This window comes from Hevea brasiliensis, chromosome 17 (genome assembly GCF_030052815.1).
Source record: "Hevea brasiliensis isolate MT/VB/25A 57/8 chromosome 17, ASM3005281v1, whole genome shotgun sequence".
NCBI lineage: Eukaryota > Viridiplantae > Streptophyta > Magnoliopsida > Malpighiales > Euphorbiaceae > Hevea > Hevea brasiliensis.
The window spans coordinates 44,521,635-44,593,723 of record NC_079509.1 but is presented as its reverse complement, the minus strand read 5'-3'; the positions used below and the strand labels follow the sequence as shown (position 1 = coordinate 44,593,723).

The following is a 72,089-nucleotide window of genomic DNA, read 5'->3' as shown; positions in this document are numbered from 1 at the left end:
TTGTGCACTAAAAGTGCAATCTGTCCAGCTTTAGCAAATTGACCATATCTTGGCCTACACAACTCGGAATGACCTGAAATTTTGCCTCGCGTGCAATAAGACATAGAGACACAATTTTGCTTCTTTGACCAGAAGCTAAAAACCAAGGGAAATAGGACTTTAAACTAGACCAATCTAGCACACAAAAATTGAGAATTTGACATTTTGCATACAGTGATGCTTGAAGCATTTTGGCAATGAACGCCAACTTGTAAAAATGGTAAATTGCACTATATTGGCAGCATATTGAGATATAAATTTTGACATATTGATACTAGAAACAACTTATCCATATTACCTAAAAAGGTCAACATATGCATTGACTTGTGAATTATATAATAGTTAGTAAACTCCAAAAATTGAAGAATTAAACAATTAATTAATAATGTGCCCTAGTTTGCCTAGTTGACTAGTATGGATAGGTTGGCATGCCAATAGGATTCTGACAGCTGTTCTGTAAATGGCTTTATGCCATACTGTGTTTTTACGGTTTATTATGCCGCACTGTGACTTTAATAGCCTACGGCTATACATATTGTGTATTTATTTTTGGCTTATCGCCAGATTGACTATATGGCTTTTTAGCCATGCTATTTGCACACCGGGAGACACTTGGTGACCGATGGTGTGACGGCCCGAGGTACTAGGTACCCAGTGCCAGTATATCCGTTTATCCAGTCTGGTTAGTATATAGGCTACACGGGCAGTAATTCAAGTACTATTAAATTCAAATACCTAAATCTAGTCTACTGACATACAGCACCGCCAAAAATTTGTAAACACTTTATTTACTTTATTTTAGTGTATATTTCTTTATGTTTGGCACCACTAAGCAAAATTGCTTAGCGCGTTACTTTTGTAACGCGTAGGTATTGGAGATACAGCTGGGGAGCCCAGTAGACCTATGACCGAGTGAGACATCAGATCTGCACAGGAGTCCAGAGTCATCTGCACTACATTGCATGCATGGTAGGACTTAGGATATCTTGTATTTTGTACTTTTATTGTATATTTGAAATTCGGCCCTGTATTTTGTAATGTTATGAAAACTCTAAAGTTTGTAATATTTTGTACATATTAAATAACATGGAGATTTTCTGTATATATTTAAATTATTATAGACTGTATTACAGAACTGTTTAATGACTGTAAAAGTCTATTGACTTTACTGAGAAATAGAGACTGTGAAATATTTGAGATTTTGATATCATCATATTAAACTGTTTTCAACAGGTTTGAAAGGACAGTTTGTCCTAAATATAGACGGCACCTTGCCAAATTTTTATTACCAGTCTTGAAACACTGATTTTAACAAAGTATGACAATAGTATCAGCATGATATGAATATTACATAAAAGACTTCTTAAAATCAAATTCAGTTCAAGAAATGAGATAATCACAGACTAGGTGTTCCGGCACGCCGTGTAGCACGCCTTGCTCGGCTATACTGTAGACGGGTGAGGGGTGTTACATTTAGTGGTATTAGAGCTAGGTTTAGGCATTTCTGGACCTAGATAGATTTCACATCATGCATTACATTGTAAGTGTTAAGATGACTCTAATGCAGATCTTTTGATTTGTTTTGTTATTTTGATCAGAATATGGACTCCACATCGCAGAGAGCAGTCGATGAGGAAGTGGAAAGTCATGCTCCATCTATGACTGAACCAGGAGACAGGAGGGAACCTGTTGCACCAGTACCAAATGCGTCAGCCACATTTCAGCAAATGGCTGAGTTCTTTAGACAGATGGTAAGAGTTATGCCACCACCACCACCTCCACATCAAAAATCTCATATGGAGAGACTCAGGAAGTTTGGAGCAGTGGACTTTCTGGGCAAAAGAGAAGATGATTCTGTCACAGCTGAAAACTAGTTGGACAGAACTGGAAGAGTCTTAAAACAACTTCATTGTACTCCATAGCAGAATTTGGAAGCTGCTGTATCACTACTGCAAGATGATGCATACCAGTGGTGGGATACAGTATCTAGTGAGGTGCCACCAGAACAGATAACTTGGGATTTCTTTCTCACTGAGTTCAGAAAGAAGTATGTGGGCAGTGTGTACCTAGAAGAGAAGAGAAGGGAGTTTATTACCCTACGCCAGAGATAGCTAACAGTGGCTGAATATGAAAGAGAATTTGTCAGACTGAGCCGCTATGGGCGGGAAATAGTCCCTAATGAGGCAGAGAGATGCAAGAGATTTGAGGAAGGACTCAATGATAACATTAAAGTAATGATTACAACCTTAGGGATTACAGAGTTTGCCAAGTTAGTGGAAGCTGCACTGAAGTTTGAAAAAGTTAGAATGAATGAGCAGAACAGAAGGGACAGACAGCTGAAAAGAGGTCAGGGTCAGACCGGTACATCTTCTACCCCTAGTAAGAAATTCAGAGGTTCGCCTACTCAGAGTTTTAGTAGAGCACCAAGTCAGGGTCAATCACAGAGGCCCAAATCTTAGTTTGCACCAAGGAGAGGCCAGTCCACCCCTTCAATGGCTAGCTCTCCAGGGATAGGGTACAGGGGACCAGCCCCAACGGTATCTATTGCTTGCCCACATTGCCAAAAATGGCATAAGGGTGAATGTTGGAGGATGACAGGTGCTTGTTTACGGTGTGGATCTACAGACCACCTAGTCTGAGATTGTCCACGCAGAACTGCTACATCCACTCCGGTATCAACTGATAGGCCTGCCCCTCGGCTCAAGGGTAGAAGGCGGGTAAGTGAGGCGACGATACTTCACGAGCACGTGTCGAATCGTGGAGAGCGAGCGAGAAAACCAGCCAAAGCCTATGCTATAAGGGCACAGGAGGAACAGGATGCTCCAAATGTTATCAAGGGTACGTTCCTCCTTTATAATACTTCTGTGCATGCATTAGTGGATCCTGGATCTACTTATTCATATATTTGTATCAAGCTGCCCGTAGAAAAGGGAATACCAGTGGAGGAAAGTGACCAAGACATCCTGGTCACAAATCCGCTAGGCCACAGTGTGGTAGTAAACAAGGTGTATAAGGGCTGTCCATTGAAGATTTAAGGGAAAGAGTTCTCAGCAGACTTAATCGAATTGCCTTTCCATGAGTTTGATGTGATTTTGGGAATGGACTGGTTATCCCATCATCAGGCAATAGTAGATTGTAAATTGAAGAGAATCTCTCTGAAAACTGCTGAGAACAAAGAAATAATAGCAGTGGGTGAAACGACAGATTTCTTGTCCAATGTCATCTCAGCTACAGTTGCAAGGAGATGGCTGAGAAAAGGGTGTGAAGCCTATCTAGCACACGTGGTTGACACTAGGCAGGGTAAACTTGACTTGTCTGACATACCCACAGTAAGGGATTTCTCTGAGGTATTTCCTGAGGAATTGCCTAGTTTGCCACCAGAAAGGGAAGTTGAATTTGCTATTGAGATTATGCTGGGTACAGCTCCAATTTCAATTGCTCCATATAGGATGGCACCTGCTGAATTGAAAGAGTTAAAAATCCAGCTACAAGAAATACTAGACAAGGGGTTCATACGCCCCAGTGTATCACCGTGGGGAGCTCCGGTACTGTTTGTAAAGAAGAAAGATGGGACACTGAGGTTATGTGTTGACTACAGGCAGTTAAACAGAGTAACAGTGAAGAAAAAGTATCCGTTGCCTAGAATTGATGATCTGTTTGATCAGTTGAAGGGAGCCGGTGTGTTTTCTAAGATTAATCTCAGATCAGGGTAGCATCAGCTAAGGGTTAAGGATGCAGATGTGCCTAAGACTGCATTTAGAACCCGGTATGGGCATTATGAATTCCTAGTGATGCCATTTGGGTTAACAAATGCTCCAGCAGCATTCATGGATCTTATGAACCGTATCTTCCATCCATACTTAGATCAGTTCGTAGTGGTCTTCATTGATGACATCCTGGTGTATTCCAAGGATAAAGCAGAACATGATGAGCATTTGAGAATTGTTCTGCAGACTTTAAAAGAGAAGAAATTGTATGCTAAATTGTCCAAGTGTGAGTTCTGGTTGAATGAGATTGCATTCCTTGGACATGTAGTATCAGCTGAAGGGATTAGAGTGGATCCCAAGAAGATTGAAGCAGTGATGGAATGGAAGCCTCCCAGAAATACAACTGAGATCAGAAGTTTCTTGGGGTTAGCTGGATATTATGGAAGATTTGTAAAGGGATTTTCCCTGATAGCTGCTCTAATGACCAAATTACTACACAAGAATATGAAATTTGACTGGAATGACAAGTGTCAAGCCAGTTTTGAGAGGCTGAAGGCTATGTTGACAGAGGCAGCAGTGTTAACACAGCCAATGTCTGGAAAAGACTTTGTAGTCTACAGTGATGCCTCACACAATGGTTTAGGGTGTGTACTCATGCAAGAAGGGAAAGTGGTCGCATATGCTTCCAGGCAGTTAAGGTCACATGAAAAGAATTACCCTACTCATGATTTAGAGTTAGCAGCAATTATCTTCGCATTGAAGATATGGAGGCATTACTTATATGGAGAAAAATGCTACATATACACAAATCATAAGAGTCTGAAGTATCTGCCAACCTAGAAGGAACTTAATTTGAGACAGAGGCGATGGATTGAATTCCTGAAAGATTATGATTGCGTGATTGATTATCACCCTGGGAAGGCAAATGTAGTCGCTGATGCTTTAAGCAGAAAATCTATTGGAGCATTAAGATCTCTGAATGCCCAACTATCCTTAACTCATGATGGAGTTATTTTGGCTGAGTTGCAAATGAAGCCGAATCTATTACAACAGATACAGGATGGGCAGAAGTCAGATGAGAAATTAATGGCTGTTATGGGCAAAATCACTGAGGGGAAGGAAACTGAATATGAAGTGAAAGAAAATGGGTGCCTGTACTATAAAGATAGAGTATGCGTACCAGATGATAAAGAGTTAAAAACCAGTATTCTGAAAGAAGCACATAACAGTGTGTATGCTATGCACCCAGGAAGCACAAAAATGTACCATGACCTGAAACTCCGATACTGGTGGCCAGGTATGAAGAAGGACATAGTTGACTATGTAACTAGATGCTTGACATGTCAGCAAGTCAAAGCAGAACATCAAGTTCCATCAGGTTTGTTACAGCCCATAAACATACCTGAATGGAAATGGGACCGAGTCACTATGGACTTTGTCAGTGGTCTACCTCTCACTCAGAAGAAGCATGATGCAGTATGGGTGATTGTGGATAGGTTAACCAAATCAGCACATTTTCTGCCAGTTAGAACTGACTACTCACTGGAAAAGCTAGCAGAATTGTACATCAGTGAGATAGTTAGACTACATGGAATTCCACTTTCCATTATATCTGATAGAGACCCGAGGTTTACATCTAGATTTTGGAAGAAATTACAAGAATCCTTGGGCACACAACTCCATTTTAGTATGGCTTTTCATCCTCAGACGGATGGACAGTCGGAAAGAATAATCCAGGTAAATTTTGAAACTCATTGAGTTATTGTAAACAATAATTGAACTGATAATGATAGTAATAACTGAATATATGTGATAGGTCCTCGAGGATATGCTGAGAAGTTGTGTTATTGAGTTTAAGGGAAGTTGGGACAGATACCTTCCACTGTCAGAATTTGCATATAATAATAGCTATCAAGCTAGCATACAAATGTCACCCTATGAAGCACTGTATGGGAGAAAATGCAGAACACTTGTATGTTGGACTGAATTGGGTGAAGATAAGCTAGTGGGGCCAGATCTGATAAAACAGACAGAGGAAAAGGTGAAACTGATAAAGGCCAATTTGAAAGTTGCCTCAGACCGACAGAATCTTATGCTGACTTGAAAAGAAAGGACATTGAATATGAAGTTGGCGAGAAAGTATTTCTCAATGTATCACCGTGGAAGAAAGTGTTGAGATTCAGGAAAAAGGGAAAATTAAGCCCTAGGTTTATTGGCCCATATGAAGTTATTGAACGTGTGGGACCAGTAGCCTACCGATTAGCCTTACCACCTGAGCTGGACAAGATACATAATGTGTTCCATGTCTCGATGCTCAGAAGATACAGATCAGATCCTTCTCATGTCATCTCAGCAGAAGAAATTGTGGTACAACGTGACCTGACATATGAAGAAGAACCAATTAAAATCTTGGCACGAGAGGTAAAAGAGCTCAGAAATAAGACAATTCCACTAGTGAAAATCCTATGGAGACACCACAACATGGAAGAGGCAACATGGGAGAGCGAGGAGACAATGAGACAACAGTTCCCTCAGCTCTTCATATCAGGTAAATTTTGAGGACAAAATTTTTATTTAGAGGGGAAGAGTTGTAACATCCCCACTGTACGTGTTCTGTACGTTCAGTTGTTCCAGTAGTCAAATAATAGTCCAGGCAAGTTAGGATGTCTGGAACTGCACTTCGGTGATAGTAAACAGACATATAATGATGAAATAAATAAAAAGAAAACACAAGAAAAATCAAACAAAAATGAAAGGGAGAAAATGATGCTAAGTTAAATGAGCCGGCACCACAGCAATGGGTAACCGCACCGGGAAGGCCGTTGCCGACCCCAGGACCGCGGGGAACCCTCTGAATCTAATTTTGAGACATAAATAAATGTTTATTGAAATGTAATTGACACTAGAAATATTAAAGAAAACTTAATAAATTAGTATAAAGAAAAATGAAAAATCGAGAAACAGACAAAAATTAGTGTTACCGAAAAATCTGGAATATAACCTGAAGTGGGGTATTTTGGTCATTTGACACCTAGTATTGCCTTTTGACCTCAATGTCCATTAAAAATAAATGATATTACACATTAGAAATGACATGAAAAATTAAATTATGATACATTATGTAAATTGTGAAAGAAAAGAGGTAAATGTGTAAATAAAGGAAACTTAGTATAATTAAACATTAAACCATTTATTAGTGCTCCACTAACTATAATATAAAGTACATAAAATTAACAATGGTGGGCAGAAATGGGTCATCTTCAACCTTGAGAAAATGCTTGCCGAATTGCTCTTCCCAAAAATCTCCATGGCCACCATGCATGAAGCTTTCTCTCTCCATCATCAAGCCCTCATTTTCACTTGCTTCCTTCATTAAAGCTTGCCTATTCACCTTGGGGAAGATATTGGCAACAAGAAAAACTAGATTTAGTGAAGTTTTGATAAGCTCCAAAAGTTGTAAGTGTCCAAAACCTCTCCCTTGCTTTAGTAAAGCTTGTGTTTAGGTTGAGGTGAGTGTTTTGGTGAAGAGAAATGAAAGAAATAGTGAGAAATGGACTTGTCCATTTTTGGCAGCCATGAACCCTTGTTGAGCTTGAGTTATTTTTACTTCTAATGAATGAAAATGAAGGTTGATTAATTCAAATGAAAATTGTATTAAGTTTGTATTTAAGTATGTGCATGTAGTGTTTAGATTAAAGGTGTGAAATGGAACCTTGATGCCTTGAGCAAACTGCCATGTTTGGCAAGGCCCTAATAGCACAAAATTGTGTGTGAACATGTGGTTATTAATGATATATGTTAATGTTAAATTGTGGGCAGCAAGTGTAAGTGATATTGATGTATGAATATGTTGAAGTATGAATATGTTGAAGTATATGTGTAATATTAACATTGAAGTATGTTGAATTTGGGTGGATGTAAATATTGAAGTTTAATGGTGTATTATGTGCCTTGTGCACTTGAGTATTCTGCCCAGAATTTTTGCTGGAATTTTGTACAATATATGTATGGAAGTATTGTTGATTGAATATTGTAGTAATGAGGAGGAGAAGGAACATCAAATTGGGAGTGTATGTGCTTTGTGCAGGTTGTGTATTGGAGGCAGCACCTAAATTAGGCCATAAGTGCTAAACTGTGAACCCAATTGGTATGATACAAATATGGGGTGAAACTAGACACCAAATAGGCCAACTTTCATGAAGAAATGTTGTCAAAATTCTGCCTAGAAACTGACCTTAAAAGTGACCAAATCCGGATTAGTGCATTTAAGGCCTGAAAACTGACCATTTGGGCAGCAGTTAGTGTTTAGGCCATAACTCACTCAAAACAGGTCCAATTGACCTGAAATTTTGACCATGAATAGTTAAGACCTATATCTACAAGTCTTATGAAGACACCAAAGCCCATAAATGACCAGAACCAAATCAAATGGCTTGCACAATTTCGGGCACAAAAACTGTCGAACCAAAAGTGACCTAAAAATTGACCAAATTGTGCACTAAAAGTGCAATCTGTCCAGCTTTAGCAAATTGACCATATCTTGGTCTACACAACTCGGAATGACCTGAAATTTTGCCCCGCGTGCAATAAGACATAGAGCTACAATTTTGCTTCTTTGGCTAGAAGCTAAAAACCTAGGGAAATAGGACTTTAAGCTAGACCAATCTAGCACACAAAAATTGAGAATTTGACATTTTGCATACAGTGATGCTTGAAGCATTTTGGCAATGAACGCCAACTTGTAAAAATGGTAAATTGCACTATATTGGTAGCATATTGAGATATAAATTTTGACATATTGATACTAGAAACAACTTATCCATATTACCTAAAAAGGTCAACATATGCATTGACTTGTGAATTATATAATAGTTAGTAAACTCCAAAAATTGAAGAATTAAACAATTAATTAATAATGTGCCCTAGTTTGCCTAGTTGACTAGTATGGATAGGTTGGCATGCCAATAGAATTCTGACAGCTGTTCTGTAAATGGCTTTATGCCATACTGTATTTTTACGGTTTATTATGCCGCACTGTGACTTTAATAGCCTACGGCTATACATATTGTGTATTTATTTTTGGCTTATCGCCAGATTGACTATATGGCTTTTTAGCCATGCTATTTGCACACCGGGAGACACTTGGTGACCGATGGTGTGACGGCCCGAGGTACTAGGTACCCAGTGCCAGTATATCCGTTTATCCAGTCTGGTTAGTATATAGGCTACACGGGCAGTAATTCAAGTACTATTAAATTCAAATACCTAAATCTAGTCTACTGACATACAGCACCGCCAAAAATTTGTAAACACTTTATTTACTTTATTTTAGTGTATATTTCTTTATGTTTGGCACCACTAAGCAAAATTGCTTAGCGCGTTACTTTTGTAACGCGTAGGTATTGGAGATACAGCTGGGGAGCCTAGTAGACCTATGACCGAGTGAGACATCAGATCTACACAGGAGTCCAGAGTCATCTGCACTACATTGCATGCATGGTAGGACTTAGGATATCTTGTATTTTGTACTTTTGTTGTATATTTGAAATTCGGCCCTGTATTTTGTAATGTTATGAAAACTCTAAAGTTTGTAATATTTTGTACATATTAAATAACATGGAGATTTTCTGTATATATTTAAATTATTATAGTATTCTGAAGCTGTTTAATAAGCTGTAAAAGTCTATTGACTTTCTTGAGAAATAGAATCTGAAATATTTGAGATTTTGATATCATCATATTAAACTGTTTTCAACAGGTTTGAAAGGACAGTTTGTCCTAAATATAGACGGCACCTTGCCAAATTTTTATTACCAGTCTTGAAACACTGATTTTAACAAAGTATGACAATAGTATCAGCATGATATGAATATTACATAAAAGACTTCTTAAAATCAAATTCAGTTCAAGAAATGAGATAATCACAGACTAGGTGTTCCGGCACGCCGTGTAGCACGCCTTGCTCGGCTATACTGTAGACGGGTGAGGGGTGTTACATTAACATAGTCCTTGATAGTATAGGGTGGACTCGCTTTGCCCAAATCTGCTATCCCCCCTATAGGGACACCACCTTAAAGTTCCTGGGAAGTTTTCAAGCCACCCTTTGGGCTACTAATAGAGGTGATAGGGGGAGCAAAACCTTTTGCCTCCTAGGGGATGACTGTGTCTTGAACATGGACGAATTCAATGCAATCTTTGGTTTTGATAGTTCAGAACACCGAGAAATCCCGCAAAACATAATGTTATACAATAGTGTTGAGTTCTGAAGAACCATTGCACTGAATTTGAAAATATACAACTCCAGCAGATCGAAATCTAGTGGATTGGTAAGCCCTGCCCTACGCTATATGAACTGTTTTTTTGCCCATACCATCATGGGATGAGGCGACAGTTTAGGCATGGTAGATGCCAATGAACTATTCTTCCAGTGGTGCATGGTGACTAGCCAATGTTGTAACACCGACTACTTCCTCTGTAACCACTTTTGTTGGATATCCCACCAAGCAATAAGCAATATTATTGTAAGAGGCCTGATCATTGCCATTGCCTTCCATTTTAGATTTGTGCCTGCTAATGTTCATTTGCATCCCATTGCTAGTGCCTCCAGGATTAACCAGACTATCTGCGTCTCCATGGGGATATGCAGGATAGTAGGGGACTAGTGCCTTTGGATAGATGTTGAGGGGAATGTCATTCCCAAAGCAGTACCAAGTGGGAGAGAAAGAGGCAAATCTTCCAGCACAGCATAGTAGTAATAGCAATAGGAGGAAACAGACCCCATCTTGCAAAGATCCCTAGCCAGAGTTCCTCCCTACACACCACCCCTCGTTGACCCCGTGCTTGCCTTCCTGTAGAGGATGGAAACCATTATTGATGCTTAGATGCGGGCATAAGAGACCACTTTTGAAGACTAACTAGGCGTAGTGGAAGAATGTCTCTAAGAGACTCACAATAAATTAGACATGATGTTAGAGTGCCATGACACAGACGACCTCTCCTCGCCTTTCGAGACTTTTTAGTCAATAGGACCATAGACAGGTTTTTCTTTTTGATATATTGTACTGACATTGAACTTATTTTTGGCATCTAGGTCCATGACTGTTGAATTTTTATTCTGTTTTGCTCTCTTCACTAATAAATAAATGATCTTTTTTACATATTTTGCTTACTTTGTTTGCCATTGAGGACAATGCCAATTTTAAGTTTGGGGGTGTACTCATGCATTTATACATTTACACATTGCATTTCATTGCTTAATTATATCCATATTGTACTTTTGTATCAAAAATTCAAAAATTTTTTACAAATTTTCAAAATTCTAAAATTTTTCAAAAGACTTTTAACTTAAAGTTATAATCAAAATTTTGATGAGTTAATGATTGAACTTCCTGGGATTGAGGAATGAACATATCCGGATAGTAAAAAAGGCTTTAATATGTTATTTGTGAAAGGCCAATTCACCTAAGTGGAGTTAAACTAGTTAAACCCCTTCATAGTTATTAATTTGTCACATTGAACTTGCAAAATTGGGAGAAAATTTTTGAAATATAAGCAAACCTAAAAATGCCTCACCAACTCTAGAACATGCCTCTTAGAACTATCAAGGCGAAATCCTAGCATATGCTTGATGAAGAGATGATAAGGCAATATTTAATATAGCCTCACTAAGCCTTAGCCACCTCTAATTAAAATATATATCCCTTGCAACCAACTTGAAGCCAATATTTATCTCTTAGACTTTATTGCTTACCCTTATTATTTACCTAGCCCCTAGCCTAAACACCTACTCTACCCTTTTTAGAAAGCTAAATGAATAAGTAAAAAATATATTAGGAGCAAAGAAAAGATGAGAAGAGGGTGTAAAACTCAAGAAAGAGTGTAAGTGTGCTACTGAAATCAAATAAAAATTTGCCTTTCCAACCCAGCAAAAGCAATGAGTTTGGGGGAGAGGACAAAGGGGACACACACAAAAAAAAAAAAAAAAAAAAAAAGAAAAGAGAAAAAAAAAGGGGAGAAAAAGAAGAAGTCCCAAGATAAGTATCATGGAAGCATGCTTGACATTATAAAAACTAAAAGCCCCTCCTCTCCATACAAAATTAGTAGAAATAAACTTAGTATACTTAGTACCCTATGCATAGATGCTATCCCCATATTTGCATTCCCTAAAAACCTTTTATTGGCAACCAAGTTACTATCCCTTTAGCCCTATTGTAACCCTTTTTAAAGACCTTTTGATCTTTTGAGAAGTGTATGCTACATTAGTGGAGATAGAAAATTGAGACATACCTATGGAGTTGGAATTAAATCAAACTTAAGACAATCATATTCAATAGAGGCAAACTTGAGGAAGTGAGTGTTTCTTAAGTTTATCCTGATGAAATAGGCTATTTGTGACTTAGTAATAGCCTTGCATAGAGGAATAATTAGTTGAAGCTCCATAAAGGAGATGAGGCTCTAAGCAGGCAGCTATTAAAGTCTCAATGCCTTGAAGGAGGGAAATTGGTATGAATGGTGGAAGGAGTTTGATTGTATACAAGTTGGAATTTTGGTTATGTCTCTAAGTTTCCCATAAAAAGTGTTTCTTAAAAAAAAAGGAGTTTTAAATTTGCTTGAGGACAAACAAAAGTTTGAGTTTTGGGTTATTTGATACATTTGCATTATATATATGTTTTTAAGCATAATTGTACACCATTTCATAACATTTAGATAGGTAATTGTATGGTTATTTGGTTATTTCATTAGTTTTCATAAAATTCATTTATGCATACTAAAATCTATGTTTTTGACATGATTTTAGGTGTTCTGAAGAAAATTTAAGGCATAGGAGCAAATGAAAGAGCTTGGAAGAAGCTAAAGAGCAAGGCAAGATGCTGATGCACCTTACTCGAGTTGTGTAAACTCAGACCCAGACCCGTATAACTTTCTGCTAGATGAAACTTGAATAAGTGTAGGAACGCCAAAGTACACAGGCCGTGTAAGCCTCAGAGACCCGTGCAACTTTCTATTGCCAAAGCTTCAAAAAGCAAGTAGTACATTCACAAGTACACGGGCTGTGTAAGTAGACCCGTGTAAAACTCCAAGGCCCGTGTAACCTACTACCCCTATCCAAGAGGAAGCCAACATGCTCCAGTAACTTACATGCCCTAGGCCGTGTAGTGACACACGAGCTTTGTACTACATTTCAGCAACTTTCTAAATCCAATTCCAACTCTTATTTTGGCACACCAACTAGACTTCTAATGCCTTTGGGACTCTAAAGCTTAACCCTAGAACACCCAATATAAAGAAGAGCTAGTAGGAAATGAAGGGAGGGCTTTTCATATAGCTTTTTGGTAGAGATACACACACACAAAAGGGGAGAGTTTTGAAAGACGCCTTCTTAAGGAACCTTAGCCGTCTTAAAGAAGGATTACATCACAGCCAAGGATAGACTTCTCAACCAAAGTTTTACAAGATCACAGCTACAGAATCTTCCCTCAGTTCTTTTGTTCTTATTCTTCATATTGGTTTACATGTGCCTTTATTTTACTTCATTATGTTTGTCAAACTCACCATGAGTGAGTAACTCTTTAAATTATGGAATTAAAAAAGTAGCATTCTTGACTTTTGTTATGGATATATATTGAGTTTTATTTAATGGAATTAAGTTTTGTTCTTTGATTCAATATCTTGTGCTCTTATTGCATGCTATGTGTTGGTACCCACTTAGTTATGATCTAAGATACTAATTGATGAGTTGAGAGGTGAAGGTTAGTATTGGAAAATCAAGATTTTTAACCTAGGAAGTCTGAACTAGAGATAGGTTGATAACCTTTGTGGAATTCTACGAATTAATCATAAATCTCGAAGGGTTTTGATTAGGACTAATCATCAATGAAAGTGGGGTTTAGCTCTAATTGAAATACACCTTAGATACCTTGAAAGAGGATCTAGGATACCTTAGGATTAATTTCTATCAAAGAAACAAACACTCAATCCACTGATAAAGTAATATTAAAACTATAACAAAGTTAAAGTGTGAAATATGAAATTCCATAATTCTTCATATAATTAAAATTCTCCTTAGGCTTTCAAATTTACTCTCTTTGATTCTTAAAACTCACTCTATCTTAGTTAGAATTTTCTCTCATAACTTTTGGTTGTTTAAACAGTTAAGATTGTTGTGTAGTTTAGTACTTACGTCTTTAACTCCTCGTGGGAACGATACTCTACTCATCACTTTATTACTTATTAGCGATCCGTGCACTGGCGGTGATTGTAAAACTAAGCAAACATTATATTATGCTAGATGTCAACCATGATTTATGAAGACTTAAATGAAAAGAGAATTTCATTCTAAGTTTAGAATGGTTCTAATAATATTAAATCGTTAATATTATTCTCATTGTCAATTAGTAATAAACCTAGTAAGTCACACACATAAGAGTAATATGATCTAAGCAAAATTAATTTAATTAATTAATTGCATGATTTAATTAATTAATTAAATTAATATATTTAGTTTACAATTAGATTGCAAAATCTCTAGCATGACTTGACACTAAATTTATTTATGGAAGTATTCAAGTTAATATTTAAAGTATTTAAATATGAACTTGATTAATTAAGCTTAAGGAAGAAAATTAATTTGATTAATTTAGTAATTTGACTTAGTCAAATTTTAAATACTTTGACTTGGTAAAAAATAAGAGAAAAATTAAATTAATTAGAATATGAGATATACTAATTAATTATGATTTTAATTTCTTAATTTATTTGTGTTTGACAAGTGGCCAAATTAAATTGAGAAAACTCATTTAATGGTTAAATGAGATTTGAACACTTGCTAACTTAAAAATAATTAAGGATAATTAAAATATAAATAAGGAGAAAAGGAAAAGAAGATTAAATCTTCTTCTTCTCCTTTGCTGCCATCTACTTTCCTCTCACTTTAGCCAAATTCTCTTCCTACCTTGCTTACTTCAAGACACATTAGAAGTTGTTCACTCTTGAATTAAGTATTGAGAAAGTGTATCTCACTACTTTCATACTCTTGAAACCAAGAAAAATCCTAAAGCCTTACTTTCTTCATCTTGGCCGAATCATAAGGAAAGGGATTCAGGGATTTTGGTTCTTCAAGGTTGCTTAGATCAACTTGCTTGTGTGGACAAGCTGGAGGGCCAACACTTGGTGGTATTCACTCCCTGGATTGGTGTGTGAATGTGATTCTGTGCCTTTTAGGGTAATTTTTCCCTAAACCCTAACTTGTTTAAAATTTAGAGCTTTTGTTTCCCAATGGCACTTAGGCATGTTAGCAATTGAAACATAATTTATTATGACCAAATAATATATTTTTTAATTGCTTAATTGGTTTAGATTAAGTATGAAACCCTAAGTGTTGAAAAATATTAAATTGCTAAACTTTGCACAATAAGGCGTGTTAATTTGCATTTCTCTTTCATTTGGTATTAGAGCCACCCTAATTTGCCATTAGGAACACTGATTCATGTTATATGATTTTGGGGTACTCAAAAGTTGCATAAGATGCAATTGAGAACAAGAAAATTCAAAGGAAAAAAGGGCAAGTTTGGTTCAGCCATGTTATGAACATGACCAAACAATTTTGCTTTTATGTGTTTTCTTGTTTAATAATGATTAACATGTATAAGATGCAAGTTGGAACCATGAAAATCCAAGAAAAATCATGAATTTTGATTTAAGCACCATTTGGCCATTTTGGGGTGACCATTTGGCGAACATGTGATAGAGGTGTTTTGTCAATTTTTAGGCTTTTCTAGATGATTAAAATGTTTAATCTAAGTCCCCAATATAAGTATAACATGTTTGTGAATGAGATTCATGCGTAGTTAATTTAATCTTGAATATTAGATATTCAGAATCAAATTTCATGTTTAAGTGTTAAATGTGTAAAATGGCATGAAGGATGATCATGGACTTTAGGAGACCAATGTGATTGATTTCTTATTTATTTCTATGGGATTGTAATAATTATTTTATTAATTACAAAATCATAAAGTTGTTGTGATTAGTCTTATGTTGTAAATTTATTTATTTGATTCTTTTATAATTTTCACCTTGGTATGCCAAGGGTACATTATGTAATTAGCTTGGTGGAATTTGTAATAAGAAATGGAGCTTAAGTCATTAATGGAGATCAGTGGGAGCACAAAGATTTAAGAGTTGAAGATTTGTGATCAAGTTTCAAATAGATGAATGATAACCTAAGATGCCCTTGAATCTAATTCTTGTGGCTAGGATTGGATTCTCATAGAATAGTCTATGATCATGCCTTTTACATTACCATTGATGAATGTATGTATGTGATATGTATATTCATGATTGTGTATAAGATATGCATGAAAATGGTTAATGTGTAAAGTGAGACCGAATAGTAATTAAGCCAGCCAAGAAAATCTTCCAAAGAAATGATTAAGTTGGTAATGGTGTAATTTTGGAAATTATATCATGGCCCTCCACTAAGGCAATTATTTAAGAAGTTTTAAACATTTACATTGTTGCCTATAGTTACATAGGAATGATGTATTTGGTTTACGAGATCTTCTTAAAATAATTATTAAGCATGAGATGTTGTAAGTATGTAAATACTTTGGTGATTACGAATGGATGTACTTGAGGTCTATAACACCCCTATATTCGGTAGTGCGTTCTACTGTTTCGGTGACCAATGTCTGTCCGGATAGCTAGAATGCCTAGAACTATACTTAAATGTTAGTGAGGAGACATGAAATAATGAAATACAATAGAGGAAAATACAAGAAAAATAAAGGAAAAATAAGAGCAATGAAATGTGACTAAGTTAAACGAGCCAAACCCGTAGCGATGGGTGACCGCACCGGGAAGTTACGGCAGAGACCATTGACTAACCCTGGATTACGAGGAACTCGGGGAAACATTTTCGGGACCAAATTAAATGTCTACAGAGGTGTAATTGACATTGGAAATATCAAAGAAAATTTAGTAAGTCTATATAAACAAAAATAAAAATTAAAGAAATCGGCGGGTCAAGAAGTTAATTGGTAGCACCGAAAAATTCAAAATGTAACCCGAAGGAGGGCATTTTGGTCATTTGACACCTAGAGTAGACTTTTGACCTAAATGTCCATTAAAAATAAGTGATATTAAACTTTACAAATATCAAAAAAAATTAAAGAATTAGTATAAAGAAAAATGAAAAAAAAATCGAGAAATAGACAAAAATCGGTGTTACCGAAAAATTGGGAATATAACCCGAAGAGGGGCATTTTGATCATTTGACACCTAGAGTTGACTTTTGACCTCAATGTCCATTAATAATAAGTGGTATTAAATTTAAAAAATGCCATGAAAATAAGAAATTGGATATATAATATAAATAGTAAAAGATTGGTGGTAAATTTCAATTAAAGGGACTTGGATTAATTTAATCATTTAATTATCAATTAGTGCTCCACTAACCATGAATTATGGGACCTATATTAAGCAAAGTGGACAGAATTTCAGTCCATCTTCAACCTCCCATATACCTAGCTGAATACAGCCACCATTAAACCTCCATGGCCAAAGCTTGATCAACCTTCATGCACTCCATTTCTAGCCACCTTTCACACTAATTTCCTTCATTAATCTTTGCCTACTCAACTTGGGGAAGCTATTGGGAGCAAGAAAGGAGAGTTTTGGTGAAGATTTAGCAAGCTCCAATAAGAGGTAAGTGTCCATTTTCTTCCCTTGCTTAATTGAAACTTGTGTTAAGGTTGTGGGTGGTATTTTGGTTGAAAAATTGAAAGAATTACTTGAGTAATTGTTGGGTGTAACTTTTGGCAGTGTCGCAACGGGATTTTGCGGTCGCCCGGACGATCACTCACCGAAGTGGGAAAAGTGAGGAGTCGCCACCTTAGTTTTGAGGGAAACTAAAGAAAACCATTTAGGGAGTTAAATTAAAAATGAAACCACTTCAAAACAGAGATTCTAGGTTCGGGGTCCATTAACGGGTGGGGAAGGTCATAGGAAGCGGAAGAAGGAAAGAGAGATCTTCCGGAAAGTAAAGGAGATGAAGCGTTCAGAACGACTCCAAACACCTGGTCGCGAGCCTGGGGAGATACAAAGAGATCCTCCCCAACCTTCGGGTCCCTCGACCACTGAAGCTACCCGATCTCCTCCTAGATCGGAAGAGCAGCCTCAGATTCTTGCAGTTGTCCCAAGCGCGGAAAGGGGACCTACTCAAGCTTCTGGGAGGACCTCCTCTCGGGGCGCCCAGATACTGATCGACTCCTTGAAGGATAACCGAACTGTTAAGGAGAACCCCGGTTTTGCTAAAGTCCTGGGGTCTACCATCTTCTTTCAGGAGGATCGGGACAGGCTATCCCAGAGTGGCCTTGATGACATATTGACTCGGACCATGAGCTTAAACGTGGAGTGTCTGGTGAACCAGACCATGATCCGGGAAAGGATTCAGCGCCTGGGTAAGGAGATCGGGAAGAAGAACCAGGAAGTGGATTCCCTCCGATCCGAACTCTCATCGGCTCGGGATTATATATCTCAGGTCGAGGGACGGGCAAAGCTCCATGAAGACCGGTTGGCCGAACAGAACCGTATTTCGGATGAGAGGGACCGCGCTCTTAAGGAAGTCCAGGCGCTCCACGCCAATGCATCCTCTCAGGTCGCTCAACTTATAGAGGAACTCGAGGCGAAGGATAAGGAGCTTAAGGAGAGGGATGAGGAGATGGTGACGGGAATAGCTGAGGCCTATGTGAAGGCTCACAAGGATCTCTTGGCCGCACTCCAGAGCGTTACCTAAGAAGACTTTTCTTGGATGGACGACTGGCACCGGGGCGATGGTGAAGATAGTGAGGATGAAGCCGAGGGTGAGAGGGAGAGAGGGAGTGATCCAAATGTAGATCAGGCTGGGGGTGATCCCCCAGCCGAATAACTTTGTACAAATTATGACATGAAATGAAATGCCTTTTGTTCAATGAATGATTGTGATCGGAAAATTTTAAACCATTATTTGTCTGAGTATTTGATTGTATGAGCACAAAGAAACAAAAACTAAATGTGATTATTAATCTAAGTATGAGAGATCGGAAAGCACTCAACATGAGATCGGTAGGGAAGAAATGCTGAATGTAACTTGACCGAAAATTTAACTCGAACACTTAAGATCGGAATCGAACCAACACTTTAGCTCTTAAACTTTCGGAAAGGAGGTCGGCAATAAAACTGGTAGGAAAAGATCTAGTGCTAGTTCACTTCATTTATCAACAGAGATCGTGAATATTCTTGATGGTCCGAAATCCGCAACGGGTTTGAAGGATCGGTAAATGATTTGAGAGATCGGCTGAGTTTCAAGGGATGCGTAGGACTTATCATTGATTCACGTCTTTGCGAGGAGAGGTCGGAAATGTGACCGCCTACCAAAGAGGGATCGGAAACGTGATTAGCTACTCCGAGGAAACTTAGCACCGGGGATCGGTTTCAAAGTATTTTGGGGATCGGCCAAAATATGGTGTCGACAGCTGCCCCTCTTTACGTAATTTCTATTAAAGGAAAAATTTCCGTATAGGAATTATGTAAAGATTCCGACTCATATTTTGGACGATTAGGTATTTGAAATTAGGGAACTAAAGCACACCTAAGTTAATGACCTAGAAAATCAAAATCAACTTAGATCTATAAACCAGAGGTTGATAACAGAAATTTAAATTTCATGAAATTAAAATCAACTTAGATCAAGGAACCAGAGGTTGATAACAGAAATGTAAATTGCATGAAATTAAAATCAACTTAGATCAAGGAACCAGAGGTTGATAACAGAAATTTAAATTGCATGAAATTAAAATCAACTTAGATCAAGGAACCAGAGGTTGATGGTGGAATTGCAGGAAAATAAAATCAACTTGGATCAAGGATCCATAGATTGATGGTGGAATTGCAGGAAAATAAAATCAACTTGGATCAGGGATCCAGAGATTGATGGTGGAATTGCAGGAAAATAAAATCAACTTGGATCAAGGATCCATAGATTGATGGTGGAATTGCAGGAAATTAAATTCATCTTTGTTCATGGATCCTTAGATTGATGGTGGAATTGCAGTAAAATAAAATCAACTTGGATCAAGGATCCAGAGGTTGATGGTGGAATTGCAGGAAAATAAAATCAACTTGGATCAAGGATCCAGAGATTGATGGTGGAATTGCAGGAAAATAAAATCAACTTGGATCAAGGATCCATAGATTGATGGTGGAATTGCAGGAAAATAAAATCAACTTGGATCAGGGATCCAGAGATTGATGGTGGAATTGCAGGAAAATAAAATCAACTTGGATCAAGGATCCATAGATTGATGGTGGAATTGCAGGAAAATAAAATCAACTTGGATCAGGGATCCAGAGATTGATGGTGGAATTGCAGGAAAATAAAATCAACTTGGATCAAGGATCCGAGGTTGATGGTGGAATTGCAGAAAATAAAATCAACTTGGATCAAGGATCCGAGATTGATGGTGGAATTGCAGAAAATAAAATCAACTTGGATCAAGGATCCAGAGGTTGATGGTGGAATTGCAGAAAATAAAATCAACTTGGATCAAGGATCCATAGATTGATGGTGGAATTGCAGAAAATAAAATCAACTTGGATCAGTGGATCCATAGATTGATGGTGGAATTGCAGGAAAATAAAATCAACTTGGATCAAGGATCCAGAGGTTGATGGTGGAATTGCAGGAAAATAAAATCAACTTGGATCAAGGATCCATAGATTGATGGTGGAATTGCAGGAAAATAAAATCAACTTGGATCAGGGATCCAGAGATTGATGGTGGAAATGAAGCAAAAAACAATCAACTAGGATCGTGGATCCGTAGATTGATGGTGGAATTGCAGAAAATAAAATCAACTTGGATCAAGGATCCATAGATTGATGGTGGAATTGCAGAAAATAAAATCAACTTGGATCGGGATCCAGAGATTGATGGTGGAATTGCAGGAAAATAAAATCAACTTGGATCAAGGATCCAGAGGTTGATGGTGGAATTGCAGGAAAATAAAATCAACTTGGATCAAGGATCCATAGATTGATGGTGGAATTGCAGGAAAATAAAATCAACTTGGATCAAGGATCCAGAGATTGATGGTGGAATTGCAGGAAAATAAAATCAACTTGGATCAAGGATCCAGAGATTGATGGTGGAATTGCAGGAAAATAAAATCAACTTGGATCAAGGATCCATAGATTGATGGTGGAAATTTAAATTGCAGGAAATTAAAATCAACTTACAAAACAAGTCTGACTTTGGCATATGAAGTTATTCCCTGAAAGAGTGTACTCAACAAGATAACGAAGGCGGACGATTAATGGAGGAGGAGTTGCAAGACCTGACCTATGATCTCATTCTTTCGGATGCCCCTTTTCATTCCCGACTTTCTTCTTATTCTACGGAAAGCGCCCTTTCGGGTTTTCGCCTCTTTTTTTTTTTTTTTTTTTTTTTTTTTTTTTTTTTTTTTTTTTTTTAAGGCCGTCATTCCCTGCAAATCTCATAGCAAAGTACGTGAGGTTATCAATTCTCGAATTCAAATCTTATGGCAAAAATTTAACTAATTAATAGCACATTAAACAAAGAGAAAGGGCAGTATTAAAAGCGGGTAGTCAGAAAAATAAGAGCGGAAGGAATAAAGTATAACTTTATTATGGTCTTGAAAAAACGAAGATAAACTTTCAAAGGGAAAGGCCATAGGGATAGATCTCACATATTCCTTATGGTTAATTTTGAAGTCTTTTAACTGCCATTATTTCGAGTTCTTTGAAGCTGCATGTCGTAACGGTCTCTTTTCTATCCGTGGTTTCATGCCCCCTTCCTTATTCCTCCACTTCGGTTCTTGGGACGCCCTTTTGGGTTTTCACCCCAAGATTTTTTTTTTTTTTTTTTTTTAAGACGCCCTTTCGGGTTTTCATCCTTTCTCCTTTTCATGCATAGTATCTCTTGACAGTGTCGGCATTCACAGGTCTCGGGAATTCTTCACCGTCCATGTGAGTCAAGATCAAGGCTCCTCCAGAAAACGCCTTTTTAATCACATAAGGACCCTCGTAGGTTGGTGACCATTTGCCCCGGGGATCGTTTTGGTTTGGCAGTACTTTCTTCAGAACTAAGTCCCCAGGTTGAAATTCCCGTGGGCGCACGTTTTTATCAAATGCCCCGCCATTCTTCTCTCGTATAATTGTCCGTGACATGCTTCGTTAACCTTTTCTCATCCAAAGAAATTCAATCGATCCAACCTTGACTGGATCCATTCTGACTCATCGATCCCTGATTCCTTCAAAATTCTTAGGGACGGGATTTCAACCTCAATAGGCAATACAGCTTCCATCCCGTAGACCAGTGAGTATGGTGTTGCCCCGGTCGAGGTTCTTACGGAAGTCCGGTATGCGTGGAGAGCGTAGGGAAGCATATCATGCCAATCCCTATATGTGACTGTCATTTTCCGGATTATTCTCTTGAGGTTTTTGTTCGCGGCTTCAACCGCTCCATTCATCTGGGGACTGTATGGGGAGGAATTGAGATGTCGGATTCTGTATTGATCACACGCCTTCGAATCTTGGACCGTTCAGGTTCTTGGCGTTATCAGTGACAATTTCATTCGGGAGACCATGCCGGCAGATGATATTGTTTCTGAAGAATTTGAGAAACGTGTTCTGCGTGATGTGAGCATAGGATGTCGCCTCGACCCACTTGGAGAAATAGTCGATGGCTACAAGGATGAATCTGTGCCCATTGGATGCCTTGGGATTGATGGGACCAATCACATCTATGCCCCACATTGCAAAAGGCCACGGTGAGACGAGATTGAACAGCTTGTGAGGTGGCATATTTATCGGATCTGCGTAAATCTGACACTTGTGGCACTTCCGGAAATACTCGATGCAATCCTTTTCCATTGTGGTCCAAAAATACCCACGTCGCATGATTTGCTTCGTCATCATGTGACCATTGGCGTGAGTGGCACAATTTCCCTCATGCGTCTCAAAGAGGATTCTCTTAGCTTCTTTTGCATCTACGCATCTCAGTAATTCGCCGTTGGCGCTCCTCTTGTATAGGGTCTCTCCACTGGGAAAGTACCCTAATGCTAATCTCCGAATCATCTTCTTTTCATTCTTGCTTGCCCCCGAAGGGAATTCTCCGGTTCTACAGTAGACCAGGATGTCATGATACCAAGGCTTTCCGTCGGGCTCTTCTTCAATCATGAGACAATAGGCTGGCTCATCCCTTACCTTAATCTTGAACGCGTCAAACGCGTCGTCCTTCTTCGATTTGAGCCATAACAGCAGAGTAGCTAAGGCATCTGCAAATTGATTCCTGTCTCTACTCAGATGAGTGAAAGAGATTTCTTCGAATTCCTTGATCATCTCCAGTAAGTGCTTCTGATAGGGGATTAGCTTGGGATCCTTGGTTTGCCATTCTCCCTTAACCTGATAAATTATCAGAGCCGAGTCTCCATACACCTCCAACTTTCTGATTTTCATCTTTATAGCGGCATGTAGACCCATCACACAAGCTTCATATTCAGCGACATTGTTGGTGCAGTCAAATCCCAACTTAGCAGCTATTGGGAAGTGCTTTCCTTCTGGGGATACTAGTACGGCTCCGATTCCGTTCCCGGATAAATTGACCGCTCCGTCAAAATACATTTCCCATACATTGGCTGGTTCCCCTTCTTCGCAGTCTACTTCATTAATATGCTCATCAGGGAACTCAAAATTCAGAGCTTCATAATCCGGGATAGGGTTTTCTGCTAGGAGGTCAGCAATCACGCTACCTTTCACCGCTTTCCGGGTCATGTAGACTATATCATATTGGGAGAGTATAACCTGCCACTTGGCTATTCTTCCTGGCACGAAGGGGCTCTCAAATACATATCTGATAGGGTCCATCCTGGAGATGAGCCATGTTTTGTGATTTAACATGTAGTGCTTAAGGCGATTTGCTGTCCAGGCCAACGCGCAGCAAGTCTTTTCTAAGGAAGAGTACCTTGACTCACAATCATTGAACTTCTTGCTCAGGTAATAAATGGCCCTCTCTTTTCGGCCGGTATCATCATGCTGTCCCAAAACACATCCCATGGAATTCTGTTGGACTGCCATGTACAGGATCAGAGGCCTACCTGCCACAGGTGGGACCAATACTGGTGGGTTTGACAGATACTGCTTGATTTTCTCAAAAGCCTCTTGACAAACTGAATCCCATTGAGTAGAGTTGTTTTTCCGGAGTAATCAAAAATAGGCTCACTTTGGCGGTGAGATTAGAAATAAACCTCAAATGTAGTTCACTTTCCTAAAATCGCGCACCTCCCTTTCTGCTTTTGGGGACGGCATTTCTTGAATAGCTCGAACCTTGTCCGGATCTACTTCTATCCCTTTCTCGCTACTATGAATCCCAATGCTTTTCCCGATCTAGCTCCGAATATGCACTTAGCAGGTTCACTTCAATCGGTATTTCTGAGTCTTTCAAACACCCTCCTTATCACCCGAACGTGGCTCTCCTCTCCGGATTTGATGATCATATCATCCACATACACCTCCACTTCTTTATGCATCATATCGTGGAATAATGTGACCATTGCGCTACCGGGTAAGTAGCCCCGCATTCTTCAACCCGAAGGGCATGACCCGATAGCGAATACCCCCATTGGGTGATAAAAGCGCTTTATCCTTGTCTTCCTCGCCCATTGGGATCTGATTGTACCACGATGCCCCATCAATACACGAACATCCGCCCAAACCCGCGGCATTGTCAACTAACACATCAATGTGGGGAGAGGGAAATCGTCTTTCAAACTAGCTTTATTAAGATCCTGTAGTCAACACACACCCCGACTCTCCGTCTTTCTTCATCACCGGGACGACGTTAGCCACCCATTGGGGATATTTGACCACTTCTAAGAACCCGCCATCATCGCTTTCTTGACTTCATCCCGAACCTTGAGCAGCAGTGTATCGATTCATTCTCCTCGCCGCTTCACCGGATCGTTCCCTAATTAAAGGAATCTTGTGCGTCACTATCCGAGGGTCCAAACCGACCATGTCATCATAGCTCCAAGAGAACACGCCGAGAAATTCCTGCTGCACCGATCATATCTCCCAACTCCTCACTCTCCACTATCTTAAGTTCCCTTTACTTCTTCCGTGCCTAAGTTTATTGTGCACGCTTCGCCTTCACAAGGCACGAGGAGGGTTCATCTTTTCATTGCTTTCTTCCGTAAGGTCTTCCTCAATTACTTGAAGTAATGGCGCTTATGGGGATTTCAAAATTAACTGAGGAATTTCTGAGTCTATTGGATTATTAGGTGTTAATTGATGAATTGTCCTGAAGGAATAAAGAATAGAACATGTTATAAGGATGGAAAGAAAAAGAGTATTGAATTAAAAATGCGCTATTAATTCATTAATATTAATGCCATAAGAAAAGGTCCATTTACAGTATTACACTTGTCACCATGGACAAAGTGATCAAGTGTAGATAAACAGAGGTACTTTACTCGAGATTGAGTACAGGGATATCCTCCGTTGTCCAGTTGTCAAGCTCCTGCTCTTCAGCCATTGGCGAAATTAGGGCCTCATACAAGGAATCCAGTTGGATGACATCTATGGATGGATCATCAGGTGATTCTTCTGTACTTGCCGGATGTTGAATGACCGGTTTAGTGAAGATTTCCGTGATTCTCGGGACTACTTTCACCTTTCCTATCTTCTGGTCAAATCTCTGATCCCGAAGCATTTTTCTCATCCAGAATCGCCCATCCACGAGGGCATCCTCCTCATATCCCAAACCACAACGGCCTATCTTCTGAATGGCCGGTATAGGCTTGACAATCCCTTGTAATGTGGCGCCTAGGCCTTTACCCTCTTCATACCCGCTTCTTGACATTACTTTGGCCACCATAGCCATGGCCCCCTCCTTCCCAAAGATCTTGCAATTCAAGGGCCCGGAAAGAACTTTCCAATGACTCCTCTACCGCTTCCACATAAGGGAGTGATTGCGCTTGGTGACTAGTATGGCCTCTTCGCCTTCACCGTGATGATTTTGCCGCCCTTAATGTATTTGATCTTCCGGTGCAAAGTAGAAGGAACAAAGATTCGCATGGATCCAAGGCCTCCTAACAAAGATGGTGTAAGCCGGCTCAATGTTCATCACTTGAAACGTGATATTGAAAGTACATGCACCGACTGGATTGGCAAGTCAACGCCCCCAAAGACCTCTCTCCTTGTTCCGCAAAAGCTCTCACAACCATAGTACTTTGACGTATGTCTGATTGGTCAACTGGCAATCTAGCCAAGGTCGCGCTAGGTAATACATTGAGGGCTGATCCGTTATCGATGAGGACCTTGGCCACTATACAGCCTTTACATTTTACCGTTATATGCGAGCTTTATTATGCCCTAAGCCCGCAGGTCTACCTCCTCTTCGAAAAGGCTACGAGCCGATGCCTGGATTTGTCCAACTAACTTCTCAAACTGCCCCGGAGTTATGTCAGGGTTGACAAAGTCCTGATCCAGGATTCTCTGCAAGGCTTGTCGGTGCACTTCCGAACTCAAACTCAGCGATAACAGCGAAATCCGAGCGGGTGTCTTTCTCAACTGTTCCACCACGTCATACTCGCTCGCTTCATTATTTGGAGCAACAGCTTCTTCATCTTCTCTATGCTCAATGTGCTCGCTTCCTCGCTTTCTCAACCTCCTCTTCCGTGTTTCGATGACTCTCCCATCTTTACTTTCCCTTTTCTCTTTTCTCTTTCCTCGTTCGTAACACCTCCCACTTCGGGTTATAAACTTGACTTCTTGCTCGTGGAGAGGGTTTTATTGCAATAATAGGTCGGGGACTTGTTTGGGGAGCGATGTTGGCGAGTCCAAAGATAAGTCATCTGAAGTGCTCGTGAGGAGCGAAACATGGCTTTGGTAGTGCCGGAGGTGAGGCGAGGCTAGGAGCGGATGTGCTGCTTGACGCTCCCTGAGTAAAAACTTGGAAATTATAGTTCCAAGGGACAAGATGAGTGTTGGTGATGGGGAGCCGTATGAGTCCGAATAATCGCATCGGGTGGTGAGGCTACCGGGGTGAGAAGGTGATTCTGGGCTTGGAGGTAGAAGCGGTTGGCTGAATCTTGTGGTGTTCACTTCCTTCCGCTTTTGACCTCTTCCGACATCTCAACCCCTTAAAAGACAATAAGTTCCGACCTCTTGCCCGAACCCTCACAATCTCGCACTCATGATCACCGCCTCTCCATGGTAAGGACACCGTATTCTCCTCTAATCCCGCTGTTCGGGGGAAAGATAACCTTCCTCATTGCTATAGCAAAAATCTCCTCAAAGTATGGAACCAGCTCATCCACTTCAGGTGTTGATCCCTTTCCCTTAGATTCGATCATATTTACACCACTACCCGCATTATGGTTGGGCAGTGGATTTGAGGTGACATTGGGGAGGGAACCATTCCCCTCAATTTTCAACCACCCGTTCCGGATTAGAGCGTGCACTCTCCCTCTGAGTGCCCCGCTTGTCGGTTGAATGCCCTTGTGCTCCTCCATGATACTCACAACGGGCTGTGGCATCATACCACCTGGGATATGGCGGCTGGATTGGGTCTAAAGGGACTGGTACGATTTGGTTTATACCGACAAGGTATCGGTATATTTCACTGAGAGGGAGGGGAAGGGGTGGATCAGGATTTCTTGGAGGTCTCGGGTTATTTTGTGGTGGTCGTGGTTGAGTTGGTGGAGGAGGTGGTCTTGGTTGGAAATTTGTGGGTGGGGCGTATTGTGGGCGTGGTTGTGGATAATTAGGGAAAGGAGGTGGAATGTTGGCGATGGTTTGGCCATGAGAGGGGGAATATGGCCGGTAGTTATTTTGGGGAAATTGGGGGTAATTATTCTGACGGGTGATAGAGTGTACATCACCCTCCTTTTTCTTGCCAAAATTGGCAGTTTTCTTTACAGGGTTCTCAGCCAACTCCTGTAGCCTTCCTATTCTCAGATTGGCTTCGATTCTCTCACCGGCTTGGATGATATCTGAGAAGCTGTTGGAGGTATTTCCGATCATCAAGTTGAAGTAGGGAGCCTTCAACGTTTCGATGAATAGGGAGCAAAGTTCATTGTCGGTCACTGGAGGATATACTTCTGCAGCCTTCTCCCTCCATCGTTGGGCATCTTGCTTGAAACTTTCCCGCCTTTCTGCACGTGTTCCGAGGTCCCTCCTTGTGTGTGACGCATCACTATTGAATTTATATTGCTTCAGAAAAGTATCGGCTAAATCCTTCCAGGAGTGTAGCTTGCTCCTGTCCAATTGTATGCACCATCTCAGAGCTGCTCCGGAGAGGCTCTCGTGAAAGAAGTGAATGAGAAGTCTATCGTCTTCCGTTAAGGCAGACATTTTGGCAATGTAGGTTGCCAGGTGGATGCGGGGATCCGAGTTTCCGGTGTACTTGTCGAAATCCGGAACCTTGAATTTGGGTGGTACCACCACATCTGGCACCAATCTTAGTGACGACACATCGATCGAATCCATACATGTTCAGCCTCTATTGCCCTCAGTCTTTCTTCTAGGCGAGATAGTTTCTCGTTATCTCTCGCCCTATGTTCTCCTTCCATCAGGTGATATGCTCCTCCAACCGGAGCCGAGGGGTGGAGTAAACGATGGATCGGGATTGAAGGGTGAGGCTCGGCATTTGAGACAAAGGGTAATAGGAGAAAGATGGGTCATTATTCATGCTCACCGGATTGACGATGGTCCGGAATGGGAGACTGAAAGGTAAAAGAGGTTGAAGCTTGATGAGGATCATTTGTTGTAGGAGGCGGAGGAGGTAATGGTGGGTTAGGTTCTGAAGTAGGTTTGTTCTGAGACATTTCCTTCATTAGTCTCATGATTTCAGAAAGCTGATCTTTCAATTCGGAGACCGCCTGTAGGTTCTGTACTTGCTCCTGATTTTCCATTATCTTTCTTGTTCGAGATCTTGTTAAGTACACTCGCTTGGGTTGAACTGTGTGCTTGGTCAGACTTGCCTTGTTTGAATCAATATTGATTTCCTGGGAGGAGTAAAAAAAAGAAAATCTGAAATAAAATTTGGATTTTTGCAGAGAAACTAAAAGTCCTGGTCTGGACGAAGGATACAGTGGCATTTGAGAGCCAAGTTGAAATCTGTAAAAAGGATAATTGCCTCAGCTTTATCATGGCATCGTTCGATAGTCTGACCGTGAATGACGAGATTGAGTGCGCATTTATGATACTTGTCCATACAACGCATTTCAATTTTTCACATAACCCTAGCGAGGAAGTTCCTACGGGAGTCATACTATTCATTCACAAATTTTGCTAAACAATGGTCCAAAAATCACTTCATTAACTGAATAATTTGTACATCGTATCTTTTACATCGGCCTAAGCTCTGGGAGGTTCTTTATAATGAGATGACATTTTCTGAGATACTCATATAACCTTCCTTCTTGCCTGGCAGGATCGAATGCTTTCAGGGCGTACTCGGATTCTGGTAATAATTCTTGTTTTCCTTGTGCTATTGTCCTCTCCAGCTGGTCTACATTCTCTTTCAGTTCTTGATAGAGGGCAGCTTGTTTTTCTTTTTCTTTTCTTTCTTTAGCACACTCTTTCAAGATATCGTTGATGAGGAGTGCCTGTTCTTTTAATTCAAGCTTCTTCTTCTTGTTTTCCTGTTTATACTCTTCAACGAGCACCTCTTGGTACTTCATCCTTTCCTGAAGCTTACTATTCTGCCCTTTCATTTCTTTGACCTCAGCTTGGAGAGAGTTTCTTTCTTTTTCCCACTGTACCTCTTGCTCTTCGAACCCTATCCTTTCGGCCCTTGCCTCTTCCTTGAGCTTTCTTACCCTTCTCTTAAGTTTCACTGTTGGTCCTCCACTGCTTTTATTTGTTCCTGCAATTGTGAGTTCTCAGTATTTGCCTTTGTAGCGAGTCAACCAGCGATTATCGCTTCCTCTAATAAGGCGTCTTGGCGAGGGTTGTCGCCCTGAATTCTACAAGAGTGTTCTCGCCCTCCAGTCCTCCATTTAAGGTAATCGCCCGAGGCACTTGGGCCTTTGGGTGATTTCTCTATCAGAACGATGCTTTCCCAAGACTTGCGAGCCATTTTCAACCCTTCTTCTTCCTTGAGTTCATGGTAGAAGTGTCCTTGGTGGTATTCTTCAATGTTGATCACAGATTGTGTTGAGCCAAACTGCCTTGTTACCAGCGCTGGAGTGTAATTTGTATACCCGGTTATTCCAATTAGGGACACCGATCAATACCTCTGTACCAATCAAGACAGTTGGCTTGACGCCCACGACTTCCTCCAACAAGAATCATGGCTATTGAAACTCGTAATCCGCTCGCCATCGCTTTTTCATTCTTCGCTTATCACTAACCGGGTCATCTTCTCAATGGGAGGCTGGTCAAGGTACCAAGTCAATCCTTTTGTCTCCGCAGGACACATGTGACTGATAGTCCAGAGGTATAATAACTGAGAGCAACACTTAATGGACCCTTTCCCCTGTTGTCTGCAGTAAGTTAGGGTTAACAAGGTTTCGGCAAGAATTGCCGGTATCGGATTGATCCCCTGCCTTTCTACTGTCCAAAATACATAAAATGAACTGCTAGTGATGATCACCAATGTCCACTGGAACAGGATCAGACCATAGATTCCCAAGGCGAGTGCTACGGAAGCTTGATCCCACTGTTTCTCTTGGAGGTGATAATCTAACCGCTTTTCAAGGTACGTCCAATACCATCCATGCGTGTTCCCTTTGACTGTTTCTCTGGACTTCACTTCTTCTGGGGGAAAACCCAACATGTGTGCCAACCGTTTCCAGGTCTGTCTATGCTCGAGGTGTAAGTAGATCCGGTTCTGCAAAGAGTATGGGATCCCCAGCAATGCCTGATATTCTTCCATAGTGGGGACCGTGTCAATGTCATTGAAAGAGAATACTCCGTACTTAGGATTCCAAACCGACAACATGGCTTTTAATGCCGGGATTTGGACCTTGACTTGCATTAAGGTTGCAATCCTTCCGTACTTCTCTTCAAATCGTACCTTGACACAGTCGGAAGCAACCTCCATCTATTAGACATACCCTCGAGGTTGTTCATTTTGACCTCTATTTTGTCCAGATCTAGCGAAGGTAGCGAGCTAACTGGTGCCTCGGAAGCATCATTTTGCGAGGGTACCGGACTATGAACTGATTCGGACCAAAGTCTAGCATTCTGAGCCTTTTCTGCCGACTGACTCGAGGATGCCATGATAAAAAATGATGCCTATCCTTTGCTGCACTTCGGTTTGGTAATGCTCATGGAGAATTTGTTAGTAAGACAAATTAGGGTAATTTTGAATCATACTTTGTTGTGAGTAACACGTACACATTTATCAAAGTAGGAAAATGTGTAGGCGTTTCAGTAGAATTCAAGATTACCCTCACAAAATGAACGAAAAGGAAATCAAAAGAGAGCAAGGTAAGAGTAAACATGTCCCTTTTGTCCTATAGTAGGGAGACTCCTAACACCGGGTAAGCGCTACCTATCTGGATAGTTCTATCTTATGAGGTAGTTTACTACGGCTTTCAGCTATCGTGACGGTTTAGCTCAGGATCTAATTTTTCTAATAGCCACAGGTTCCCAAATTGCCTCTACTGTAAACAGTAGAGCCCCATTCTACCCCCATGATATTGTCGGGAAAATTCCACGGGTATCACGGTAAATAGAACGAGTTTCAATTTGAGCAGAAGCCTTCACGGATACTAACGGGGTAAAACCCACAGGTACCGCTACATGACTCCCTCCTACTTTCCTAAAAGGGTAAGAAAGCCCGGGTTAGGACCATAGTGTGTGAGGACATTGTGTGAGTGTTCAGTGTGTGAAGGGACACTTTTACCTCTTCCCAATTCAGGGGGATTTTATTTTTTCATTTTTCCTTTTTTCCTTTTTCTTTGAAATGAAGAGCACTGTAGGAGATAGAACAGGCAAAATAGTTAGCAGCAATAATAATTAGCATATAAGACATTGCCGAGTGAGCCCCTCTAACTATAATTTGATCAGACAAAAATTAAGCCTACTTTTGGACCTCTAGACTGGGGTTAGGATATATTTCCCGATGAGTCGCTAAGTCATGAACGGGATTTTGGTCGCCTGGACGATCACTCACCAAGTGGGAAAAGTGAGGAGTCGCCACCTTAGTATTGAGGGAAACTAAAGAAAACCATTTAGGGAGTTAAATTAAAAATGAAACCACTTCAAAACAGAGATTCTAGGTTCGGGGTCCATTAACGGGTGGGGAAGGTCATAGGAAGCGGAAGAAGGAAAGAGAGATCTTCCGGAAAGTAAAGGAGATGAAGCGTTCAGAACGACTCCAAACACCTGGTCGCGAGCCTGGGGAGATACAAAGAGATCCTCCCCAACCTTCGGGTCCCTCGACCACTGAAGCTACCCGATCTCCTCCTAGATCGGAAGAGCAGCCTCAGATTCTTGCAGTTGTCCCAAGCGCGGAAAGGGGACCTACTCAAGCTTCTGGGAGGACCTCCTCTCGGGGCGCCCAGATACTGATCGACTCCTTGAAGGATAACCGAACTGTTAAGGAGAACCCCGGTTTTGCTAAAGTCCTGGGGTCTACCATCTTCTTTCAGGAGGATCGGGACAGGCTATCCCAGAGTGGCCTTGATGACATATTGACTCGGACCATGAGCTTAAACGTGGAGTGTCTGGTGAACCAGACCATGATCCGAAAGGATTCGCGCTGGGTAAGGAGATCGGGAAGAAGAACCAGAAGTGGATTCCTCCGATCCGAACTCTCATCGGCTCGGGATTATATATCTCGTGTCGAGGGACGGGCAAAGCTCCATGAAGACCGGTTGGCGAACAGGCCGTATTTCGGATGATAGTGTCCGCGCTCTTAAGGAAGTCCAGGCGCTCCACGCCAATGCATCCTCTCAGTTCGCTCAACTTATTGTGGAACTCGAGGCGTAGGATAAGGAGCTTAAGGAGAGGGATGAGGAGATGGTGACGGAATAGCCGAGGCCTATGTGAAGGCTCACAAGGATCTCTTGGCCGCACTCCAGAGCGTTACCTAAGAAGACTTTTCTTGGATGGACGACTGGCACCGGGCGATGGTGAAGATAGTGAGGATGAAGCCGAGGGTGAGAGGGAGAGAGGAGTGATCCAAATGTAGATCAGTGGGGTGATCCCCACCAATAACTTTGTACAAATTATGACATGAAATGAAATGCCTTTTGTTCAATGAATGATTGTGATCGGAAAATTTTAAACCATTATTTGTCTGAGTATTTGATTGTATGAGCACAGCAAAACAAAAACTAAATGTGATTATTAATCTAAGTATGAGAGATCGGAAAGCACTCTGAACATGAGATCGGTAGGGAAGAAATGCTGAACAGAACTTGACCGAAAATTTAACTCGAACACTTAAGATCGGAATCGAACCAACACTTTAGCTCTTAAACTTTCGGAAAGGAGGTCGGCAATAAAACTGGTAGGAAAAGATCTAGTGCTAGTTCACTTCATTTATCAACAGAGATCGGGAATATTCTTGACAGGTCCGGAAATCCGGCAACGGGTTTGAAGGATCGATAAATGATTTGAGAGATCGGCTGAGTTTCAAGGGATGCGTAGGACTTATCATTGATTCACGTCTTTGCGAGGAGAGGTCGGAAATGTGACCGCCTACCAAAGAGGGATCGGAAACGTGATTAGCTACTCCGAGGAAACTTAGCACCGGGGATCGGTTTCAAAGTATTTTGGGGATCGGCCAAAATATGGTGTCGACAGGCAGCCATGGATATTGAAGGACCTTGATTTCTTTTTACATGTAATTGGTAGGTAATGAAGTTAATTAGGTTATGATGTTATGTGTAAGTGGGGAATTGATGTTTAGAGTTAGAATTTTGAAGTAGATTTTGAAGGATTGTGCAATGTTGAATTTGGCAGCTTGTTAACTTCTTGAAGAATGCTGGAATTCATGAAGTTGTTTGATGCATTGTGGTCTTAAAGATTGCTAAATATGTATGTAAATTAGTGCTGAAGTTATATGTTATGGTTAGAAGTGATTATGTGTATATATTGTTAGATTTGGATTTGGTGAATTGGAATTGTAATTGGTATATTGCCAATTGGTTATATACTGCCCAAACTAACTATAATGTGAACTGAGGAATGGATTTGGTGCCATACCAAATCAGAATCGGTATGAGAAGTTTAAATTTTGCAAGTTGAATGTATATGTGATTGGTGTTTGAGGAAAATGTAAAGGGCAGTATACAATTTAGCTTATAACCCTAAATGTGTAACCCCAATTGATATGAGGCCAATTGAAGGTAAAACTAGGTATAAAATGTGCCAACTTTCATGTTGGAAGCCTACCTAAATTCTGTCCGGAAAGTGACATGAAGATTGACTAAATCCGGATTGGTGACTTTACAAACCTAAAAATTGACCATTTGAACAACAGTCAGTATTTTGGCCATAACTCACTCAAACCAGGTCCAAATGATCTGAAATTTGTACCATGGAAAGCTTAGACATAGAGATACAACTCTTATGAAGACACCAAAGCCTAGAAATGACCAAAAACAAGTCAAAATGCTTTCACAATTTGGGTCACAAAAACTGGCCGAATTGACTTTGACCTAAAAATGACCTAAACTTTCCAATATAAGTGCAACTTAACCAGCATTTGTAAAATGACCCTAACTTGGTCCAAAAAACTCCAAATGACATGAAATCAGTCTCAAAATTTCAATAATACATAAATCTACAATATTGGTAATTTGACCAAAACCCAAAAATCAAGGGAACTAGGTCAATTAACTTGATTAAATTGGCACGCTAAATCTGAAATTAGCACATTTGACCATAAATTCTAGAAAATTCAAATAAGCATATCTCTCACTAGAAGTGTCCAATTTAAATGAGCCATACCAATTCGGAAAGCTAAGAAAGAGACCTAAAACATTGTTTTAGACAACCTTCTCAAATTATAAATGTATAAGGTCATAATTTAAGGTCAAAGCCATTGACCTAATTGAGGACCATGCCAATATAGGACCTTTGAGTCCAAGTTAACAATTTGTCTATAAAGAATTCTATAAGACTTGAAAAATGGTAAGCAAAATTTTTTGTTGTCCCTAAGACATAGGGCAACAATACTTATGAAGAATACTAGACCTCACTATGATTACTAATAGTCCAAATAAATTAGTAAAATCAGAACTGAAAATGCCTAAAAAGGAAACTAAAATTTATATTTGACCTAGTTATGGTTAATTGACCATAACTTGAGCTATACAACTCCAAATGCAGTGTTTCAAAAAGGAAATTAATGAAGACACAATGAGAAACAATTTAATGAAGAGAAATCTATTAAATTTATACTGTAGCTTGGTCCAATAGATAGTAAACATTGGCCATGAAATCTAAAAAATGGCAATAAAATGCAATAATCTTTAAAATGAAATTGGTAACATATACCAACACTTAGAGACTATAATATGTGACAAATTGGGAACATTAAAATTGAATCACTTAGAGTGCATCAAAGGTCAACATTATAGGTTGACTAATAAAATAAATTGAAGGAAATAGTACTAAGAAAATTTAGATATTGTATTTTATTGTTAGAAACAATTTAACTGAGTACTGGAACACTTTAAATTGTGTGTTTCAGTTGAAAAGGATATTAAAAAGCATAAGAAACATTGAGTTAAGGCCTAGAGGCTACTCAAATCAGGTCTGTGCACAATAATTTTTATATTCACTACTTTTATTAGAAACTTTATTTGGAGAAATGAGCTATGAATAATTTTTTTATTGTTTTGGCTTTAGGAATTTTATTTGAGAATTATTGTGTTGCCTACTTTGTAAATAGAAATTTTGAGATAAAATGTGTTTAGTGGTATCAGAGCAAAGTAGGGACGGCGATACGTAATGCCTATGATTCCTGGGAACTCTCACACGTGAATTGTGGCGAAGCATGACTCTCCGCTCAAGAGTTTGTAGGGATGGCGGTACATAACGCCTTCAAGTGCTCTGATAGGTACACTATATTCCTCCTCCATTCATGGGGTGAGTATGACTATATTCCTCCCTCTTTGACTTGCCAGTCTGAGATGAGTATGAATGAGTTCTCATTAGCTAGCTAGCCACCTCTCTCATTGATTTCGATTAGTGGGGTGAGTATGTTTTATCGTGGTGTACAACACGGTATGTTTGGAAAATTTGTGTCGTAACCTAAGTTGTGTTATCCATTGACAACACTGTGTTATCAAATTGTTTAATCAAATTTGTGTTATATGAGCTTTTGAAAATTGTGACATGAAATTGTGAATCATTTAAATTGTGAATTGTCAATAAATGTTTTATATACCGCATTTTAAATTTTTATTGTACACCACTGAGTAAATTGTACTCAGCGATAGCTTTTTTATTACTATAACAGGTAGACAGGCAGATAAAGTAGTAGAGTAGGCTGCTTGTAACTTCGCTTTGGGATTTTACCGGGTATATTGAGTATACCACTTCCTTGTAAATATTATTGTAATGTATGTGAACTGTATGTATATAGTGTACTTGGTCTTGAGCAGTTGTAAAATGAAGTTGTAAATTATTTTGGCCTATAACAATGTTGTTTTATAATTTTCTTATCTCAGCTTTGAAATACTTAGTTATTTTGCATTCTATTTTTGAAACTACTGAAAGTGATGTTGAATTGAGTTTGACTTATATTGAGAAAATTGATTTGTATTGAGCCATATTGGTGTTTGGGACTGAAATAAATATATTGGAAGTGTTTTCTATAGGTTTTTAAAGAACTATTTTGCTCAAAATACAGACGGCACTCTGCCGAAATTTTTATAAAATTTGTGGCTATTTCAGACCTAATGTGTGATTTAACTTCGATTAAAAAATTTTAACACCTGTCCAAAGTGCTCACCACTTTAAAAAGAAGTAAGAAATTGTTTAAAATCCCTTGTAGTGTATTTAATGGGTTCCCGATAGGTGAAATACGGTAATTTATTAGGTGTACTACGAGATCATATTGCATCTTACGAAGGCGTAGGGTGTGATAAGGTCATTAAGGTTCAAATTTGCATACTTGCTTACTTAGTGGGCACAACTTAGCTAATGAAAGATAAACCAAGAATGCATGTACTTGAGGTTTTGAGCATTAGAGGCAAAATAATTGATTGAACCTCGCATAAGATGTGACGATTAAAGAGTTACTCATGAATTGTTATGATTCCAATATTAAATGTACTTGAGGATGATTAACAATTTATAAGAAATCAATCACCCACTAGAAATCCAACCAAACTGGGATTTCCATTTCCTACTTTTGAAGTTTAGAATTCGCCAAATTAGTGGGAGGACCAATTTGATTAAAAGGCCATAATCATTTTGGTAAGTTATATAATACAATATACTAATTGAAATCTTATTATTTTTTATAGTTTAATATGATAAAATGACCACACAACCATCCAACGTCTTAGCTGGCATACTAGATAATAATAGGCTAACTGGGCTAAATTTCTCTGATTAGTTAAGGAATCTGAAGATAGTCCTAAATTTAGAGTGTATTGGATATGTTAAGGAATCTGAAGATAGTCCAAAATTTAAAGCGTATTGGATATGTTCTAGATCCTAAAGTTCTTGGTCTTTTACTAAAAGGGGCCACACAAGAGGAACATGACACTTTGGATAGATGGAAAGAACATGACATGCAGGTTAGGTACTACTTGTTGGCTTCTATAACCAATGAGTTACAGAAGAAACATGAAAAGATGCAATCAGCATCTGAGATCCTTGATCACCTACAAGAATTATATGGTGAGCATAGTAGAAATGCTAGATATGAGATATTTAAGCAATTGTTTAGAATGAGGATGATAGAGGGGATGGATGTGGGAGCCATTGTATACAAGATGATCAATCTGATAAAGTAGCTTAAGGCTCTTGATTTTATAATGGACTTCACATTACAGACGGATTTGGTCCTACAATCCCTTCCTGAGTTATTTGGATATTTTATTACAAACTTTCATATGACTAAACAGGAATGCACACTAGCTGGCTTGTTAAATTTGCTAGTCATAACACAGAAAAATATTTCTAGCAACAAGGGAAAGGAGGTTGCTTTGATTGCTTCTTCTTCTTCTAAAAATTCCAAGAAGAAAAAAAGAAACAAGAAGAAGAAACCTTCTGTTCTTGGTTCATCTGGCAGGATAGCCAAGAACCAATTAAAGAAAAAGAAGAGTAAAGCTGTGGCTAATAAGGAAAAGTGTTTCCACTGTCAGAAGGAAAGACATTAGAAAAGGAATTGCCCTGAGTATTTAGTGACTATGAAAGATAAGAAGGATAAACCTTCAGAAGGTATGTCCATATCTTGTTATTTGGATTTAGATAATACTCATAGTTTATTGTTTGCTAGTTTTACAACCCCGCAAGTGCATGGATTGCTAACAAGTAATAAAGTAGTGAGTAGAGTATCGTCCCACGAGGAATTTAATTAGCAAATACTAAGTTACACCACAATTTGGGCTGTCTAGGCCACCGAATATAAAGGGAGTGTAAATCTAATTTATCTTTAGCACTAAAAACTAAGGAATACTGAACTTAAAATGAAACAATCTATTAAAACAATTCTAGAATTAAGATTTCATACTTTAACTTTATTATGGATCAATCTTGTCTATTTATTGGATTGAGGATCATTGCTTTGATGGAAATTAATCCTAAGATATCCTAGGTCTTCTCTCAAGGCACCTAAGGTGTGTTTCAATTAGAGCTAAACCCTACTTTTGTTGGTGATTAGTCCTAATAAAAACCCTTTAAGATTTATGATCAATTATGGAATTCCACGAAGGTCATCAGCCTATCCCTAGGTCAAATTTCCTAAATTTAATATTTTGATTTTTCAATGCTAATCTTCATCTTTCAGTTAATTAATTAGTATCTTATATTATGTCTAAGTGGGTACCAACACATAGCATGCATTGAGAACATGTTTGTCCATAATAATGATTACAAGCATTACTCTTCTAATTCCAGAATAAAGAAACTACTCACTCATGGTGAGTTTAGCAAACATAATAAAGGTGAAATGAAAGAACTTAAAAGTGGCCTAAAGTATTAGAACAAAAGAACATAAGAGAATCTGCAGCTTTGAACTTGTGGAACTTCAGCTGAGGGCTCTTCCTTTATGCCAATGCACTATTCTTCAAGACCACTTTGAGAGAATGATGAAGATGTGAAGGTAGGTGTATGAATGGTCAGCCATTAGATCTCGAATGTCCGGATTGTTCTCTCAGTTTTCTACTACTTCTATTTATATTAAATGTTATAGGGTTAGGTTTTTAGAGTTCCTAAGGCATTAAAAGTCTATTTTGAATGTAAAAATTGGAGTTAGAATCTATTCAGGAAACTGGCTATCGACTAATACACGGCTCATGTGCCATTGCATGGACTAGGGGCGAGTAACTTACTAGAACTTGAAAGTTGCATCTTATGTTTGGACAGAAGATTACACGAGTCTTGGCCAGTTACACGGGTCCAATTACATGGCCTGTGTTCTATTGTTCTTCTGCGAATTCTTTAAGCTTTGCGAGGTAGAATCTTACACGGGTCTCCACAAGTTACACGAGTCATGTTACGCAGCCCGTGTACTTTGTTTCTTCTTTGAATTCTTTGGTTTTCTCCTATCAGCAAGTTACACAGGTCTGTGGTATGTTTACACGACCCGTGTAAAGGGTATTAGCAACAATGCTCTTCTTCTTGAGTTTTTCCAAGCTTCCTTCTTTACTGCTATGCTTAGGAACTCCCTTAAAATACCTGAAAATGCACAGAAAACATGGAATTCAGTGCAGAGTGATGAAATTTACAAAAGTTAATGAATTTGATGATTATGCATGAAATTACCTATCTAAATGCTATGAAATGTTGTACAATTGTGCTTAAAAACATATATATAATACAAGTGTATCAAATACCCCCAAACTCAAACTTTTGCTTGTCCTCAAGCAAATCAAAACCTTTTTAGAACACATTTTAGGGGAAAACTCATAAACATAACCATAAATTCAATGTACATATAATTGAACTCCTTCAATCCTTCATACCAGCTACCCTCTTTCAAGGCATAAAGGTCTCAATAGCTGCCTGCTTGAAGCTTCACCCCCTTTATGGTTTTTTAACTAATTATTTCTCTATGTAAGGCTATTAATAAGTCAAAAATAACTTATTTTATTAGGATAGATTTAAGAAACACTTACTTCGACCAAATTTGCCTCTCTTGAAGATTATTAGTGAGTTTGATTTAATTCCAACTCCATAGGCACATCTCAATTCCTTATCTCCACTAATGTAGCACACACTTTCAAAAGATCAAAAGGTCTTTAGAAAGGTTGTAATGGGGTTAAGAGATAATGATTAGGTTACCAATAAAGAGTTTTAAGGAATGCAAATATGAGGATAGCTTTCATGCACAAAGTTCTAAGCATACCAAGTTTATTCTGCTGATTTTGTATGGGGAGGAAGGGTTCTTTATAGTGATAAGCAAACTTTCATGATACTTGTGGGACCCTTTTTTTTTTATATGTCTCTTTTTTTTCTCTCTCCCAAACTCATTGCTTTTGCTGGGTTGGAAAGTTAAATTTTGTTTGATCTCAGTTGTACACTTGCACTCTTTCTTGAATTTTACACCCTCTCCTCATATTTTTCCTTTTGCACTTGACATACTTGTCCTTCATACTAGGGGCTAGGCAAATAATTATGGGTAAATAAGAAAATCAAATAGGTAAAAGTATGGGCTCAGGTTGGGTATAAGGGATATATTGTAACTAAGGGAGGCTAAGGCTTAATGAGGTTATGTTAAAGAATGCCTTAATCATCTCTTCATCAAGCATATGCTAGGATTTTGCCTTGATAGGTCCAAGAGACATGTTCTAGAGCTAGTGAGGCATTTTTAGGTTTGTTTGTATTTCAAGAATTTTCTTCTAATTTTGCAAGTTTGATGTGGTAGATTAATTGCTATAAAGGGGTTTAACTAGTTTAGCTCCATTAAGGTGATTAAGTTTTTCATGGAGAATATATTAAAGCCTTTTTGCCTATCTAGATACATTCATTCCTCAATTCCATGGAGTCTAATTATTAGCTTATTAATATTTGTGGTTATAATTCTAAGTTAAAAACCATTTCAAAAAGTTCAAAATTTACAAATTTTTTTGGATTTTTGATACACAAGTGTAATATGGATATAGATAGGTGATGTAATGCAATGTAAGGTGAATGCAATGCTTGAAATGCATATGTACCTCTAAACTGAAATCTGACATTGTCCTCAATGGCAATATAATATGCAAAATTAAGAAATAACACAAAAATTTCAAAAAAAGCATATTATGTATTAATAGTTGATTTAGACAAAATAGCAAGGAGTAGAGACCTATAAGCATAGTTTAGGACTAAGGCATATAAGTTTTATATGAAAGAACCTATCCTAAAGTCCTAACTCTAGAAAGTGTCTGATGGTGATGATGGTCCCTCTGCATCAAACCTCTCAATTATCATATCGAGCTTGGTGAGTACTTCTTGGAGGCTGTCTTCAAGTGCCTGCATCATGTTGTTTAAGGTGGTCTCCATACACTAAAGGTATGCAAGGATGGGGTTTGTGGGTATTAGTGTGCATGGAGGAACTCTAGCAAGGGACTCATAGTGGAGCGGCTCTTGTCCTTCCTCCTAGGCTTGTGAGGGTTCACCAGGCTCTTCCCTTGCTTCTTCCTGCCTAGGGATGACGTTCCCTTCTGCATCAATGAGGAAGCATGTGTTTCTAATCTTTTTACATATCCCCATGGATATGCAGATGGTTTGATCGATCCTGGTGATGTCGGCAATTGAGTGCAACATGTGATGTCCCGGGATGAATCCGAAGTGGAGTGCGATGGCTGTGATGAGATTGCTAAGCACTATGTGCCCTATAGGCTATGGGATATGCGGCACAAATGGTTGCATAGGAAGAAACTAGTGCTGCAACATTAGCCGGTGACCATGCACCATAAGAAGAAAAGCTCATTGGTGTTTACAACGCCCAAGCTATCACCACGGCCCGTGATGATGTGAGCGGCTAGCCTGTGCATATACCTTAGAGTGGGGCTAGTGATACTAAGGATTTGGACTTGCTGGAGTTTTAAACTTCGGTGTTTATTGCAATGGAGTGCCAGAAGTCCACTGTGTTGTAGATCATCCTATTTTGCGGAATCTCCTGGAATCCGGTGGTGTCAAAGCCGAATATTGCATTAAATTCATCAATGTTTATTACCCAATCTATGCTTAACAGTCTAAACTCAATCCTGCCTTTGTCCTCTCTATCTGTGGGCCATAAGTTGGCCTTGAAGCTCCCAAAAAACTCAAGCATTGTGTCTGTATAGGTAGGTAATTGAAGTTGGGCGAATTGAGTCCATCCAATGCTTGCAAGCAGCCCATCAATCTCCTCTTGCAGACTGAGTTATTCTAGCAATCCGAAATCCATGTATTTTATGGAGATAATTCTCCTGTTGTTAAGCCGTGCACATAAACCTCGATGGGTGGAATCGCGAAGTAGCTAGACAATAGAGAACTCCAGTTATGCTGGCTGTGGGGGTTATAGTTGGGGTTGGGGCGCAGTTTGTAGCTGTGGTTAAGGTGGGTTTTGCTATAGGTACCTTGTTCTTAGGCATTGTGGTGATGGCTGGGGTGGTGAGAGTGAAGAATCTCTTCCTTGTCTTGAGGAAGAGCCCATTCTCTTGTTGGGCGCTTAGTAGGAGCCATTAGTGTTTGGGGAGGGAGAAAGAGCTAGGGTTTATGAATAGAGTGGGGATTTGAGAGGTTTTTAAAGAAGAAGAGGCGCGGAGAGGAAGAATGGGAGTTTAAGGGGTGCTGGGAGAATTTAAAGGGTCATTTTCCCCTTTGTTTCACATGTTTTGCACTCCTGGGTGCGACTCGATACACGAGTCATGCATTACTACACAGGTCACAGTCCAAGGACCCGTGTAACTCTCTGTCTAAAAATTGCCTTACTTAACAAGTTACACGACTTGTGTAAATTTATTTAGGGACCTATGTAACTTTCTGTCTCCCTTAAACGCAGAATTTTTCTCTCCCTATATGAAGCACGAGGTGTGTAACATTACACAGGGTCAACCCATGTAAGTTTCTAGAGCTTATTCAAGTGTGTTTTCGGAGCTTATTCAAGTTTATTTTTGGGTTTCCAAGTTATTACATGGGGCGTGTAAAACTATATACACGGCTTGTGTAAATTTCTGGTTCTCCTTTTTATTTATTTATTTTATATTTTATTCGTGCGAAAATATCTCTATCTCTATAAATGAAATGAATGCAAAGATTAGCTATAGAGCTACTTTCCCGGTTTTGTGCAATCTTCTCTTGTGTGGTTTTGACTTGACGTTTCCACTCCTTCCTTACTTTTAATTCCTTGCTGTTGTAGAAATGTGTTTTAGGGTACCTTTAAAAATTAAACAATCTAAAGTGAAATAATGAAAATTAAAAGAAGGGTTACAAAAGTGATTGGGTTGCCTCCTAAAGAGCACTTGTTTATAGTCATTAGCTAGACTATTCTTTAGCTTCATTATTGAGTTAGAGGGTTGCTGTAGGATTGGATGAATCCATCCTCAATTTTATCCCCTAAGAAGTATGGCTTCAATCTCTGCTCATTAACTTTGAAGGAACCTGAGGTTTTGCTCTATACTTTTACCGCTCCATGCGGGAATACTTGAGTTACCTTAAAGCGTCCAGACCATCTTGAACTCAACTTCCCTGGGAAGATTTTTAATCTCGAATTGAACAGTAGGACAAGGTCTCCTTCCTTGATCTCTTTCCTTGATATGCATCTGTCATTCCATCTTTTGTTCTTGTCCTTGAAGATTTTAGCATTCTCAAAGGCATCCTGTCTGATTTCTTCCAGCTCATTGAGTTGTAGAAGCCTTTTCTCACTAGCAGCTTTTAAGTTAAAATTTAGGGTCTGAATTGCCCAATAGGCTTTGTGTTCAACTTCGACAAGGAGGTGGCAGAATTTTTCATAAACCAGGCGAAAGTGTGTTGTTCAATAGGAGTTTTATATATAGTGCGGTATGCCAACAGTGCATCATCTAGCTTCATAGACTAGTCCTTCCTTAAGCGATTGATTGTTTTATTAAGGACATGTTTTAGCTCCCTATTTGAAACTTCTACTTGACCACTGGTTTGAGGATGGTAAGGTGTTGCCACTTTATGAGTCACTCCATATTTCTTTATTAATGATTCAAATTATTGATTGCAAAAGTGACTTCCTCCATCACTGATTATTGCCCGTGGTGTACCAAATCTTATGAAGATATTCTTCTTAAGGAATTTGTTGACCACTCTAGCATCATTTGTTGGTGTGACTATTGCTTCTACCCATTTTGACACATAATCAATACCAACCAGGATATACTTATTTCTAAAGGAGGTTGGGAATGGACCCATAAAGTCTATTCCCCACACGCTAAATAATTCTATTTCAAGTATACGGTGCAGTGACATTTCATTCCTTCTTGAGATATTCCCTACACTTTGGCATTGATCACAAGCCAACATAAAGGATCTCACATCCTTAAATAGATTTGGCCAGTAAAACCCTGCTATTAAAATATTGGCTGCTATTTTTATGGTGCCAAAATGTCTTCCATATGATGATGAATGGCAGTGCTGCAGAATGTTCTCTATGTCCTCCTCTAGTATGCATTTTCTTATTAGCCCATCATTGCATCTCTTGTACAGCTAAAGTTCTTCCCATGTGTAGAATCATACATCACATAAGAATTTCTTCCTTTCTTGGTAAGACATGTTTGGTGGCAATACTCTGCATACAAGATAATTAACAAAGTCAGCATACCATGAAGCTTGAGAGAATGCTAATAATTGCTCATTAGGAAATGAGTCATCAATTGGTAAATCCTCTATGTCTCCTATGTCTTCTTGTTTCAGCCTTGAGAGGTGGTCAGCTACTATATTCTCGGATCTCTTTTTGTCCTTGATTTCAAGGTTAAATTCTTATAGGAGTAAAATCCATTGAATCAACCTTGGCTTTGCTTCCTTCTTGTTTAAAAGGTACCGGATAGCAGCATGGTCTGTAAATACAATGACTTTTGATCCAAGTAGGTAGGATCTGAATTTGTCAATTGCAAACACCACTGCTAGGAATTCCTTTTCTGTGGTAACATAGTTGATTTATGCATTGTCAAGTGTTTTGCTGGCATAGTAAATGGCATCGAGTTTCTTATCTTTCTTTTGTCCGAGTACTGCTCCAACTGCATAGTCACTTGCATTTCACATCACCTCAAATGGTAGATCCCAATTAGGTGATTGCATAATTGGTGCTGAAATCAAGGCTTCATTAATCCTGTTGAAAGAAACAAGACAATTTTCATCAAAATTAAAGAGAACATCTTAACTTAACAAGTTATTGGGCTTAACTATTTTGGAAAAATCTTTAATAAATCTTCTATAGAAGCCTGCATGTCCCAAAATGCTTCGCACTCCTTTGACTGATGTTGGTGGTGGCATCTTTTCAATAATTTCAATTTTTGCCCTGTCAACTTCAATTCCTCTTTCTGATACCAGATGCTCAAGAACTATACCTTCCCTTACCATGAAGTGACATTTTTCCCAATTTAGAACCAGGTTTGATTCTTCACATCTTTGCAACATTTTGGATAAGTTAGCTAGCTATTCATCAAAAGTAGTTCCATAGACAGAAAAATCATCCATAAAAACTTCCATAATATTTTCAATGTAATCAGAAAAAATAGCCATCATGCATATTTGAAAAGTAACAGGGGCATTGTAAAGACCAAAAGACATTCTTCTATATACAAAGGTTATATAAGGGCATGTGAATGTGGTCTTTTCCTAGTTTTCTAGGTTAATAGGGGTTTAGAAAAATCCTAAATGGCCATCTAGATCGCAAAAATAGGAATGTTTTACTAGCCTTTCTAATATTTGATCTATGAAAGGGAGAGGAAAATGGTCCTTTCTGGTGGTACTATTTAATTTCCTATAATCTATGCACATGCGCCAACCAGTGACTACCCAAGCAGGAATTAATTCATTGTTTGCATTTTGAATGACAGTTGTCCCAACCTTCTCAGGCACTACATGCACTGGACTAACCCATTTACTATAAGAAATTGGGTATATAATACCTGTATCTAATAGTTTTAGAATTTCCTTCTTAACTACTTCTTTCATGTTTGGGTTAAATCTCCTTTGATGTTCAATAGTGGGTTTACTATTTTCCTTCGTAGGTATCCTATGCATTCAAATTGAAGGACTAATCCCTTTCAAGTCTTCTATTCTATACCCTATAGCCTTGTTATGGGTCCTAAGCACCTTTAATAAATTTTCCTCTTCTACATTTGATAGGTTAGCATTTATAATAATAGTACATTTATAGTTTAAGTCCAAGAATGCGTAACTTAGTGTGGAGGGGAAAAGTTTTAGTTCTACCTGTTTGGTGTCTTCCTGTGACTTGCTCTTGTGTTGTTCCTCCTTTAGCTCTTCCACCTGGAGAGCTTGAGTTAAGGTGAGGGATGGGCTAGCATCTAAATATTTTGCACAAGCTGCAATATCTGTGTTTTCATTATCTGCTGTATAGCTGTGCATTATGCATGCTTTAAGAGGATCTTCAGGATGTGTTTTATGAGATTCCTCTTCAATTAGCTCGTCAATTATGTCAACTCTTAAGCATTCATCAAGTTTAAGTTTATGCTTTATTGCTCTAAACAGGTTGAATTCTACATCTTCATCTCCTACCTGGAGAGTTAACCGCCCATTCTTAACATCTATAATAGCTCCGGTGGTTGCCGAGAAAGGTCTTCCTAAGATGATAGGAATTTGGACTTCCTCCTCCATTTCCAAGACAATAAAATCAACAGGAATGAAGAATTTTCCTACCTTAATGGGGATGTTCTCTAGGATGCCAATCAGGTACTTGACAGATCGATCAGCCAACTGTAATGAAATTATCATGAGTTTGAGCTCCCCTACATCCAGCTTCCGACATATTGATAGAAGCATCAAACTCACACTTGCACCTAGATCACAGAGTGCCTCATCTATTTTTATGTTGTCAATAAAACAAGGTATGGAGAAGCTTCCTGGATCTTTGAGCTTTAGTGGTAGCTTGTTTTGCAATATGACACTGCATTCCTCTGTAAGAGCAACAGTCTCATAGTCTTCCAACCTTCTCTTCTTTGAAAGTATTTCTTTAAGGAACTTAGCATAGGATGACATCTGAAAAGTGCTTCTGTGAAGGGAATATTAATGTAGAGTTTCTATAGAACTCATAAAAACATTCCAAACTGCTTATCCAATTTAGCCTTCTAGAATCTTTGGGGAAAAGGTAGAGGTGGTTGATATGGCTCTGGTAACTTCTTCTTCTTCTTTGTTTCCTCTTCCTATTCTTTTTTAGCTTCTTTCTCCTTTTATTCTGTTTGGTTATCAGATTCATCAAAGGTTTTCTCTGTTGATTTTTCCTCTGATGGTTGTTTTTCTAATGTCCTGCTACTCCTCAAGGTAACTGCCTTATTCTTTGAGATTCGTCTCTGGTTGACTTGGCAATTTACAGCCTTGCTTTAAAAGCTTACCTGCTGAGTAATTTGGTTTTCAAGCATCTTATTATGGGTGGCTAGTTGGTCCATTCTGGAAGCTAACTATTTTATCATTTCATTTTGCTGTTGTTGGGCTGCTAAAAAGCCTTCCATCATGATTCCATAGTCAACCTTGGTTCAGGCTGTTAAGATTGAGGAGGTAGTGGCAGTTGTGCAAGGTTTTGTCCTCTGTTCTAAAAACCTAGGGGTGCTAGTGGTTTGTACCCTTGCTGTTTGTTCATGGGTTGATTTTGCGAGTTGGACCATGAGAAGTTATGGTGGTTTCCCCATCCAGGGTTTTATGTATTTGAATATGGATTATTGAGCTGTCTCTGATTGAAGTTTCCTTTGTTATTCACGTAGTTAAGCTGTTCTATAGAGGGTTCATTGAAGTTGTTACATTCTGAAGTCATACACCCTCCTTCACAGCTATCGTAGTGCTAGTTGCTCATCCTTATAGCATTTGCTTGCATTCTATTAAGCCTTTAGTGAGTTTATCAAACTGAGCATTTATCATGCTTAAGGCGTCCACATCCAGGATCCCTGCTGGTCTTCTTGTGCCTCCCCTTTCATTTGTCCATTCATAGTTGTTATAAGTGACCCTCTCCAGAAGTTTAAGAGCTTGTGTTACTATTTTCTCCATCAAGTCTCCTTCCGCAGCTGAATCTAGTGTGCTCCTTATAGAGGGCAATAGCCCATTATAGAAATTCTGAACTAGGAGCCAATCCTCTATGCCATGGTGTGGACATTCCCTCTGTAGGTCTTTATATCTCTTCCCTACGTCATGGAGCGATTCACCTTCCTTTTGCCTAATGGTGTTAAGTTCAACCCTCAATTTTGTAGTCTTCACAGGTGGGAAATACCTTGCTAGAAAAGCTTGCGAGAGGTCTTCCCAAGTGGTGAATGTTCCAGCTAGTTGAGAGAGTAACCACTTCCTTGCTCTATCTTGAAGGGAGAATGGGAATGCTCTGAGTCTTATAGCTTGATCAGAGACTCCATTCATCTTGAATGTGTCACATAAGGAAACAAAGCACTGGAGGTGATAGTGTGGGTCTTCTGTAGGTGAACCTCCAAACTAGGTTTGTTGAATCATCTAAAGCCATGCTAGTTCTAGTTCAAAATTGTTGGCCTCCACTATGGGTTTTGTAACACTGGGCTAGAATCCTTGGATAGATGGGGCTTTGTAGGCCCTCAAGGGTCTTAGCTAGTTGTTGTTATTATCCATGACAGGAGTTTCTAAAATTTCTTGATCTTGTTTTTTAGTCTCCTTTCTGTCCTGATGGTTCTTAGAGTCCTATCTATCTCGAGACCCAAGTCCAAAACCTCTTCCTCCGGTTATGTTCTGGTCATGTACCAAACCAAATACTTGAGAGAAAGTAAAAGAATAAAAACAAATTAAATGAATTTAAATAGTAAATGTAAATGCCTTATTAGTAGTATGCCCTAGAGCATATCATTTAGTATGTATCTTGTATATGTTTTATTAATAAAAATGCAATTTCATTTTTCCGTTTACATAATATATTTATGTGTAATAAAAAAAAGGTCCATTGATATTTTGTTAGAAATTCTATTCTTAAGTTGTTAAGAATATGAGTGACAGTATTTCTAGCACAAAGTATCATAAATTGGTTCACAATAGAGGATACTTCAAAATAAGGACATGACTTATCCAGAAAGATTATAATCATGTTTGTTCCCAAGTTATTTATATGAGATGTAAATAAGATGGAATGGTGAGTCTCACGCCATATAATAAACATGATAGGCACTTATGCATGATAAGTAGGCTGAACCAGTGACACTTATGACAAGCACATGGAGTTTACTCTCGTCAATGCATTGTCATAAATCATATCAGTGCATATAATCTTTAGACCTGAGATAGCACAGTTATCTTATATATAGGTGGTTTGAGTTTGATACTGCTTTCATACTCATACTGTGTATGGGTATATAAGCATGTGTTGGCTCCTACCAGTTATACATGGAGATAAGTGTTGATCAAGATGGAATCTATTACCCTAAGTAAATCGGAATAAAATCCTATGTTCATTTAATTATTCTTGATGTTTCAAGTTCATGGCCAGGACAGAGAGATTTAAAAGAGTTTCTGATGAGAAAATTTTTTTAATCAAGAACTGGAATTAAAAGATAACATAATATTCATAGCAAATGGGGTTTGACACAAATCATGACTCCAGCTCGAATTGGGATTTTGTAATAGAGAGATTCTAGTGCATGATATCATATGATTATAGGTTCATTTAAGGTATTCCTTATTACTGATTGGGTGGCCATGGCATGTTATGCTAGGTGTTAACCATGGTCTATGAGGTGCCTAAAATGATTTAGAGAAATTATTTATGGTAAGAAAGAGTTCTGTTGATATTAAGAGTTAATACCATATCGCATTGCCAATTAGTGATGAGCCTAGTTAGTCACACACATACACAAGTAATCACCAAGTTAAATGTGATTTAATTGATTAATTAAAGAGTTTAATTAATTAATTAAATAGGTTTGGTTTGCAATAAGATTGCAAATTCCCTAGCATGGCTTGAAACCAAATATAGGTTATTGGATGTATAGTATAAGTTAAATTTATATTTAAAGTATTTAAATATAAATTTAATTGTGAGAAATTAATTAATGAAGATTAATTAATTAATTAATTTTTATTTGATATAAATTGATTAGAAGAGGAGAAATTATTATTTTGGGTTGAGAACTCAAAATTACAACACAGGGGTAATTTGGTCATTCCATAGGGTGATATGTGGCACCATGAGATGGTGACACATGGCATCATGTTTGTCATTTGTCTTCCTATCATGCAAGATGATCAAAGTCAAGATTAAGTTTAGCTTTGACACTTGGCTTAATGTGATTAGGTCAATTAAAATTAAGATGCAATCAGGTGATGACATGTGGCAAGGGTTTTAAGTGATGACCTAATTATATAAAGTGATGTTATGAGAAAATAAAAATCAGCCACTCTTCTTATTTTCTCTCAAGTGTGCCGCCACCCATAACTCTCTCTCCTCTCTTCATCTTCTTATATCAATTCAAAGAGAATTACCTAAATTCCTTTGAATTAAAATTGTTAGAAATTGTTTCTAGTGTCTTATATACATCTACAACCTCTCTAAAGGCAAATCCCTAATTTCTACTTGGTTAGCAAGGCTTGAGAAGCTGGTTTAGAGGCTGCCCATTGGTGATCTTGTGTGGACAAGCTAGAGGGATAACTCTTGGGTTCCTAAGTGCTTCACAAAGGTACCAATTACATCTATAGTGCATCAAAAGGTTAATGCTCATATTATTCTTTTAATCTAGGGTTTTAATGAATTAATTTGTTAATTGAAAAATCTTAAATGGCAAGTGTAAATCCTAATACATATTAAAAGTGTTTTAATATGCAATTGAACATTGAAATCAATTAGGCATATAATGGATGTGGCATGATGCATGAAACCCTTGAAGAAAATTTTTGAATTCAATATTCTAATATAACAATATTCATGCTTCCGCTCCTTCATGCCTAAATCAGCTAAATTGCCTATCTCCTAATATTACTAGAAATAAATTCCTCGACAATGCCACTAAAAGCTTGTTTGCTAGTTTTACAACCCCGCAAGTGCATAGATCACTAACAAGTAATAAAGTAGTGAGTAGAGTATCGTCCCACGAGAAATTTAATTAGTAAGTACTATGTTACACAATAATTTTGACTGTCTAAGCCACTGAATATAATGGGAGTGTAAATCTAATTTATCTTTAGCACTAAAAACTAGGAGAATAATGAATTTAAAATGAAACAATCTATTAAAACGATTCCAAAATTAAGATTTTACACTTTAACCTTATTATGGATTCAATCTTGTCTATTCATTAGATTGAGGATCATTGCTTTGATGGAAATTAATCCTAAGATATCTTAGGTCCTCTCTCAAGGCACCTAAGGTGTGTTTCAATTAGAGCTAAACCCTACTTTCACTAGCGATTAGTCCTAATAAAAACCCTTTAAGATTTATGATCAATTATGGAATTCCATGAAGGTTATCAGCCTATCTCTTGGTCGAATTTCCTAAGTTTAATATTCTGATTTTCCAATACCAATCTTCACCTTTCAATTCATCAATTAGTATCTTATATCATGTTTAAGTGGGTACCGACACATAGCATGTATTGAGAACACAGAATAGTAAATCAAGTAGCAAAACTCAAATCTAATAGACAAAACTCAATATTTGTCCACAATAATGATTACAAGCATTACTCTTCTAATTTCAGAATAAAGAAACTACTCACTCATGGTGAGTTTAGCAAACATAACAAAGGTGAAATGAAAGAACTCAAAAGTGGCCTAAAGAATTTGAACAAAAGAACCGAAGAGAATCTGCAGCTTTGAACTTGTGGAACTTCAGCTGAGGGCTCCTCCTTGATGCTAATGCATTATTCTTCAAGACCACTTTGAGAGAATGATGAAGATATGAAGGTAGGTGTATCAATGGTCGGCTATCAAATCTCGAATGTTCGGCTTGCTCTCTCTATTTTCTGCTACTTTTATTTATGTTAAATGTTATAGGGTTAGGTTTTTAGAGTCCCCAAGGCATTAGAAGTCTATTCTGAATGTAAAAACTAGAGCTAGAATCTATTCAGGAAACTGGCTGTCGACTGATAAATGGCTCGTGTGCCATTATGTCACACCTTATACCTTGTAAGGCATGACATGTCCAGGTAGCATACCTAATGAATTACCGAACTACACCTACCGATAACCCATTAAATAAACTGCTCAATGTCCATACATCCTACATATAGTTACAAAATATATCAAGGGAATTAAAGGGGTATACCTAATGTAAATACCCAAAGTCAATACAAAAGCTGCTCCAAAGTCTCTCACTCGGCAGCCTTCTCCTTTCGTTTACCTGGGACACATAAAGAAGCTATCGCTGAGTATATCACTCAGTGGTGCACAACCAATAATTTTAAAATGTAAAATAAAACACAACTTGTCAAAAACATAACAAATCACATTTTCCATAATCATGAAAACATCACAAGAAATTCTAAGTCCTTAAGAACCATTTATTAAAATCACCTTTCAATGAAGAAATCATAATTCACAAATCACAAATCATAAAGCATAAGTGTTGCCAACATCAACACACAGTTTAGACCATGACACAAAATTTTACAATCAATACCATGTTGTACACCACGACAAAGCAAATTAACCTCACTGACCATTATTAATGAGGAAAAGGCTAGCTAGCTAATAAGTACTCATATAGTTTCACCCCACTAACCGTTATTAATAAGGGGCATAATCATAATCAATCATCAAACTCCCAAGTAGCTGTTACTATTAGGGAATTCCGAAAAGGGACTGTCATGCTAATTGTGGTTTTAAAACAAATTTCAAAAGTTTCTCAATCAATAATCACATTTGCAAAATAATAAACACATTCAAATCATCATAAAACCCATAAAGGGGTTGACCTATAATCATATGTTACCATGCACTAGAATCTCTCTGTTACAAAATCCCAACTCAAGCTGGAGTCATGGTTTATGTCAAACTCCATTTGCTATGAATATTATGTTCTCTTTTAATTCCAGTTCTTGATTAAAAGATTTTCTCATCAGAAACTCTTTTCTGAATAAATCTATCTGTCCTGGCTAGGAACTTGAAACACCAAGAACAATTAAATGAACATAGGATTTTATCTCTATTTACTTAGAGGAACAAATTCCATATTGATCAACACCTACCTCCATATATAACTTGTAGGAGCCAACACATGCCCATATACCCATACATAGTATAAGTATGAAAGCAGTATCAAACTCAAACTACATATATACAAGATAACTATGCTATCTCAGGTCTAAAGATTTTATGCACTGATATGATTTATGACAAAACATTGACAAGAGTAAACTCCATGTGCTTGTCATAAGTGTCACTGGTTCGGCCTACTTATCATGTATAAGTGCCTATCATGTTTATTATATTGCATGAGACTCACCATTCCATCTTATTTATATCTCATATAAATAACTTGGGAACAAACATGAATACAATCTTTCTGGATAAGTCATGTCCTTATTATGAAGTATCCTCGATTGTGAACCTATTTATGATACTTTGTGCTAGAAATATTGTCACTCATATTTTTAACAACTTAAGAATAATATTTCTAACAAAATATCAATGGACCTTTTCTATTACACATAAATATCTTATGTAAACGGAAAAGTGGAAATGCCTTTTATTAATAAAAATATGTACAAGATACATACTAAATGATATGCTCTAGGGCATACTACTAACAATCTCCCACTAGCACTAGAGCCATTCATTACAATACCTTAGACCCATCTTCTCAAGATGTCGGTCTAACTGACCTTGTGACAAAAGCTTAGTGAATGGATCAGCTAGATTTTTTCAACTGATGTTATTTTTCCGCATGGCTATATCGCCTTGCCCAACTATATATCTGATAATGTGGTAGTGCCTTTCTATGTGTTTGGATTTTGGGTGAGACCTTAGTTCCTTAGCCTGTATGACTGCTCCATTGTTGTCACAGTGTAGTGGAACTGCTGACTCAATGGAAGGAACTACTATAAGTTCTGTCATGAACTTCTTTATCCAAACAGCTTCCTTTGCAGCATCTGATGCAGCAATATACTCAGCCTCTGTAGTGGAATCTGCAGTCGTGCTCTGTTTGGAACTCTTCCAACTGACTGCACCTCCATTACAAATGAACACATATCCAGAGGTAGACTTTTTATCATCGATATCTGATTGGAAATCAGAATCAGTATAACCATCCAATTGCAAGTCTCCACCTCCATAAATCAAGAATAAATCCTTAGTTCTTCTCAAGTACTTAAGGATATTCTTGTGACTATCGATGTTCCAATCCTGGATTGGATTGATACCTGCTAGTCAAACTAACAGCATATGCGATATCCGGCCTAGTACACAACATTGCATACATTAAACTCCCAATAGCCAAAGCATATGGAATCCTGGCCATCTTATCTCTTTCTTCAGGTGTCTTTGGAGACATCTCTTTAGAAAGGTGGATACCATGTCTCACTAGTAACAATCCTCTCTTGGAATCAAGCATGTTAAACTGCTTTAACACCTTTTCCAAGTATAGACTTCAGGATAAACCAATTATTCTTTTCGCTCTATCTCTATATATGCGAATCCCAAGAATATAGGTTACCTCCCCTAAATCTTTCATGGAGAATGTATTTGACAACCATACCTTTATAGTCATCAACATACCTTTGTAATTACCCATCAACAGTATGTCATCCACATATAAGACAAGGAAAGTGATAGCACTGTCACTAACCTTCTTATATACACATGTCTCATCCTCATTTTTTATAAAACCAAAGGATTTAATGGCTTCATCAAAACGGATGTTCCAATTCCTTGGAGCTTGTTTCAACTCATAAATGGATCGCTTTAGCTTGCATACCTTGGAACCATCTTGGGATTCAAAACTCCTAGGTTGTTCCATGAAAATGTTTTCTTCAATGTATCCATTGAGAAAAGCTGTTTTGACATCCATCTACCAAATCTCATAATCATAGTATGCAGCTATTGCTAATAAAATCCTAATTGATTTAAGCATGGCAACAGTCCAGAAAGTCTCCTCATAGTCGATTCCTTGCCTTTGGCGAAACCCTTTCGTTACTAGCCTTGCCTTATAAGTCTCTACCTTTCCATCAGAACCAATTTTCTTCTTGAAAACCCATTTGTTCCCTATAGGTACAATTCCTTCAGGTGGGTCAACAAGATCCCAAACTTGATTCTTATACATGGAATCAATCTCGGATTTCATAGCATCAATCCATTTTGAAGAGTCTATATCTGATATAGCTTCTTCATAAGTAAGTGGATCATCTCCGTGATCTACTTCTTCATGAGTAGACAACTCTTGTTCTTCTTTATGAAGAAAACCATATCTCACTGGTGGGTGAGATACCTGTTAGTAGTATGCCCTAGAGCATATCATTTAGTATGTATCTTGTACATATTTTTATTAATAAAAGGCATTTCCACTTTTCCGTTTACATAATATATTTATGTGTAATAGAAAAGTTCCATTGATATTTTGTTAGAAATGTTATTCTTAAGTTGTTAAGAATATGAGTGACAATATTTCTAGCACAAAGTATCATAAATAGGTTCACAATCAAGGATACTTCATAATAAGGACATGACTTATCTAGAAAGATTGTATTCATGTTTGTTCCCAAGTTATTTATATGAGATATAAATAAGATCGAATGGCGAGTCTCATGCCATATAACAAACATGATAGGCACTTATAAATGATAAGTAGGCCGAACCAGTGACACTTATGACAAGCACATGGAGTTTACTCTTATCAATGTTTTGTCATAAATCATATCAGTGCATATAATCTTTAGACCTGAGATAGCACAGTTATCTTGTATATAGCTAGTTTGAGTTTGATACTGCTTTCATACTTGTACTATGTATGGGTATATGGGCATGTGTTGGCTCCTACTAGTTATATATGGAGGTAGGTGTTGATCAAGATGGAATCTGTTCCTCTAAGTAAATAGAGATAAAATCCTATATTCATTTAATTGTTCTTGATGTTTCAAGTTCCTGGCCAGGACAGATAGATTTATTCAGAAAAGAGTTTCTGATGAGAAAATCTTTTAATCAAGAACTGGAATTAAAAGAGAACATAATATTCATAGCAAATGGAGTTTGACGTAAACCATTACTCCAGCTTGAGTTGGGATTTTGTAACAGAGAGATTCTAGTGCATGGTAACATATGATTATAGGTTCATTTAAGGTAAACCTTATTACTAATTGGCTGGCCATGGCATGCTTTGCTAGGTGTTAACCATGGTCTATGAGGTGCATAAAATGATTTAGAGAAATCATTTATAGTAAGAAAGAGTTCTGATGATATTAAGAGTTGATATCATGTCTCATTGCCAATTAGTGATGAGCCTCGTAAGTCACACACATACACAAGTTATCACCTATTTAAATATGATTTAATTAATTAATTAAAGAGTTTAATTGATTAATTAAATAGGTTTGGTTTGCAATTAAATTGCAAAGTCCCTAGCATGACTTGAAACCAAATCTAGATTATTAGATGTGTAGTATAAATTAAATTTATATTTAAAGTGTTTAAATATTAATTTAATTAATGAGAAATTAATTAATAGAGATTAATTAATTAATTAATTTATATTTGACATAAATTAATTAGAAGAAGAGAAATAATTATTTTGGGTTGAGAACTCAAAATTAAGACACAGGGGCATTTTGGTCATTTCACAGTGTGACATGTGGCACCATGAGATGGTGACACATGGGATTACACATAATCTTGCCAAATGTTTTTTTTTAATCATGTAAGATGATTAAAATCAAGATTAAATTAGGTTTGACACTTGGCACAATGTGATTGGGTCACTTAAACCTAGAGCTAATCAAAGGGTGACATGTGGCAAGGGTTTAATGTGTTAACCTAGCTATTTAAGTGTTGTTATGAAAAAGAAAAATAACCAGCAGCCACTCCTCTCCTTTGTCACGCCACTTTGAGGCTTTTCATCTATTCTTCTTCATCTCTCATCAATTCAAAGAGATTAGCCATCAATCTCTTGAATTAAGAACACTAGAAATTGTTTCTAGTGTCCTGTTTACATCTCTAATATCTTAAAAGGCAGAACTTGAATTTCTAATTAATAGAAAAAGCTTTAAAAGCTGTTCAAGGGCTGCCATAGGTGTTCTTGGTGTGGACAAGCTAGAGGGACAACATCTGGTGTCCTGAAGACAAATCTCAAAGGCGCAGACACGCTGCAGTGCATCAAGAAGTTAGTGTAATCGTTCTTGATTTAATCTAGGGTTTTAAAATTAATCTGATTAATTTTAAAATCTTAAATGGCAAATACAGATCCAAAAACATATTAAAAGAGTTTTAATATATTGTTTATCATTGAAATCAAATAGATAAAAATAAATATTGCATGATGCATGTGACCCTAGGTGAAAATTTTTTGAATTCAATGGTATAAACTTGTGTTTTTCACGCTTCCATTCCTTCAATTGGTATCAGAAACACTATATTTGCCATTTAGATTGATGTTTATATGATTTAATTATGTGTTTAATCATGAGATCAAAAGTTTATTGCTGGTTGCAAAGCCAAGGTGGCGGCACAAATGATGAACACCATGGTGCGCATGGTTGATGCATCACAATGGTGTGCAAAGGTAAATGGATGGTGAATGTGCAATTGTTGTGTGATCTAAGATCCATTTTATGTCTAATTAAATTGTTTAATTAGAATTTTTATCACACAATTAAATTATAATTCAAATCAGATTTTTTAAAAATTATTTGAATGTGATTCAAATATGAATTTTAAAAGTTGTTTGAATGTGATTCAAATCTGAATTTTTAAAGTTGTTTGAATCATATTTAAATCTGATTTTTTAAAATTGATTGAATAAAATTCAGATCTGATTTTTTAAAAAATGTTTGAATGTGATTCAAATCTGATTTTTTTAAAAATGTTTGAATGTGATTCAAATCTGAATTTTTAAAGTTGTTTGAATGTGATTCAAATCTGAATTTTTAAATTTGTTTGAATGATATTCAAATCTGAATTTTTAAATTTATTTGAATCATATTCAAATCTGAATTTTTAAGTTGAATATGAGATATTCAATTTAATTTAAGTATGTATGTTTTATTTAATTGTTAAATAGTGATATGCATGATGGTTGATCATGGACTATAAAAGACCAATGTAATTGGATTTATTTCTTTTATATTTCTTTGGGATTGTAAATTAATTAATTTATTTTAATTTATTTTGGGCATGTATTATTAAGTTTGTAATAATTTTTAAGTTGTAATTTCATTTATTTAAGTTCTTGTAAATTCGCTTTAGTATGCCAATGATTACTGTGTAATATTGGATTGCAAGAAGTTCAAGGAGGTCAAGAGCATTGGTGGGACCAGTGGGAGGAATTCAAGATCAAGTGTTGATTATGTACTCCTTCAGCAACTCTTGTAAAATGAATAAATGAAATGCACCTAGGGATGCCCTGATTCAATTCTTGGTGGCTCAGAATTGAATCCCGTAGAAAGTCTATGATCATACAATATTTACTGCTTATCCATGAATGCATGAGATGTATGGGAATGTATGCTATTATATGATATATGCATGCTAATTGGATAATGTGCAAAGTGAGACCTTAATAGTAATTAGAATGACCATAAAATCTTCCAAACAAATGATTAAGTTGGAAATGCTATAATTAAAGTAATTATAACATAGGCCTTCCATTGGGGCAATTATTTTAAGAAGTTTTAAATAGTTGCATAAGATGCAATTAATTTAAGAGATTTTCTTAAGAATAATTGTTAAGCATGAGATGTTGTAAATATGTAAATGGTTTAGTGGCCAATATTGGATGTACCTGAGGACATTAAAATTATTTGCATAATTACTGGCTCAATGGGATCAACTTAACTAATGCAAGATAAGTCAATAATGGATGTACTTGAGATTTTGAGCATTAGGGGCTAGGTAAAGGATTGAACCTCACATGAGATGTGATGGCCAAGGAGTTGCTCACTTATAGTTTATTGTAATTCCAATAATGGATGTACCTGAGGATGATCAATAGAATTATAAGAATTCAATCACCCACTAGAAATCCATCCAACTAGGATTTCCGTTTTCTACTTTGGAAGTGTAGGATTCGCTAAGTTAGTGGGAGGACCAATTTGATTAAAAGACCATAATCATTTTGGTTAATTACATAATACATTTACTAATTAATCTGGTTATTTTCTGCAGTTAATTTTCTGATAAAAAATGAGCACAAAGCAACCACCACTATCCAATATCCTTGCAAACATACTTGATCACAATAGGTTGACAGGACCTAATCTGTCTGATTGGCTAAGAAATTTTAAACTTGTCCTGAACCTTGAACATATAGGATATGTTCTAGATTCAAATGTTCCTGGTCCCTTACCTCTAGAGGCCACACAAGAGGAACATGAAACTTTGGACAAGTAGAAGGAGCATGATATGAGAGCTAAGTGTTACATGCTTGCTTCCATGAGTAATGAGTTACAGAAGCAACATGAGAACATGTAGAGTGCGAGTGAGATCCTCCTTCACCTACAAGAATTGTATGGTGAGCACAGCAGGAATGCTAGGTATGAGATATCTAGACAGCTATTTTGTATGAGGATGTCTGAGGGACAAAATGTTGGGGATCATGTCCACAAGATGATTCGGCTGATTGAGCAGTTGGAACATCTTGACTTCAACATGGATTTCCAACTACAAACGGATTTGATCCTTCAGTCCCTTCCTGAGTCTTTTCGGAATTTTGTGACAAATTTCCATATGACTAAACAGGAATGCACCTTAGCTGGTTTACTCAACATGCTGGTTATTGCCCAAAAGAATATGCCAGGCAATAAAGGAAAAGAGGTAGCTTTGGTTGCATCTTCTTCTGCTGGAAAGTCCAACAAGAAGAAGGGCAATAAGAAAAAGAAACCTCAGATTCTTGGTCCTTCCAAGAAAATAGCTAAACAGAAAAGGAAGACTAAAGCTGATGGAGGCAAAGGAAAGTGTTTCCACTGCCAAAAGGATGGGCACTGGAAAAGGAACTGCCCAGAGTATCTTGCTTCTTTGAAGGACAAGAAGGATACACCTTCGGAAGGTATGTCCATATCTTGTTATTTAGATTCTGATGATACTCATAGTTCATCTATAGCTTGGGTTTTAGATACTGGTGCCAGTTCTCACATTTCTAATGATATGCAGGAATTAGCAAATAGTAGCAGCTTGCGTTCTCAAGATATTAGAGTCCGGATTGGCAATGGCTCAACTGTTGAAGCTTTAGCCATAGGATCTAAATCTTTTTACATGTTTGGACATGTTTTGTGTTTGGATAATATTTTATATGTACCTGATGCTTTTAAGAACATCATTTCTATATCTAGTTTGACTAGAAATGGCTATGAATTTCAATTCACAGATGATGTTTACAATATTTATTTTGGAAATAAATATATTGGTTCAGGTTATATGAATGATGGTCTTTATTATTTGGATAATAATGACAAACACAAATTGAATGCAAGTGATCTAAAAGAATTCAATGCCATGGTGAAAACCAACTAAAGTTCAAAACATATTTGGCACTTAAGGTTATATCATGTTGCAGAAGATAGGATTGCAAAACTGGAGAAAATGGGGATTCTATCCTCATTGGGCTCTAAGCCTACTCCAACTTGTGAATCTTGCCTTCAGGGCAAAATGACTAGATCACCCTTTGTTGGACAAGGGCTAAGAGCTGAAAATATTTTGGAGCTAATACATAGTGATGTATGTGGTACATTTAAAGAAATGGCTAGAGGGGGCTTTCATTATTTTCTTACCTTTACTGATGATAAATCAAGGTTTGGGTATTTGTATTTGATGAAATACAAACATGAATCTTTTGAAAAGTTCAAAGAATTTAAATCTGAAGTAGAAATTCAAACAGGAAAGAGTATTAAAGCTCTTTGATCAGATCGTGGAGGTGAATATTTAAGTACTGAATTTGATAAATACTTGAGAGAGCATGGCATTGTTTCTCAGCTGACTCCTCCAGGAACGCCACAACTGAATGGTGTATCTGAAAGGAGAAATCGTACCCTATTGGATATGGTACGTAGTATGATGAGCTATACTGATATGCTAATATTCTTTTGGGGATTTGCATTAGAATCAGCTTTGTATATTCTGAATAGGATTCCATCAAAATCAGTTTCTTCCACACCTTCTGAGATATGGCGTGGAAGAAAACCAAGTCTTAGGCATGTTAAGATTTGGGGTTGTCCAGCTTATATTAAAAAGCTGAACACTGATAAATTGGAGACCAGATCAGAAAAAGTCGATTTGTTGGATATCCAAAAGATAGTTTTGGATATTATTTTTATTTGCCTACTTCACAAAAGGTTGTGATAAGTAGAGATGCCACATTTCTTGAGCAACAGTTTGTTCAAGAAGGAGGCAAAGGAAGGCAAATAGAGTTAGAATTGGAGAATTCTGACCAACCAATGCATCGATGGATATAGATCCATCTAGTCAACCTATACCTGTTGATGAAACATCTACAGCTGTTCCTCGTAGAACAACCAGGGTATCTCACCCACTAGTGAGATATGGTTTTCTTCATGAAGAAGAACAAGAGTTTTCTACTCATGAAGAAGTAGATCATGGAGATGATCCACTTACTTATGAAGAAGCTATATCAGATATAGACTCTTTAAAATGGATTGATGCTATGAAATCCGAGATTGATTCCATGTATAAGAATCAAGTTTGGGATCTTGTTGACCCACCTGAAGGTATTGTACCTATAGGGAACAAATGGGTTTTCAAGAAGAAAATTGGTTCTGATGGAAAGGTAGAGACCTATAAGGCAAGGCTAGTAGCGAAAGGGTTTCGCCAAAGGCAAGAAATCGACTATGAGGAGACTTTCTCGCTTGTTGCTATGCTTAAATCAATTAGGATTTTATTAGCAATAGCTGCATACTATGATAATGAGATTTGGCAGATGGATGTCAAAACAGCTTTTCTCAATGGATACATTGAAGAAAACATTTTCATGGAACAACCTAGGGGTTTTGAATCCCAAGATGGTTCCAAGGTATGCAAGCTAAAGCGATCCATTTATGGGTTGAAACAAGCTTCGAGGAGTTGGAACATCCGTTTTGATGAAGTCATTAAATCCTTTAGTTTTATAAAAAATGAGGATGAGCCATGTGTATATAAGAAGGTTAGTGACAGTGCTATCACTTTCCTTGTCTTATATATGGATGACATATTGTTGATGGGTAATGACACAGGTATGTTGACAACTATAAAGGTATGGTTGTCAAATACATTCTCCATGAAAGGCTTAGGGGAGGTAACCTATATTCTTAGGATTCGCATCTATAGAGATAGAGCGAAAAGAATAATTGGTTTATCCTGAAGTCTATACTTGGAAAAGGTGTTAAAGAGGTTTAACATGCATGATTCCAAGAGAGGATTGTTACCAGTGAGACATGGTATCCACCTTTCTAAAGAGATGTCTCCAAAGACACCTGAAGAAAGAGATAAGATGGCCAGGATTCCATATGCTTCGGCTATTGGAAGTTTAATGTATGCAATGTTGTGTACTAGGCCGGATATCGCATATGCTGTTAGTTTGACTAGCAGGTATCAATCCAATCCAGGTTTGGAACACTGGATAGCTGTCAAGAATATCCTTAAATACTTGAGAAGAACTAAGGATTTATTCTTGATTTATGGAGGTGGAGACTTGCAATTGGATGGTTATACTGATTCTGATTTCCAATCAGATATCGATGATAGAAAGTCTACCTCTAGATATGTGTTCATTTGTAATGGAGGTAAAGTCAGTTGGAAGAGTTCCAAACAGAGCACGACTGTAGATTCCACTATAGAGGCTGAGTATATTGCTGCATCAGATGCTGCAAAGGAAGCTGTTTGGACAAAGAAGTTCGTGACAGAACTTACAGTAGTTCCTTCCATTGAGTCAGCAGTTCCACTACACTGTGACAATAATGGAGCAGTCATACAGGCTAAGGAACCAAGGTCTCACCAGAAATCCAAACACATAGAAAGGCGCTACCACATTATCAGAGAAATAGTTGGGCGAGGCGATGTAGCCATGCAGAAAACAGCATCAGCTGAAAATCCAGCTGATCCTGTAACATCCCCACTGTACTTATTTTGTACGTTCTATTGCTCCAGTAGTCAAATAATAGTCTAGGCAAGTCAGTGTGTCTGGAACTACACTTCGGCGATAGTGAACAAACATATAATGATGAAATAAATAAAAAGAAAATACAAGAAAAATCAAACAAAAATGAAAGAGAGAAAATGATGCTAAGTTAAACGAGCCGGCACCACAGCGATGGGTGATCATGCAGGAAGGCCGTTGCGAGGCCAGATCATGCGGGAACCCTCTGAATCTAATTTTGAGACATAAATAAAGGTTTATTGAAATGTAATTGACACTAGAAATATCAAAGAAAAATTAGTAAATTAATACAAAGAAAAATAAAAAATCGAGAAACGGACAAAAATCGGTGTTACCGAAAAATCGGGAATATAACCCGAAGTGGGTATTTTGGTCATTTGACACCTATTGTTGCCTTTTAACCTCAATGTCCATTAAATATAAATGATATTACACTTTAGAAATGACATTAAAAATTAAATTGTGATACATTATGTAAATTGTGAAAGAAAAGAGGTAAATGTGTTAATAAAGGAAACTTAATATAATTAAACATTAAACAACTCATTAGTGCTCCACTAACTATATTATAAACTACATAAAATAAACCTTAGTGGGCAGAATTGGGTCATCTTCAACCTTGGGAGAAGCTTGCCGAATTGATCCTCTCAAAGTCCTCCATGGCCACCATGCATGAAGCTTTCTCTCTCCATCATCAAGCCCTCATTTTCACTTCCTTCCTTCATTAAAGCTTGCCTATTCACCTTGGGGAAGATATTGGCAAAAAGAAAAACCAGATTTGGTGACGTTTTGATAAGCTCCAAAAGTTGTAAGTGTCCAAAACCTCTCCCTTGCTTTAGTAAACCTTGTGTTTAGGTTGAGGTGAGTATTTTGGTGAAGAGAAATGAAAGAAATAGTGAGAAATGGACTTGTCCATTTTTGGCAGCCATGAACCTTTGTTGAGCTTGAGTTATTTTTACTTCTAATGAATGGAAATGAAGGTTGATTAATTTAAATGAAAGTTGTAGTAAGTTTGTATCTAAGTATATGCATGTAGTGTTTGAATTAAGGGTGTGAAATGGAACTTTGATGCCTTGAGCAAACTGCCATATTTGGCAGCCCCTAATAGCATGAATTTGTGTGTGAACATGTAGTTATTAATGAAATATGCTAAGGTTAAATTGTGGGCAGCAAGTGTAAGTGATCTTGAAGTATGATTATGTTGAAGTGTATGTGTAATATTGACATTGAGATGAGTTAAATTTTGGTGGAAGTGAATGTTGAATTAATGGTGAATTGTATGCATTGAGCACTTGAATATTCTGCCCAAAATTGTTGCTGGAATTGTGTACAATATATATATGGAAGTGTTATTGATTGAATATTGAAGAAATGAGGAGGAGAAGGAATATCAAATTGGAAGTGTATGTGCTTTGTGCAGGTTGTGTGTGAAGGCAGTACATAAATTAGGCCATAAGTGCCAAACTATGAACCCAATTGGTATGAGGCCAATAGGGGGTGAAACTAGACACCAAATAGGCCAACTTTCATGTAGAAATGTTGCCAAAATTCTGCCTAGAAGCTGACCTTAAAAATGACCAAATCCGGATTAGCAACCTTGCAACCCAGATTTTTAACCATATGAACAGTAGTCCTTTGGATGACCGTAACTCACTCAAAACAAGTCCAATTGACCTAAAATTTTTACCATGGTTAGTTTATACATAGATCTACAATTCTTATGAAGACACCAAAGCCCAGAAATGGCCAAAACCAAGTCAAAACACTTACATAATTTCGGGTACAAAAACTGCCGAACCAAAAACTGACCTAAAATTGACCAAATTTTGCACTAAAGGTGCAATCTGTCCAGCTTTAGTAAATTGACCATATCTTGGTCTATATAACTCAGAATGACCTGAAATTTTTCCCTGTGTCCAATAAGACATAGAGCTACAATTTTGCTTCTTTGACCAGAAGCTAAAAACCAATAAAAATAGGACTTTAAGCTAGACCAATCTAGCACACAAAAATTAAGAATTTAACATCTTACATACAAAGATGCTTAAAGCATTTTGGCAATGAATGCCAACTTGTAAAAATGGTAAATTGCACAATATTGGCAGCATATTGAGATTTAAATTGTGACATATTGATGCTAGAAACAACTTATCCATAGTACCTAAAAAGGTCAACACATGCATTGACTTGTGAATTATATAATAGTTAGTAAACTAAAAAAAAAATTGAAGGATTAAACAATTAATTTATAATGTGCCCTAGTTTGCCTAGTTGACTAGTATGGATAGGTTGGCATGCCAATAGGATTCTGACAACTGTTCTGTAAATGGCTTTATGCCATACTGTGTTTTTATGGCTTATTATGCCGTACTGCGACTTTAATAGCCTACGGCTATACATATTGTTTATTTATTTTTGGCTTATCGCCAGATTGACTATATGGCTTTTTAGCCACGCTATTTGCACATCGGGAGACACTTTGTGACCGATGGTGTGACGGCCCGAGGTACTAGGTACCCAATGCCAATATATTCGTTTATCCAGTCTAGTCAGTGTATAGGCTACACGGGCAATAGTTCAAGTACTACTAAATTCAAATAACTAAATTCAATCTTCTGACATACAACACTACCAAAATTAGCGGATATTGAAATGTTAGTAAATAAAGGTAGAATTAACAATTGTGAAGAACACCGATGCCATAAATTTATTTACTTTATTTTAGTATATATTTCTTTATATTTGGCACCACTAAGCAAAATTGCTTAGCGCGTTGCTTTCGTAACGCGTAGGTATTTGAGATATAGCTGGGGAGCCCAGCAGACCTACGACCGGGTGAGACATCAGATCTGCACAGGAGTCCAGAGTCATCTGCACTGCATTGCATATATGGTAGTACTTAGGATATCTTATATTTTGTACTTTTGTTGTATATTTGAAATTCAGCGCTGTATTTTGTAATGTTATGAAAGCTCTAAAGTTTGTAATATTTTGTACATATTAAATGACATGGAGATTTTCTATATATATTTAAATTATTATGGACTGTATTATGGAACTGTTTAATGACTGTAAAAGTCTATTGACTTTACTGAGAAATAGAGACTATGAAATATTTGAGATTTTGATATCATCATATTAAATCGTTTTCAACAGGTTTGGAAGGACAGTTTGTCCTAAATATAGACGGCACCTTGCCAAATTTTTATTACCAATCTTGAAATATTGATTTTATCAAAGTATGACAATAGTATTAGCATGATATGAATATTACATAAAAGACTTCCTAAAATCAAATTGAGTTCAAGAAATGAAATAATCACAGACTAGGTGTTCCGGCAAGCCGTGTAGCACGCCTTGCTCGGCTATACTGTAGACGGGTGAGGGGTGTTCCATTTAGTGGTATCAAAGCACAGTTTAGGCGTTTCTGGACCTAGATAGATTGCACATCATGCATTACATTGTAAGTGTTAAGATGACTCTAATGCAGATCTTTTGATTTGTTTTGTTATTTTGATCAGAATATGAACTCCACATCGCAGAGAGCGGTCGATGAGGAAGTGGAAAGTCATGCTCCTTCTATGATTGAACCAGGAGACAGGAGGGAACCTGCTCTGCCAGTACCAAATGCATCAGCCACATTTTAGCAAATGGCTGAGTTCTTTAGACAGATGGCAGGAGTTATGCCACCACCACCACCTCCACATCAAAAATCTCATATGGAGAGACTCAGGAAGTTTGGAGTAGTGGACTTTCTGGGCAAAAGGGAAGATGATTATGTCACAGCTGAAAACTGGTTGGACAGAACTGGAAGAGTCTTGAAATAACTTCATTATACTCCATAGCAGAATTTGGAAGCTGCTGCATCACTACTGCAAGATGATGCATACCAGTGGTGGGATATAGTAACTAATGAGGTGCCACCAGAACAGATAACTTGGGATTTCTTTCTCACTGAGTTCAGAAAGAAGTATGTGGGCAGTGTATACTTGGAAGAGAAGAGAAGGGAGTTTATTACCCTACGCCAGAGACAGCTGATAGTGGCTGAATATGAAGGAGAATTTGTCAAACTAAGCCGCTATGGGCAGGAAATAGTCCCTAATGAGGCAGAGAGATGCAAGAGATTTGAGGAAGGACTCAATGATAACATTAAAGTAATGATTGCAGCCTTGGGGATTACAGAGTTTGCCAAATTAGTAGAAGCTGCACTGAAGGTTGAAAAGGTTAGAATGAATGAGAAGAACAGAAGGGACAGACAGCAGAAAAGAGGTCATGGTCAGACTGGTACATCTTCTGCCCCTAGTAAGAAATTCAGAGGTTCGCCTACTCAGAGTTTTAGTAGAGCACTAAGTCAGGGTCAGTCACAGAGGCCCAAATCTCAGTTTGCACCAAGGAGAGGCCAGTCCACCCCTTCAATGGCTAGCTCTCCAGGAACAGGGTATAGGGGACCAGCCCCAACAGTATCTGTTGCTTGCCCACATTGCCAAAAATGGCATAAGGGTGAATGTTGGAGGATGATAGGTGCTTGTTTACGGTGTGGATCTATAGACCACCTAGACCAATATTGTCCACGCAGAACTGTTACATCCACTTCGGTATCAACTGATAGGCCTTCCCCTCCAGCTCCAAAGGGTAGAAGGCCGGGTAAGGCTGAGGTAGCCGGTACTTCACAGAAACCTGTGTCAGAGTCTGTGGAGAGAGCAGAAGGCAGAAAACTAGCCAAAGCCTATGCTATAAGGGCATAGGAGGAACAGGATGCTCCATATGTTATCAAGGGTACGTTCCTCCTTTATAATACTTCTGTGCATGCATTAGTGGATCTTGGATCTACTCATTCATATATTTGTATCAAGCTACCCGTAGAAAAGGGAATACCAGTGGAGGAAAGTGACCAAGACATCCTGGTCACAAATCTGCTAGGCCATAGTGTGGTAGTAAACAAGGTGTATAAGGGCTGTCCATTGAAGATTCAAGGAAAAGAGTTCTCAGCAGACTTAATCGAATTGCCTTTCCATGAGTTTGATGTGATTTTGGGAAAGGACTGGTTATCCCATCATCAGGCAATAGTAGATTGTAAATTGAAGAGAATCTCTCTGAAAACTACTGAGAATGAAGAAATAATAGTAGTGGGTGAAAGGATAGATTTCTTGTCCAATGTTATCTCAGCTACAGTTGCAAGGAGATGGCTGAGAAAAGGGTGTGAAGCTTATCTGGCACACGTGGTTGACACTAGGCAGGGTAAACTTGACTTGTCTGACATAGCCATAGTAAGGGATTTCTCTGAGGTATTTCCTGAGGAATTGCCTAGTTTGCCATCAGAAAGGGAAGTTGAATTTGCTATTGAGATTATGCCGATTACAGCTCCAATTTCAATTGCTCCGTATAGGATGGCACCTGCTGAATTGAAAGAGTTAAAAATCTAGCAGCAAGAATTACTAGACAAGGGGTTCATACGCCCCAGTGTGTCAGCTTGGGGAGCTCCAGTACTGTTTGTAAAGAAGAAAGATGGGACACTGAGGTTATGTGTTAACTACTGGCGATTAAGCAGTAATGATGAAGAACAAGTATCCATTGCCTAGAATTGACGATCTGTTTGATCAGTTGAAGGGAGCCGGTGTATTTTCTAAGATTGATCTCAGATCAGAGTATCATCAGCTAAGGGTTAAGGATGCCGATGTGCCTAAGACTGCATTTAGAACCCGGTATGGGCATTATGAATTCCTGGTGATGCCATTTGGGTTAACAAATGCTCCAGCAACATTCATGGACCTTATGAATCGTATCTTCCATCCATACTTAGATCGGTTCATAGTGGTCTTCATTGATGATGTCCTAGTGTACTCCAAGGATAAAGCAGAACATGATGAGCATTTGAGAATTGTTCTGGAGACTCTAAAAGAGAAGAAACTATATGCTAAATTGTCCAAGTGTGAGTTCTGATTGAATGAGATTGCATTCCTTGGACATGTAGTATCAGCTGAAGGGATTAGAGTGGATCCCAAGAAGATTGAAGCAGTGATGGAATGGAAGCCTCCTAGAAATACAACTGAGATAAGAAGTTTCTTAGAGTTAGCTGGATATTATAGAAGATTTGTAAAGGGATTTTCCCTGATAGCTGCTCCACTGACCAAATTATTACACAAGAATATGAAATTTGACTGGAATGACAAGTGTCAAGCCAGTTTTGAGAGGCTGAAGGCTATGTTGACAGAGGAACCAGTGTTAACACAGCCAATGTCTGGAAAAGACTTTGTAGGCTACAGTGATGCCTCACACAATGGGTTAGGGTGTGTACTCATGCAAGAAGGGAAAGTGGTTACATATGCTTCCAGGCAGTTAAGGCCACATGAAAAGAATTACCCTACTCATGATTTGGAGTTAGCAGCAATTATCTTCGCATTAAAGATATGGAGGCATTACTTGTATGGAGAAAAATGCTATATATACACAGACCATAAGAGTCTGAAGTATCTGCCAACCCAAAAGGAACTTAATTTGAGACAGAGGCGGTGGATTGAATTCCTGAAAGATTATGATTGTGTAATTGACTACCACCCTAGGAAGGCAAATGTAGTCGCTGATGCTTTAACCAAAAAATCTATTGTAGCATTAAGATCTCTGAATGCCCAACTATTCTTAACTCATGATGGAGTTATTTTGGCTGAGTTGCAAGTGAAGCTGAATTTGTTACAACAGATACAGGATGGGCAGAAGACAGATGGTAAATTAATGGCTGTTATGGGCAAAATCACTGAGGGGAAGGAAACTGAATATGAAGTGAAGGAAAATGGGTGCCTGTAGTATAAAGAAAGAGTATGTGTACCAGATAATAAAGAGTTGAAAACAAGTATTCTGAAAGAAGCACATAATAGTGTGTATGCTATGCACCCAGGAAGCACAAAAATGTACCTTGACCTGAAACTCCAATACTGGTGGCCAGGTATGAAGAAGGACATAGTTGACTATGTAACTAGATGCTTGACATGTCAGCAAGTCAATGCAGAACATCAAGTTCCATCAGGTTTGTTACAGCCCATAAACATACCTGAATGGAAGTGGGACCGAGTCACTATGGACTTTGTCAGTGGTCTACCTCTCACTCAGAAGAAGCATGATGCAGTATGGGTGATTGTGGATAGGTTAACCAAATCAGCACATTTTTTTGCCAGTTAGAACTGACTACTCACTGAAAAAGCTAGTAGAATTGTACATCAGTGAGATAGTTAGACTACATGGAATTCCACTTTCCATTATATCTGATAGAAACCCGAGGTTTACATCTAGATTTTAGAAGAAATTACAAGAATCCTTGGGCACACAACTCCATTTTAGTACGGCTTTTCATCCTCAGACGGATGGACAGTCAGAAAGAATAATCCTGGTCCTCGAGGATATGCTGAGAAGTTGTGTTATTGAGTTTGAAGGAAGTTGGGACAGATACCTTCCACTGGCAGAATTTGCATATAATAATAGCTATCAAGCTAGAATACAAATGGCACCCTATGAAGCACTGTATGGGAGAAAATGTAGAACACCTGTATGTTGGACTGAATTGGGTGAAGATAAGCTAGTGGGGCCAAACTTCATAAAACAGACAGAGGAAAAGGTGAAACTGATAAAGGCCAATTTGAAAGTTGCCTCAGACCGACAGAAATCTTATGCTGACTTGAAAAGAAAGGACATTGAATATGAAGTTGGCAAGAAAGTATTTCTCAAAGTATCACCGTGGAAGAAAGTGTTGAGATTCGGGAAAAAGGGAAAATTAAGCCCTAGGTTCATTGGCCCATATGAAGTGATAGAACGTGTGGGACCAGTAGCTTACAGATTAGCCTTACCACCTGAGCTGGACAAGATACATAATGTGTTCCATGTCTCGATGCTCAGAAGATACAGATCAGATCCTTCACATGTCATCTCAGTAGAAGAAATTGTGGTCCAACCTGACCTGACATATGAAGAAGAACCAATTAAAATCTTGGCATGAGAGGTAAAAGAGCTCAGAAACAAGATAATTCCACTAGTGAAAATCCTATGGAGACACCACAACATGGAGGAGGCAAACTGGGAGAGCCAGGAGACAATAAGGCAATAGTTCCCTCAGCTCTTCACATCAGCTAAATTTCGAGGATGAAATTTTTATTTAGAGGGGAAGAGTTGTAACATCCCCACTGTACTTATTTTGTACGTTCTATTGCTCCAGTAGTCAAATAACTTGATCCAGCAAGTCGGTATATGCGGAACTACACTTGGTGATAGTGAGCAGACATATAATGATGAAATAAATAAAAAGAAAATACAAGAAAAATCAAACAAAAATGAAAGAGAGAAAATGATGCTAAGTTAAGCAATGGCACCACGATGGGTGACTTGCAGGAAAAGGCCGTTGCCGACCCCAGGACCGTGGGGAACCCTCTGAATCTAATTTTGAGACATAAATAAAGGTTTATTGAAATGTAATTGACACTAGAAATATCAAAGAAAAATTAGTAAATTAATACAAAGAAAAATGAAAAATCGAGAAACAGACAAAAATCGGTGTTACCGAAAAATTAGGAATATAACCCGAAGTAGGGTATTTTGGTCATTTGACACCTATTGTTGCCTTTTGACCTCAATGTCCATTAAAAATAAATGATATTACACTTTAGAAATGACATGAAAAATTAAATTGTGATACATTATGTAAATTGTGAAAGAAAAGAGGTAAATGTGTTAATAAAGGAAACTTAATATAATTAAACATTAAACAACTC

At 38.0% G+C, this 72,089-nt stretch overlaps 1 protein-coding gene across 1 annotated transcript; it reads left to right on the top strand.

The window, feature by feature from the left end:
• Positions 1-37,378: 37,378 nt before the first annotated feature.
• Positions 37,379-38,104, top strand: LOC110653583 (uncharacterized). Its single transcript, XM_021809295.2, has 2 exons — positions 37,379-37,708; positions 37,850-38,104. The coding sequence occupies exons 1-2, from the start codon at positions 37,379-37,381 to the stop codon at positions 38,102-38,104; spliced, it is 585 nt and encodes a 194-aa protein (XP_021664987.2).
• The last annotated feature ends 33,985 nt before the right edge of the window (positions 38,105-72,089 follow it).

Excerpts from the sequence above, each read along its gene's own strand:
- LOC110653583 (XM_021809295.2), top strand. The coding sequence starts at position 37,379 with ATGTTAAGGAATCTGAAGATAGTCCAAAATTTAAAGCGTATTGGATAT. Across the intron at positions 37,709-37,849 it reads GGATGGATGTGGGAGCCATT|GAATGCACACTAGCTGGCTT; the intron begins GTATACAAGATG and ends ATGACTAAACAG.